At 43.2% G+C, this 72,089-nt stretch overlaps 1 protein-coding gene across 1 annotated transcript; it reads right to left on the bottom strand.

The window, feature by feature from the left end:
* Positions 1–39,801: 39,801 nt before the first annotated feature.
* LOC309551014 (N-alpha-acetyltransferase 20-like) lies at positions 39,802–57,868 on the bottom strand. Its single transcript, XM_082251432.1, has 6 exons — positions 57,690–57,868; positions 49,813–49,837; positions 49,575–49,665; positions 44,535–44,670; positions 44,297–44,442; positions 39,802–39,938 (listed from the first exon to the last, which is right to left on the bottom strand). Exons 1-6 carry the CDS (start codon positions 57,740–57,742, stop codon positions 39,853–39,855), a joined length of 537 nt encoding a protein of 178 aa, XP_082107558.1. The 5' UTR covers positions 57,743–57,868; the 3' UTR covers positions 39,802–39,852.
* Positions 57,869–72,089: the final 14,221 nt, after the last annotated feature.

Raw genomic sequence — 72,089 nt, 5'->3', positions numbered from 1 at the left:
TCAGGGGTCAGCATTATGACATTCTGTAATCCCAAAAATGAACCTTGGTTAAAGTCATAATAAAATGATGTAATCCGCTTTGTAAAAACATTATATAATGTGCAGTGTGTTTCCTTTTGTAACTTTATTGTGGAAAATACCTTTTTTACAGCGCCGTTGGACGCTCACGTGACCCGCTGAAGGTCTTCTTCCCCACTCCGAATACTGCAGAGGGAGGGGCCGAGATCCCCACTAACATCAGCCCCACTCCGAGCACTACACAGGGAAGAGAGAAGATCTCAGGCGGGTCAAGTGAGCACCCAGCGGCGCTGTAAATAAGGCATTTTCCACAATAAAAGTTACAAAAAGAGACACATTGCACATTATATAATCTTTTTACAAAACAGATTACATGTTTTTACATGGACTTTATCTAGTGCTTATTTTCAGGGTAGGGATTATATTGCAGCCATCCACGAAAATCAAGGTAGGTCTTATTTTGGGAGTAGGGCTCATTTCTGGGGAAATGGGGTAATAAATGGAGATAAGTCAAATCGCTAATCCAATATAAAACTTGTATGGGGTATCCATAGGCTAAACACAAATACCAGAAGAAGAATCCCCCCCGAGAATAAGGAGTGCATTCAGTCATTTAGCATCTCTGTTAAAAAATACATCCACCCCGACAAGATATCTTTAAATTTCTCATGTTGATCTTGAACCTCCAGTGCCTAGAATTCTCTCTCCATAATAGTATCTACCTCTTTCTTCCAATCAGAAAGAGTGGGACATGCAATTTGTTTCCAAAACCTTGGAATCAGGTATTTGGCCGCATTCAACAAATAGGGGAGTAAACTCCTTTTGTAGGCCTTCATGGAAGAGGAGGTCCCATGAAAAAGAAACTGAAATTGAGATCTAGTGATCGGCCTAAGAGATAGCTTTTTATCCAGGGTGTGAAGGCTTCCCAAAAAAATGGATTTTGGGACAGGACCACCCGTTGTAGAGAAATATACCACGTTGGGCACAACCTCTCCAACATCTATCGCTGACATTAGGGAACATCTGAGTTAAGCAGGATGGGATCCTGTACCACCTAGTGAAAAATTTATAGGATACCTCCTAAATGCGGGAAATAATGGAGGAAGGGGTTCATTTAATGATCCTTTGTATTTGGGGTGTGGTAAAATCCAGTTCAAGCTCCCTCTCCCAGCCTCTAATGATATAGGGTGCTCAACGCCAGCTTGTAATTTGGGCCAGTAAATGCCTAGAGTCAGGGAGTTGTCTACACATGGCTTCAAATGGAGTGAGATTAGCGCTAGAGCGTAGTTTAAGTTCTAGTTTTGATATGGAGTTGTTGAGTTGAAAGTACACAAGTGGAAAGGTTCCCTATAATGATTGTAAGGTTTTTAGAGGTAAAAGGGAACCCTGTGGGGCCGGTTTTGCACAAGTAGTGTCACCATCCACCCCCAATGACGAAAAAAAAGTGCACGCTTTGCCCAGTGGGAACCAAGGATAGCCCCTTAGGGGTGCATGCGGCAATGTTAGAGAGGCACATTGTCCAGATCTATTCAACCTATCCCAAACCGTCAGGGTGGACCTAGTGAGAGGGGAGGTCCAGTCGGAGAGGCCTCTGGATGTAGATGGGATCCAAGGTGCACCTGCTAAATTCCTGCCTGCCATTGATTTTTCCTAGAGGACCCATCGTTGGGAAGAGGAGTGATGGCACCAACTCAGTATGCTAACAAGAGCCATAGCCTTGTAATAAAGAGCTATATCTGGAAGGCCAATACCACCGTCCAGTTTATGGGGACGTAATATATGGTATGCCAGCCTAGGATGTTTGTCCTGCCAGATAAAAGTAAAAAATGCTCTGCGTTGATGCTTGAAGAAGGTCTTAGGAAGGGAAATGGGCACGGCCTATAAAGGATATCTGGGGTAGAATCGTCATTTTCAGGGCATTCACCCTCCTAAACCAAGTCAAAAGAAGAACCCTCCCTTGCTGTTGGTCCTGCAGGACCCTAGTCAGCAGGGAGCTTTAATTGAGATCATAAATTTGTTTAGGATTAGAAGATATATGGGCTCCAAGGTATGTCAAAGAGTCCTTGCACCACACAAAGGGAAACGACTGTTGAAGGGATTCTGCCATCTGAGAGGGAACGTAATCTGGGAGTAATTCTGATTCGTTATAAATAATTTTAAAATTCGACAATGAGCCAAACTGATGCAATTCAGGCATGAGAACTGGGAGGGAGATATGTGGTTTGGCAAGTAGAAAAGGAGGTTGTCAGCATAAGCTTACACTTTATGCTTTGTGGAGCCAATGTTAATCCCCGAGATATCAGTATTGCCATGGAAGCGCTCTAATACTAGAGCAAACAATAAAGGAGATAAAGGACAGCCCTGTCTAGCCCCATTCTGAATAGCAAAATGGTCAGAGAGAACACCATTCACCTTTACTCCGGCCTGAAAAAGGGCTAGAATCCATCCCAGCATCCTCTCACCTGAACTAAGCCCGCAAAGCACTTCCGCCATATAGACCCAGCTCACAAGGTCAAAGGCCTTTTCGACGTCCATAGATATAACTAGACAAGGTGCGCACACAGGACCCTGCTGAGCCAAGTGTAAAATATGCAAAGCCCGTATACCGTTGTCTATTGCCTCACCGCCAAATATGATTTTTAGTTTAATCCGGATGTACTAAGGTCGCAACATGATCCTGAAGGCGCGCCGCCAAAATCTTAGCCAATAGTCTGGTGTCAGCATTTATTAGTGAGATGGGCCTATAGTTAGCGCAACTCTGCAGATCCTGAACAATTCGGCAAAACAATTATATGTGCCAAGAGAGCTTTAGAAGGTAGGGGATTGCTTGAAGTAATGGAATTAAAATATCTGCACAGTAGGTCAGCAAGGTTTGAGAAGAATTTCTTGTAAAATTGGTTATTAAAACCATCAGGCCCTAAGCTGTTGCCCAATGGTAGGGCAGACCCCGCCATCCTCAATTCCTCCTGATGAGATCGGACGTTCCAGTTCCTCAACAAGACATACGATCCTACATAGCAGGATCGTATGATCTCTGCAGTTAGATCAGGGAGAATGACAGGCGGCTTTGTTTACATCAGCCGCCTGCCTTTTTCCCTCTCCATGGGGAGATTGCGGTGACTGGCGCACATCGGGTCAGCCGGTCACACGCGCGGACTTGTTAGGGAACGAGCGGGGGTGGGAGCGCGCCCCCGGCGGCGCGCGCTCCCCCCCTAGAGGCTCTCAGGCTAGCGACGTAGTACTACGTCACTTTGCCTGTACGGGGCTGACCGCCACAGTAAATGTACCTGCGGCGGTCGGCAAGTGGTTAATGAATATTACACTAGATCAACAAGGATGGTAAATATATATATATTTTTTATAATATAATATATTTTTTCAGTATTCCTGTTTATTTTGGATATATTTATACTACCCATTTAAATAAGTTTGGATGTACGTAATCCCCTTTAAAAATGCTTTTACCATTGTAAACAATTTTTTTTTGCAAGGAAATACCTTTTTTTCTTCTTTATTCATCCGCATTTCCCGGCCCGGCCGCCTATAGGCGATTAAGCAGCCCTTGCGAATCGCCTAGTGATGAAATCCCGCATTATTACATCCTTCCTGCATCGCATAAGGGTGACCCACCACTTACTTTTTCCACAGGATTGTATTACACAAGTCTGAAGAACTGTGCCATCCAATCCTGATACATCAGAAATAAAGGGTCATGTGCGACTTGTGTGCGTGTTCAGTGTGAATGTAGCCATACAAAGTGTATGTCTCAATTCGCACTACACTCGCACAAAAGTCGCTCATAATGATGCATTTATTCAGCTGCATCAGGATAGGATTGCACAGTCGTTCACACTTGTATGATCCAATCCTGTATGAAATGTCAGATCGCACTGTGATATGCGTATAAACGGTTGGGATCTTTAACATTTCATTGACACCTCCAGCAACTCGCATATGGCAGTGTCCAAAATGCTTTCATTAACATGTAAATGTGGGAATAGGACAGCCATCATACATGTAATGCTTCTTTACACAGCTTTAGATCTCGACCCCCCCCAACGAAAGTCAAATAAAGAATGGAACACACATTGTTGAATGTACAAAATTTTTTTTTCAAAACATTCACAGGGTTAGGGTTAGGGTTAGGGTTAGGGTGTTTTCAAGTTTTTTTCCCAAACGTGGGTACACTCTTAACAACTGAGTGCCATCAAGATATCATAAAATATTAAAAAACTTTTGTAAGAAAAGGAACCAATAAAAACATAAAAAATGTCTTTAAAACTTTTTAAAATTTGGCAATCATGTCGACAAAATCTCGCATTTTTGATTGCAATGCCGTTGCTGTTTCCTTGATTTGCTCGAGGTCTGAGCAACATTGGAGTGCCTCACGGGTTAGTTTTGCTAAAGTGCAAGTAGGTAAATCATGATCTGTAAAAAAATATACAACTGAGTCAATGTGAATCACCTACATGAGGTCATAATCGAGAAACATTTGGTGTCCAGGTTATTTTTAATTACTCTCGAGTTAATACCTACCCTGTTCTTATGCTCTTTTGCCCTAGGCTCTTCTTCTTCCTCCTGTCCTCCTCTGATCCTGTTGCTGATGATTCTGCCGGTCTCCTGAGCTTACTATATATTCATTAGGGGTGTGAACGCATGATGACGTCATTGTGAGGGCATGGTCGTAATGTATATATATTAAGCTGCAGAGACCAGAGACGGGCAGAATGCACGGCAACAGCATCAGATGAGGACAGGAGGAAGAAGCAGAACCTAGGGCAAAAGAGCAGACAACATAAGAGCAGAAGATTGCACAGCAGAAGAGTGGAGAGGAGAAGATCCAAAGAGCAGAGTGGAGAAGACCGGATGAAGATATTTAAGAACATTTAATAAACGTCTCCTGTCGTTATTCACATACACTTCCATTTATGTGGTTAATGTGTAGGGGTACTATGTACCCCATACCCATTCACACAGTGATTGGTGTCCGGGATCTGGGGGCCACCCTTTGTTGAAGGTTGCTTCCAAAGTCCTAGGAACCCCCTGGCCGCATGACCCCCCAAAACCACCAGACAGGGTTGTGGGGATGAGGCTCTTGTCCTCCTCTACATGGGAGTAAGGTGCTTTTGGGTGTGCGGTGCAGAGGCCCCCTGGCCCAAAGCAACAAAACCCCCCCATGTTGAGGGCATGTGTCCTGCTGTGGTCCAGGGGGTGTTTGTTCCGCTTGCTCGTTCTCTTTCCTGGCCTGACAAGCTGCATGCTTGTATAAGGGTCTGGTAGGGGTTTTGGGGGTAACCCACGCTGTTTTTTTGTTGTGGGCATACCCTCAAACTCAATACCACACACAAAAGGCCTGGTTGTGAACTTGGTGGGACACCCACGGTGGGTTCTTCAATTTTTTGGTGTAGTTCCCCCTCAAAAATCTTCACAACGCAAGTGGCCCCGCAAGTCAGAGCATCCTGATCCGACTTACGGTGTGACTTCCATTCAAATAAAGAGGCTCCCATAGGGAACTAGTGTTGTAAATTGGAGGCTAAAAATAACACTGATAAAAATCATTCTGAAAAAACCTACGTGGGCACACAATTGGCTCTTGGACACTTGGTCCGGGATCCTCAAGATTTTGGGAAGTGGCTTCCACGCTGCTTGGCAAGTTGCCAGGAGATCTGGGTTCTGAGCTGGCTGGGGATGCCACATCCTGGCATGATGCAACATCTGCAATGTAAATTTGTAAGGGAATACAAGAATATAAGGTTAAACAATCATTGCAAATACACATATTTCTATGATCCCACTACACAAAAATCTGTGACTACCAACCTTCTTGTTGTTCTGGTGTCTGGTCACTTGTTGGCTCCACCAGAATAACCTCAGGCATAATGTCTTCATCTACATAATACAAAACATTGGCCATATCATAAAAGTCACAAGAGGTACATTTGTTAGGACATGGTGCCCTGCTTGATAGCTCTTTCAGTAACAAATATGAAGACATGTACATGGTTATCTACGAAAAATATGGTACATTAATGTTTGACAGTGCATAGGAACCAATTACCTTTAGTCGAATCTGTGCCACCATCTGGGCCCATGTCCTCCTCTTCTTCCACAACTGCCGATGGAGCTGCCAAACCTCTCCTCCTCCTTTCCCATTGTTTGGCACGGAGTTTACGTTTTTCTCCTATTTAAAGGTTTGAATAATAATCTGTGATTAATAGGAATGTTTGCTGAGAAGATTCGTGCAGGAAAGAACGTTCGTTGCAACACAATACATATATTTTTAACTATGGCTTCCTGACTTTTAATGTCATATACTAAAACATCAACAATAGATCGATCTAATCACGACATGACAACTAAAATGAGTAATCTAACTTTTTACATAGACATTATAATCTAGACATGTTAATACAACATACACCAAATTATAAAAAACATATTGCATGATTAAAAAAAAAAAAAAAAAATAAAACTTACTTTTTTTCAAAATCCGATGGATTTGGGAAAGCTGATCCTGCTCACGGTGTTTCAGGTCAGACCACCGTTTACGAATCTGATCTTTCGATCGCTCCACACCGAATTTTTTTACCAAACAGGCCACCACCTTATCCATGATGCCATCTTTCCTGGCATTGGGCCGATCGTAATTTGCCAACTTGCCATCATAGTCCATTTTTTCTAAAATGGAGACCATCTCCACCATTTCTGGCTTTAACATGGGTGTAGCCCTTGATTTTCTGGTGGCCCAATCACTTCGGCCCACACTAATTGAGCTCCCAGATTGTTGAGACATTATTCTTGATTACAAGATTTTTCCACTGCTTCAGGTGTGAGTGTCGCATGTAGGCCTGATCTTCGGCACGTACACATCCCTGCACAAGCCCGCCACTGGAGGAGGAGTTGACGCCTGCGCTGTATTTAAAGGACGCAAGTTCGTTCGGCCGACAATTCGCTAGCGGACATATCGAGGGTTGGAGCACGATCGAGCGGCGAATCACGACTTTTCCCCACAAACAAAGGTACGACTCTTTTAATAGAAAGTGTGTGTTTTGGGCCCTATACAGCTTTTATTAGGAATATCTTTATTATGTGCCAAAATACATGCTATTTTAATATGTTTTGTGTTGTGTTGTGTCTTGCAGGCATATACTGTCCTGCAATATGGTGGACAATTACACCACCCACAACTTTCTCATCAGTTTCATTGATGAGTACAGGCAACTGCCGTGTTTGTGGCAAGTGAAGTCGGAAGAATATAAAAATAAGAAACTAAAAAAACAGGCCATGGAACATTTGGTGGCCTTCTACAAGCCCGTCTGTCCTGGGGCAAATTTTAATTATATACGCAAAAAAATAAACAGCATTCGCACTGCCTACAGGCGGGAGGTAAAGAAAATAGAAGATTCCACCCAGTCTGGAGCAGGTGCACGGAATGTACATGTACCACGGCTGTGGTACTTTGATAACCTGCGGTTCCTGGCAGACACCTTGGAATCCAGGCCGTCAATTTCTACGCTGCCTTCAACTTCGGCAGAGGGCTCAGTGTCTGTAGATCCAAGCCAGGATGAGGATTTCCTGGAGGAGAGTTTTACTCAGGTATGGCATTTCACAATATATTGTCTGCTAAAATGTAATCATGTAACAAAATTATAAGCTAAACCATAATTGACCCTTTATGTAAACGGGCATAGCAAGGGGTTGGCATGACAGGCAACCGCCAGGGGCGCAGGCCAAGGGGGGTGGGTCACAAAAACATTGGCATTGTTTTAGTGTTTATTTTAACAATCCACTCAGCCTGCACACCCCAGAACCCCCAGTTTGCAGGCGGATTCATGCAGGTGTAAAACATTGAGAGCTGCTTCATGCAGGTGTAAAACATTGAGAGCTGCTTCATGCAGGTGTAAAACATTGAGAGCAGCTGAGCCAAAAGACCAGGAGACTGAGACTGCCTCTCACTGCATCCCCAGCACACCTCTGGTCTTACAAACACTGCTGCATCCCCAGCACACCTCTGGTCCTAACAAACACTGCTGTAGCCTCAGCATTCCTCTGGCTCAACCTTTTTTAATACAAAACTAACAGCTCCTGCAAATGATCCATCCATCCTTGCTTCCATGTCTCTGATCTCTCACTCTGGGTCAGCAAGGCAGGTGGCTTCCTTATTCCTGTTTCCCTGCACTGCTTCACCCTCAATGCCCTACATCAAGCACTCTGCAAGTTCAGGCCCCTCTCTCTCTGCAACCCCCTCCTCTCTCTCTCACACCCCCTCTTTCTCTCCCTCTCTCTAGCTCTCAACCCTCTCTTTCTTTTTCACACCTGAGACAATGATTGCCCACTAGAGAGCTCTACACTGGGCAAACAAGGGGCAAATTAGAAACTTTTAATGCCCTTTAATTTTTTTTTGGGGGGGTGGGTTACAGTTTTACATTGATCTTGGGGGGGGGGGGGTTGTTGCCAAATACAGCTCCTCAACAAGGGCACTGGAGACCCTAGATACGCCACTGTATGTAAAGTCTGCTATTTGTTCACAATAATATAACAAACATGACTTTTTATATACACTATAACATTCTAATCAATTGTTCATTTCATCAACAGGGAAGTGTCACTGAGGAGGAGCCAGGTTGCAGCCAGGAGCCTGGGGAGCCTGGGGAGCCTGCGGAGCCTGAGGAGCCTGTGGAACTATTTCCACCACCACCTCCTCCTGCCAAACGGAGGCAAAAGAGGAAGCACGTGGATGATATCACAGACGAATTTATCCAGGAGGCCACCATAGCCCTACGTCGGAAACCGGAGGCCAATGAGTCCTTCGGCAACATGACGGCAAAAATTTTGGATAAGGTGGACCTCAGGCAGTGTCAGTATGCCAGAAAAATTATCCTCGATGTGCTGCAAAAGGCTGAAAACGGCATACTTACTGAGCACAGCCATGCATGCCAGGAGCACCCGTGCCCTCCACCTCCACCTCCACCTCCACAACACCCACCACCTCGCCAAATGCCACATGGCCAGTGGCAATATGGCCAGCAGGATCCAAACCTGCCCTCATGGCAACCTGATTTCAGTTACCAGCAACTTTAATTTGTGTAACCCCCTATTATTTATTTTACCCCTGTTTGCCAGTTTCTAGTTTAATTTTGTCCAAATGGACCTTTTTTATGTTTAGTTATACGGAAAGTATTGATGTTTTCTTTGGTTTTTTTTGCTGAGATACAAAAAATAAAGAAAATGAAAATAAAAAATGGCCTATCTGAATTTGTTAACATGTTTAATATTGAGCATAACCTGAAAAATATGTTTTAGACATTAATTCAGACAAGAATAAAGGGTCATATCAATAGTTAGATCTTTGCTGTTTACAAAATAATAATGGTGAAGAGTTCAAATTATTTAATTATAAAATTTGATAGAACAGATAGAATAGACAAACATTATCTTCATCATAACAGAACACATGCCTTTTGATTAGAAAAGTATGGCATTATGAGCAGCATCTTCCTTCTTCTCACATTTATCAAGATGAGCATGTGCTCCGCATTTCACCTATTTCTTGGACTGCCGCGAGCTGAAAGTTCTTTCTGAATAAAATGATGAGTTTACTAGAGAGAATTCTTCCGGGAACTCATTTGGTTTGATCATGCGTGTTGGGATTTGTAGCTGTGTGTCGGCCAAATTCTGTACTGACAGGCGAACAATCGTCCGTTCTGGTGTTCGCAGACAAAAATTTTCATGTTTGCAAGAAAGACTTTTGTCCGCGGATTGTGCGCAGACAGCTGTCGGAGGCACCATACTAACACGCGTACAATCGGCAGATCTTTCGTCCGCCGACGTTTGTATGCCGACGATCGGTACGTGTGTACGGGCCTTAAAAGTCTCTTGTATCATGTTCCGCAGTCTCTGAAAGTCTCTTGTATCATGTCCACAGTCTCTTGTATCATGTCCTCGGTCTCTGACAGTCTCTTGTATCATGTCCACAGTCTCTGACAGTCTCTTGTATCATGTCCACAGTCTCTGACAGTTTCTTGTATCATGTCCGCAGTCTCTTGTACCATGTTTGCAGTCTCTGACCATCTCCTGTATCATGTCTGCAGTCTCTGACCATCTCTTGTATCATGTCTGCAGTCTCCGACCATATCTTGTATCATGTCTGCAGTCTCTGACCATCTCTTGTATCATGTCTGTAGTCTCTGACCATCTCCTGTATTATTTCCAGTCTCTGACCATCTCCGTTATCATGTCTGTAGTCTCTGACCATCTCTTGTATGTGGGAGGAATTTTGCCCTTTCCTTACCCCTACACTGAGTTACACACCCCTGTCTCTGCACTCTTTTTGTTTTGTACTCCTGATTTTTTTTTGTATACATTACACACTCCTGGGCCCTGCATTCTGTGCATTATGTACTCCTGGAGCTCCCAACGCTGAGCTGCTGCCCGGCCCGAATATAAGGGGGGGGGGGTGACACATGTTTTACCGCACCAGGTGACACCAACACTAGTGACGCCACTGAGTACAGCCTGTCTACTAAAAATGAAGAACCAGAAGTTTGTCCACTAACAGGGATGTTGCAGTGGCCATGTCCTTGTAGATGGCAGAGCATTGGAACTGGATCAAAAAAAAAAAAACAGGTTTTCTGAAAGCGCTCTTCCTGATGGCTCATAGACATTGTGAGGTCTTCCATAATTTCAATATTATTTACTGCTTTAATCTATTGTGTAATGGGGTCAGTTCTGACTTCCAGTTTAATGGAATACAGGATCTGGCAAAATTTAGTAAATGTAATACCAGGGATTTGTGATATTTCCTCTCTGACACCGTGCTGAGATGTGGATCGAACGTTTATTAATTCTTCTCGTCAAATGTTCTCCAGGCTACTTACTACTGGGATGGAATGTTAGGGAATGTTACATTCACCTGGTCAAAGCCAACAAATAGAAACTGACCTTACACATATATTACAAACATTGAGTATTATTCTAGACTTTTTTATGCGTAAATCCCTATGAGTTAACTGAACAAAGGTCTGTACAGTGTTGAAATACTTGCAGACAAGGTGACTAAATGTCTCCCTCTCTTGTCAAGGGATTGGCTGCAGAGGGTGGCTAAGGACAGGAATTCTGAAACAGGCTGCACCTGTGGTGGAAATGAATGGAGTTTGAAGCATAGAAATTCGCTCGGTGCGCTGAAGACTTCGCTGCACTGAAAAGCGCACTTGTGGATATTAATATGCGCCAAGCGCCATTAATCCCTTATACTGAGAAGTACAATGTACAGCTCTTTTGTAGAAGGTTATCCAAGCGCTAGGTGACAAAGAAAGTAACAGGCGCACGCTGTGTCAAATCGATGCCAACTGAAGATTCTCTGCCTTTAGAGCAGAGCCCTGGTTTATTTATAATCAGAGAACAAAAGAGGGTTGGAGGTGGCGTCAACACAACCAATCACAGACATGTATACTTTCAAAAGTACAATAGGAAAGGGGAGTGTATGTTTATGGAGAAAAACGGCCATGTGCACGAGACTCCAACTGCCAAGTGAAAGCGAAACAAAGCAACATGGCTGCCACATGGATTCTCATGGACTCTGCCACGCTAATTCACAAGCATGCACTCTCATCATAACCTGTGAATCCTATATAATATAGTTCATGAAAACTATATGTGATAGTGATCACGCCACTGTTCCAGTGAATGAGACTTTACTATATCTGCAAAAAGACAATAACAGCAGTATTTCAATCATATGGATCAAATATAAGAGAAAGTTGTCAACCATTAATCCTGGTAAAAGGGCAGATATTATTAAAACGATACGAATTCCATAACACAAACATATCTCCGTCAGTGAATACCGGGGCCCCGGCTGGCTGATATACATTTGTGCGTTGGAGTTCGCCCTGCACTACCATAGATCCGGAGCGGCACCACTGATAGGGATGATCAGGCTACAAGTAGCGTGCAGTCTCTATTTAATGGAAGGTTTCCACATTTGACACTTTTGGGGGTGCCAGTGACATTATTACAGTAATCAGTGCTAAAAATATGCACTGTTAATGTAATAATGCCATTAGCAGTGAAGGGATTAACCCTGGGAGTGGTCAAAGGGGTTAATGTATGCCTATATGCTTACTAACTGTGTAGGGGGGGTTCTGTGACAGACACAGACAGATCACAGTTTCAGCTTAGCTGAAACTTCAGATCTGCCCCTGACTGTTTTACAGAAGATCCGCCAGCTTTGTTTATGTAAACAAAGCTGGCGGGTCTTCTCTTCGTTTACAGGACAATCTGGGGGGGAAGGCGGCAATCGCCTCTCCGCGTGCGGGCTACCAAAACCCCATCCCTACCATACCTACCTCTGAAGTTTCGGGATCCTCCGGAATAAATTGCCACTTACTTACCCTGTGGACCACCCGGGTTGGTTAGACAATTATGCCTGATGTGCCCTGAATTTCCACATCCATAGCAGACCTAATAAAAAACTCATAGTTTGCCACAGAGTTAGAAGGAGAGGGTTCAGGTGTTATGACAGGCTGTTGAGAGATAGAGACAGTGTGAGGTGGGAGGGTGTTAACAGTATCGAAGTCTGCACTGTGAGCTAAAGAAAATGGAGATTAAAGTTCAGAGACAGTAGAGTCAACAAGCCGTGAATCAGGAGAGACCGTAACAGGTTCGGTGTCAGTGGATCTGGCTCGGCGTGGTCCCAGCTGAAGCCTGATAAGGAGAAACGCGTCGGGAGAGTAGCCACACCATCACACCACACCACGTGTTCCGCACTGCAGGCGGTCACGTTCGGTACACTTGGAACCATTGTTTATGCCCAGTTCCTTCCATTTGCAATGTAAGTGTGTTTCTTTTTTGATAAAGTTTTCTTTAAAAGGATAATGCACTATTGGCACTTTATATCTTTTGTTATGGAGGAGCTACATTAAAGTACAGTATCACCAGCCACATCGGTGAGTTGGATATGGTGGAGTGGAGAAACATTCAGCCCATGCATTGAAGCCGCTATTGGATACCCTCTATCTGGTGCATTCGTATAAACAACAGTGGTTTATGCCTACCCTCTACATACTTCTGATAAGAATTTTGCACTACCACTGAGGTGTCACCTCACTTGATTTCATTTGTTCATGTATGGAAAGTACCTATTCACCAATAAGGCTCACTGTTTAGTGTTATCTGGTAAGAGGCTATTTCTTCTATTTCACCCTCACATATCGGTCTAAGATTAGCAAGATTGAAGATCCACTATTGATGGAAGCTTGATCTTTGGCTATTTGAGATTATCTGGATCAATTGGAGGACTTTATATATATTTTTTCACGATTGTTATAAATTATATGTTTTTGCATAAAGAATTTTCACATATGGTTTTTCACACTGTATGAAGATCACCATAATATTTGGGTCATTCCAGATGTCATATGTTTAATATTTATGATTGTGTTGAGCGCACTATACTTTTTTCAAAAGGGCAGATATTATTAAAACGCTAAGAATTCCACATCACAAACATATCTCCGTCAGTGAATACCAGGGCCCCGGCTGGCTGACATACATTTGTGCGGTGGAGTTCGCCTTGCACTGCCATAGATCCGGACCGGCACTGCCGATAGGGATGATCAGGCTACAAGTAGCATGCAGTCTCCATTTAAAGGATGGTTTTCACAATTACAGGTCTTTCCTCAAGGCCAGTTAAAGCAATATTTACTATACATAGCGATTACCAGTAAACTGACACTGGAAGACATTGGCAGTTGAACTAAAAACACATCCTAAAGAAATGTCCACATAAATATTATTACAATTTCTACAACACACCCAGGTATCGCTGATGAAGACTATTGGAGCAGAGCAGGGACCTGAAAGCAACTCTACCCCACTGAAATTACTGTACTGGGGAGTCTCTGCACAATGTATGCCAATGTGTCTGGGGCTTAGGATTCACACTGGCAAAGGGACACTGTAGCTGGTTGGAGCTGGCTAGCCCAGTCAGGAATGGTCCCCCTGAGCACAGGGACCTGCAATTTAAATACCCTGGGCATGTCCAGAAGTCCTGGGGCTGATGGGAGCCCAGGAGATTGTTGGCAATGGAGTTAAAGGACTATGCGCCCCCTGCTGGAGTAAGCAGGTAAGGGGGCACTGTGCTACAATACTATCTTTCAAAAACTTAAACTTGCTGCCATTTTTTTTTTTTTTTGCAGGCTGCAATGTTTTATAAATAACACCATCACAAAAAAGTAGACAAAAAAGACCAATCTCCTGCACTTAAGAGAAGTTCACTGGCAAAAGACAATCCACAATCTTCAGCTGATCCAATAATTGCACTGGTTTTACTGCTCCCTGCAGGTTGGGAAAACCCAAGAAAATACTGCAAAGACAAGGAACAGAGGGCACACCAACCTAGAGCGTTATCTTTGTGATTTATTCGTATAAAAAAGACAGGTGTATATTAACAAACAACATCGGCAAAAAGGCACATTAAAGTCCACAATGTTCTTGGAGCGACCTGGTTTGTACAAATCCATGCCTTTTTACCCACCCTCTGATGGGAGAAGCCCATTTGGGGCATCATGTGACATGATCTACATGCTGTATATAGACCACTTGTGCATTATCCAAAGTTGGCTCTAAGGAAGACCTCAAAATGCGTCAGTCTTTTGGAAGGTTTTTTCGCGCTTGAAATTTGTCTTGGTGACCGGATCGCTCCAAGTACATTGTGGACTTTGGTGTGCCTTATTGCTGGTGTTGTTTTTGAGTATACACCTATCTTTTTAATACAAATAAAGCTATCACAAAGGTTGGTGTGCCTTCTGTTCCTTGTTATCACAAAAAGGTAATACTATTCTCAAATCAGACATTCCTATTAAAACAGATTCCATCCCATGCAGAGGTATAGACCTAAAACTACTGGATGCTAGTTTCTTTTGGGACACTGCTGCACACCTTTCTAATAAATGCCTGTCTTTTCACGCTGGGTCCATATATATGCGATACGGAAACCAGCATGATTCCTGTGCGGGTTCCTGCATCGCATGTCTCTCGCTTGCGAGTTCACACTGCCCTATGCAAACTGCTGCGGATGTCAATACAAAGTTAATGAAACCCCCAGATCGGTTCACAGACCGCTGTGCGGACTTTGAAATGGCGCAGGAATCGGATTGCATAGATGTGAACACCCATGCGATCTGGTTCCAGTAAGGACCAAAAAAGGATCCTGCACCATTTTGATCTGAATGCAATGCAAATTCAGCCATACAATACAGTATGTATGGCTGAATTTGCATCACATAGACATTGCATGTGATCTGCACAGCAATGCGGTGCAAATCACATGCAATGTCTGACATCACAATAGTGTGAGCCCAGCCTCACCTCAAGCCTCTTTGTGCTATCAAAGGCAGCAAGATAATGTGCTTATCACACATTGGTGCACACAGGTTTATTATACCATATCTTAGTGGTATTTGTGTGTATGGTGAGTGTTATTAGTATTGTTAGGGATAGGTATACAGTACATATTGCTGATGCCTAGGTCACATTGTCAGAAGAGTATAGTTACACTCTTGACAGATGGTATAAATATGAATAAATAAATTATTAAAATAACATTTCACATGTGGTTGCATTAGTGTTTTATTTACTAGAAAGAACCTTAAAAGAAGCTTATACAGTATATTTAATTCAAAATAAAAAGCATAGTTAGGAAATACAATGGAAAATACTTATCTTTGTTATCAGATATTGTTATGTGTATCATCTAACAGCTTCAATGATGGGAAGAACATTACAAGCTGCTTTCTCTTTCCTTTCTTTGGTTCTTTTTTCAACTTTCATAATTCATTAAGACTTTATATACAGCATCAATGACAGTAAAGCATTTGCTGCAATTCCAACTATTGGATTTTTATTTATCCACCGGCATTGGCTAAATGCATGTCCCGAGATGACCATTCTGGCTTAGGACCCTCCTATAAGGATCAGGTGGTGGTGACCAATAGAATCACACCTGCACATCAGATTTCCCTGCAGTGTCTGTGGGAACATTTAGGGTCCTTTACACGGGCTTTCCGATCAGGTCCGCCTGTCAGTTTTTTAGGCAGACCTGATCGGATGCTCCATGCACCCCTATGGAGCTGCAGATGTCAGCGGTGACATATCCTCTGACACCCGCTGCTATCCAATCCGATCCTGTCCATCAAATCCAGACGTATGGTGATCCTATTTTTCATCCGTCTGGAGGATCGGATCTGATGGGATGAAACCAGACAGGCGGTCCGTTTTCATCTGATCTCCCATAGAGGAGAGCAAGGATCTGACAGGTCCCTCTCAGCACAAGGACCGGAGACGGAGCTGTCATCTGCCTGCTCAGTAGGGATCGGCGGATTGATCCCCCCCCATCTGAGCAAAATGGAGTCCGCCGGGTGGAAACCCAGCATGAAAGGATCCTTAGACTTTTAACCGCTTGCCGACTGCCTCACCTAGAAATATGTTGGCAGAGTGCCTCTCCTTCGCCAGATCACATATCTAGTATGTGATCCGACATTTCCAGGTAGGGGGCACGTGCATTCCGGCTGCGCTGTGATTAGTCACAGAAAAAGCTGATCAGCTGGTGCCAGCCAGTGATTGACCACTGACACATACTGATCGGCGAAGAGGAGGCAGGACAGAGCTCGGTCAAAGAAAGCTCTATTTGTGGGGGAAAAAAGGATATACATTCTATTTAGGTATAGTGTTGCATGACCGCGCAATTGTCAGTTAAAGTAACACAGTGCCATATAGCAAAAAATGGCCTGGTCATGAAGGGAGGAAATCTTCCGGAGGTCAAGTGGTTAATATTTTTTTTTGTAAAAGGTGAACTTAAACTTTAAAACCTTACAGAAGTTGTAACCTTTCATCAGTCTGTCTAAAAACTGAAAAACAGGGCTGGAGTTGGGGCATAGGCTCCCTCTAGTGGATACATTTCAAATCTTATTGTAAAAAGTGAATGTCACATTAAATACAAAGAATTAACTGGGAAAGTCACCCTGTACTGCAAATCACCCCAAGCTGAATTCGGCCTGGCATGCTGCATTCATGTTCAAAATAATTATAATAGGATGGATTTGTACCAGGTGAATGTGCCAATGCCAGTGATCAATTATAAAGTGTCAGAAGCACAGTGAGTTGTCAATTTTCCTTAAAAGTGATAGAACTATGTTTATACAGTTTTGGCACAGGGAGTTAACTGTTTTTTTTTTTTTACAAATGGTAAAGTAAAAACAGCAAGCTCGTTCCCTCCCAGAACTAACCAGCCTGGCACACCAAGCATACAGTACCCATAACAAGAGGCAACCAGTATTCTGCCGTCTTGCTATATTGATACCAGTCTACATGTCCTTCAAAAGGGAAGTCCTCTTTTTCTCCTAGATTTGGTGTTTTTGGTCGTCTTGATTGGCCAGTTCTGTATGATGAAACTTCTGTGTAAATGCTCCTTGGCACCAAGGTATGCAGAGATTGTAGATTTTAAACTGTGAGTTCTCATGAGCAAGCCCTCTAAATTCTCTTTTATTGCAACTGTACTGCCTCGCTGTGCAAACCGTTGGTGCTATACGAGGTGTGTCTAAAAAGTTTGATGAATGTTATCAGAAAACAACACAGAAGATACAAACAAATGACCTTTATTGACCTTCAAAATAATCACCATCCTTCACAACACACTTTTGGCAACATTCATAAAGCCTTTGGAAACTGTCAGCAAATCCTCTTAACCTCCCTGGCGGTATGATTCTTTTTTGGATTTTAGGTGCTGAAAGCGGTACTATTATTTTGCATGTAATTCTTGTGAATGAGCAGCCCAAACCAACTGTATACATTTATTATATATATATAGATATATAGATATATATATGTATACATATATTATATATGTATACATATATATATATATATATATATATATATACGTATATATATATATATATGTATATACATAAAAAGTACAGTAAAACTGCAGGAAAGGGCACTGGGGGGCAAACTAATGTGATTTTTTTTATTTTGAATTGTATCAGTGTGTTTGGTGTGTTTTACATTTGACCACCGGTTCCACACCCCTGCGAACGTCACGTCGCAGGAGACGGAAGCAGGGGCACGGAGAGCATTGGGAGGAAGAACCGTCGCTAGACACCGCCGGGACATATCGCTGGATCCCGTTGACAAGGTAAGTAACTCTGCTTACAGGATCCAGCGATGCTTCTGGCGGTACCCCGAGTGTGGCTCGGGGTCACCGCTTTTGGCTCTGAAATTTCACCCCGAGCCAGGCTCGGGAATACCGCTAAGAAGGTTAAGGAATTGATCGCAGAACTGCTGTCACGCATTTTTTTGATTACCGCCACATCCACAAAATGTGTGGCTTTCATGACACTTTTCAGGTGGGGAAACAGAAAATTCCACAGGTGCCAGATCAGCGGAGTACGGTGGATGATCAAGAACAAGTACGCCGTGCTGAGCCATGGATTGGCGCACACAGATCGCAGAGTGTGCAGTTGCGTTATTATGCATCCACATACACTGTCCAGTCCTGTGCAATCCTGGCCAAACATGGTGGACCGTTTCAAAACCTCCTCATAGAATGCAACAGTCACAGTTTGACACATGGGAACTAATTCCTTATGGATAATGCCATAGTTGCCGAAGAAGGCGAACAACATTGTCTTGACCTTGGACTTTTGCAGGTGACTCTTTTTGGGTCACGGGGAAGACTGCGAAAGCCATTCCATCGATTGCTGCTTGGATTCTAAATCGAACTGTTGGTGGGATCAGTGGCAGCGGTGGTGGTGGTGAGGGTGGGTGGGATCAGTTGCAGGGGTGGTGGTGGTGCGGGTGGTGGGATCATTCTCAGGGGTGGTGGTGGTGAGGGGGTGGGATCAGTGGCAGGGGTGGTGGTGGTGAGGGGGTGGGATCAGTGGCAGGGGTGGTGGTGGTGAGGGGGGTGGGATCAGTGGCAGGGGTGGTGGTGGTGAGGAGGGTGGGATCAGTGGCAGGGGTGGTGGTGGTGAGGGGGTGGGATCAGTGGTAGGGGTGGTGAGGGGGGTGGGATCAGTGGCAGGGGTGGTGGTGGTGAGGGGGTGGGATCAGTGGCAGGGTTGATGGTGGTGAGGGGGGTGGGATCAGTGGCAGCTATAGTGGTGAGGGGGGGATCAGTGGTAGTGGTGATGGGGGGGTGCCACCCTCCCCACCAACCCCCCCATCCTATGGGATAAGATCTGTGGGGGTGGTGGGATCAGCAGGGGGCTGTTTTTTCTGATGTGGGAGTCTCCCAGCAGAGAGCAGAGCTCCTCCCCTTCCCTGCATTGGTCGTCAGCTGATCAGCTGACTTTCTGCTTCCGCCTTCAGCTTCTCTCTCTGCAGCTATGGGCGGAGAGGATAGGCGGTCTGCAGTGACACTGCTCAGCCTCCCCTTAGCAGCGAGCAGACAACGGTGGCCACCCCCCCAATCACACAGTGGTGGAACTTGTGGGCGGGCAGGACTTGAATGCGGGCGAGCGGAACTTGCGGGCAGGCCCTCTGCCCTCAAAGCGGCCCCAGGGCAGTCGGCCTACCAGGAAATTTCCCGGCATCCCGGTCGGCCAGTCCGGCCCTGGGTAGGTGTACCTTACTGCAGAAGAGATTTTGCATATCTCTTCTACAATAAAGATTCTGCCTGCTCACAGTAAATAACAGCAAGACTTCTACTTTAATATTACATCATACAACTAAAATCTACACTCTTCGAACTCCTTTCAATTTCCTTCATCACGGCTAACTCTGACCTCCAATAAAGAGGAGCTCCATGCTCCTTTAGAAAAAATTAGGTGCGCAGCTAAAAAAACTGTAGCTGCGCCGCCATCTCCCTACTGCGAATGCACAAAGCATGCTGTGCTCTGTGAATGGACCGGCTTGGGAGGAGGAAGGGGGGGGGGGGCAAACTCCTGACTTAGTTCACCACTTCGAACTGAGCCCGAAGTGAGAGCTGGTACTGGTCAAAACCAGATACCCGCTCCCCCCAAAAGGTGCCAAATGTGGCAGCAGAGGGGAGGAGTAGGCAGATAAGTGGAGCTTCCCCTTTTGGGTGGAGCCCTGCTTTAACATATAACGTATACTGTCCCTACCATAGAGGGGAGGGCTGTCATTCAAGCTGCATCTATGTGCAAAAAGGAATTGCAAAGTCAAAAAATAGAAAAATACAAGTGCACTAAAACATATAATGCAATGAAATCCATAACTGTGTAAAGAGACTAGAAAAAAGACTCAAAGGTAGATACAAACAGTGCCTTGAAAAAGTATTTACACCCCTTGAAATTTTCCACATTTTGTCATGTTACAACCAAAAACGTAAATGTTAACTTGATGTCTGACCATTTCTTTTGCCAAGTTTCAGCTGCTATTACTTGTTTATAATGTGAATGAATCAAATATGCCTTGCCACTTTCCGTAAGATTGTTATTTTACATATAATGTGAAACATGCAATTTCATGGTTGTTACTTTCATTACTCTTCAATAAACTTGTTGGAAAAAAAAAAACCCGTAAATGTATTTTATTAGGACTTTATGTGATAGACCAGTGGTCTCCAAACTTTCTAAACAAAGGGCCAGTTTACCAGCTTCAGACTTGAGGGGGGCTTGACATTGGCAAGTAGGAGTAGAAAATGCACAAATATCAGTGTAAGTAGGCAATTTCTATGGCTTGTTGGTCACTAGGAGTAAATAAATTACACAGTGCCTGTGGTCAGTGAGAGAAATAAATTACACAGTGCCTATGGTCAGTGGGAGAAATAAATTACACAGTGCTTGTGGTCAGTGGAAGTAATAAATTACACAGTGCCTGTGGTCAGTGGGAGGAGAAATAATGCCCCATCATTGGTATTTGTGGAAGGAATAGTGCGCCATTATTGGCATCAGTGGGAGGACAAGTGCCCTGATAATTGGTGTCAGTTGGAGGAATGTTTTCCCGCTCTTAGTGTCAGTGGACAGAATAGCACATCATGTTGGTGTCACTGGGAGGAATAGTGCCTCATTACCAATGAGACTAACAGTGCCCCAATGGCTGGATAAAGGTATGCAAAGGGCCACATCCGGTCCGCGGGCCACTGTTTAGAGACCACTGTAATAGACCAACACAAAGTGTTACATAATTGTCAAGTGAAAGGAAAATGGTAATTGGTTTTAAATTTTTTTTACAAATATCTGAAAAGTGTTGCATGCATTTGTATTCAGCCCCATTTAGTCAATAATTTTGTAGAACCACCCTTCGCTGCAATTGTAGTTGCAAGTCTTTTTGGGTATGTCTTTGCCAGCTTTGCACATCTAGAGAGTGACATTTTTGCCCATTCTTCTTTGCAAAACAGCATAAGCTCTGTCAGATTGGATGGAAAGCGTCTTTGAGCAGTAATTTTCAAGTCTTGCCACAGATTCTCAATTGGATTTAGGACTTTGACTGGACTTTGACTGGGCGATTCTAACATATAAATATGCTTAACCACGTCATTATAGCTGATCTGTCAGCGACAGCTTCTGTGTGAAGGTGTGTGCAGGGGAGGCAGCCAACAACGGAAGCCCCATAGTAACTGTATGGGTGACACTATACTACCAAAAGTATTGGGACGTCTACCTTTACACACACATGAACTTTAATGGCATTCCAGTCTTAGTCGGTAGGGTTCAAGATTGAGTTTTCTTACCCTTTGCAACTATAACAGCTTTACTTCTTCTGGAAAGGCAGTCCACAAGATTTAGGAGTGTGTCTATGGGAATGTTTAACCCTTCCTCCAGAAGCACATTTGTGAGGTCAGGCACTGATGTGAGATGAGAAGGCCTGGCTCGCAACAATTGTGGTATTAGCTCCACCCTTCCAAGGAGTCCTTGTGTGTTGCAAGGGACCTGAGAGGTGTGCATGTCTGCATTGTGCTGTCCAGGACAGGATAGACAGTGGCCCCAGACTGAAAGAGACAGCGCAGCAGGGAGCTGCAAAGTCCTCTGCGAGTACAAGACATCAGTCCTGCTCGGCAGCCTGTTAAAGTTGGTCTTTCTGATGCATTTTTGGTTCTCAACCCCTTTGTCAGAAGCTCCAGAATCACAAAGGTGGACTATTTGAGTCTCATCGGGTGCAACTAGATCTTGCCAAGATTAAGAATCAGACCGCTGTGGAATTCACTCCTCTTCCAACATGCTTACAGCAGTCCACTTGTCAGCATTGCATGACCTCTGTTCCTTCTTTCAACTGCAGCTGGTGTCATGTACTACAAAGATGTTCCAGTGGCTTTGATCAACACTGGTAGGACTGGCTAACTTATGGATGTGATCAAGAATCCCAAATTTTATCCTGTGATGAGTACACCAATTCTTACACAGTGGCTAATACCTCCAAACCTCCAAGAACAAAAGACGCTTTGTCAATTCCAACATGTCCCATGAGCCTCACCAGAGAAGAATAAGCAGCTCCTCTAATGGCCCTTTAAAAGGATTGGAAGATCAGCCATATTCATTGATTACCATATACATACCTATAAGGGATATCTTGTATGACCAATCCACCCCCTTTGTCTGCTTTTCTAATGATAATATTATCATTGTTCCTAATGCTATTTAAAATGTTTTTTTATTCCTTCTGGGATATCCACTATTCTTCTCTCGAATGTGTTCTTGCTCCTACTCCTCTGGTTGCTACAAATCTTTTAGCCCTTCACACAGCACACAGGAACAGGGCTGAGGCTGAGGCTGCAAATACCACTCCATAAAAGGTAGGTATGTGGTTCCCCTTCGCCCAATGGGGAAAAAGGTGGATTTGGGCTTGAATTGGGTGTGGATAATATCCCTGTGCTCCTGTGCACAGAGAAGCACATCCATTTCAAGTTCATGTGCAACATCTTCACAAGCTCCTTCCTGCAATAGATCCTCTAGGAAGGAAAGTGTCTTACCCTCATGGATTAGACTAAAGTGTTGCTGTCCCTCTGATTGGGAACTGCTAGCTGGGGGTGCTGTTTCTTAGAGGGCGTGATATCTCTTTACAGTGAGGTTTCGGATATATTTGTTGAGATCTACAAACAGCTCAAAAAGATTAGGGGGATTCTTGGGTGCAAAGCTTAGACCTTTTCGCAATAAGTCTAACTTGGTATCCGAAAACACAGAGCTAGACAAATTGTATATTTTTATAGTAAAGTATGATGGTATTACCTTCTCCCTCTTTTTGCTGTTCCTTCCTACTCTCTTGCCCCTTTCCTCTTCCTCCTTCTCTCTTTCTCCCCTGATTTAATTGTGATGTGGGTCTGTTGGGGGAGGTCGTTGCGGGAGTTGTTACCACTGCGGGTCCCATCCCTAAAAAAAGGAGGTGAATGTGGGGGTTGGGCTGGCAATACGATTAGTAGGGTACTACTGGCCAACCTGGTGTTAGTTGGATTTTTATTTTGAATATTCTTTTTTCCATTAGTATCCTCCTCTTGTCTATATACCCTATTGTGGGCTTTCCCCAGTGGGCTATCTTGTATTTTATTTGTCCAAGGGGGATTATGTGGAGCTGGGGATTCAGAATGGGCACCCTGATGTTGGATCTTAGGGGTATGATGTGGGGCTGAGATATTCTTATTAGTGGCAGCTGGGTTATTAAAACTTTGGGGAACATTTGTGATGTCTCGTGTCTCCGTGTTTTTGGTCCTCTCATTCCACCATTCCATCTTGCTTACCCCTATTTTTCCTATGTCTTTTCAGAGGTTTGAAAGCATGGTGGTGTTCTACGTCGCCTCCCCTCCCACCCACCCGATTGAATGTGATTATTCCTTTCTTTTTTCCAATTAAACTCCCGACCATGCTGGTAGTCCAGTCTGTCTCTTTCAAATTTCCCCGTTTTTCTACTAATGAGTTCTGTTTCAAAACTGATCATCTGATCATTTACTTTTGCATCCCAGGAGTTAAAAAACTCTAAGTCTGTATGAGTAGCTAATTCTTCCTGCAGCGTTTTGAGATCTGTTCTTATTAGGGATAGATTTCTTTCTCTTTGGGTGATGATGGATTTAGGAAGAAATTTATTGCTTTCTTTTATCTTATTCTTCCAATCTGATTTTAAGATCGTCGTCTAACCATTGTGGGAGATTAGCTCTGTGGCGGGCGTGGATGACCCCTTTGGGGGGTGCGTTTACACAGGGAGATAGCCGAGAAGTGGTTGCAAACAACAGTTTGGTTTATTCTTGCAGTTTACTTCACACAAGTGCAAGCCTCAAAACAGCAAAATAAAAATAAAACACAAAATAAATCCTTGCCACTGTGGGCGGCTACCTTCTCACACACAGGAACCTATCTAATGAAGTCTGTCCCCAACCTACTGTTGGGCAGACTTGGCTGATCATACAGCAGACTCTCAATAGTCCATGTTTTATCTATTCACACAACAAATGTCCATTGAACCTGTCCCTTTGTTTGTCTCTTCACATAGCAACCATTCCTTTGCTTGGCTCTTCATATAGCAAACAGTTCATTTATTTCTTCCACATAGAAATAGTTCCTTTTCTCACCTTGAGAAGTCTTCACACTTTTTTACCCTCCTCAGCGCCCATCGCTTCAGGAGGTCTTCCCCATGCTCACACAGCTTTCAGGGGGCATTCCTTCTCCCCTGCCCACATGGCGTCGGGAGGCACACATCTGACTGTCCTCCTCTCCCCAGCTTCACACAGCGTCAGCAGGCAGCAATCAATCGACTTCCTCTGGACCAATTATAGAAGCCTTCATTTCCTCATTCTGAACAGCTGAAGTCTGCTCAAGGTCCTTAGACAGTTCTGGCTACCTTTGCAGCCTACACCCTAGAGTAATTGGTGAATTTTCTAAACCAGGTGGAAATGTATCTCCTGTCTGTGACTACATCCACAGATTTACCTGACTTCCTGTCACACCATATACACTGTTTGGTCAGCCAAAGTCCCAGAGGGATTCTGTCTACTTCTAAATATTTTTCTAGCAGCAGTATATCCCACCACTGGGTGACTTATTTTTCTAAAATAGGCTTAAGTCTATAAAATAAAGACACCATTTTGTCTTCTCTGGTGAGTAAGTTAGGACTGTCTTTTGGAACTTAATTTTTTTCTTTTTGTTGTTCATAAAAGTCTATGCTGTTCGTAAAACCTTTTGCCAGGGATGTTCGCCTTAATTCCCTTTCTTCTATTGACAGCACCATATTGCACAGTTCCAAAATTAATAAATAACAGCACCGTCTCTCCCAATCTCATATGGGCCACAGTTCCTTTCAGCAGCTGGAGTCCCCTTATCGATTCTTGAAACAGTCACACACAATGCCTCCTGTGATTTTTAGCCTCAGCCCTGTTCCTGTGTGCTGTGTGAAGGAGTGACCATACTCTCCAATTAGCTCTCAGAGCTCTCCCTTACTTAGCTCTGTAGTGTGTCATTTCAGCTCCCTGCCCCTTTCTTTCTAACAGCTCAGGCAAGCTTTATAAATTCTGGACTTTGAATGGATATAGAGAAGAGAAGACTGCGGATAAACAGGTACAACGTGTATAGGTGGATTTGTTTAATCTCTGTGTACCACCTTAGGCTGGTCACTTCATTGGGTATTGAAAATTTTATTGAAACGTCAGATGACATTCATTCAGTTTTATTTCTGGCAGTGTGGTGCACCGAAAAAGTACTGCATACAGTACTTTTCTCATTCATTTATTGAACAACACAGCAAATTTTCACGATGGACCAGTTTAATTTTGCCACCTACAGGAACAGGACGTGAGGGGCAAACAAAGCTAAAACTACACCCAAGGGGTGGCCCACTGCTGGCGGCCAAACCCTTCATCTGCAAAACAGAGCTCAGTTTTTTGCTTAGCGTCTATGGAATAAGGACCTACAACTTTTTTCTCCTTTTCTTTTTTGCATTTTTTGTTGCCTCTTGATAGACTTTGTTCCAGTTGATGAAATATTTTTGTCCTCCATATCTTCCCTGCTACACAGCGGAAGGGAGCAACATACTGTTTGGAGTTAACCATTGAGAGGGTAAAAGCACGTTTGACCTACTGTTGGCTCAGTTGTCATATTCTTCTGGAGGTGAACGGCCACTCACTAATTTGATGAAGGTGTTTTGGTAAAATAGGTGTTATCGCATGAAGATATTTTTGTCATTTGATACACGGTAGTTGCGTTGCACTATATATGTTTATGCTGTATAGTGTTTGTCACTATTAAAGGGGTAGCAACCTAATTTCACAGATTATCGATTTATAGTGAGAGGAGTTGGGGCCCCTCATATTTCACTCACTATATACAGGTGCATCTCATAAAATTAGAATATTATCAAAAAGTTAATTTTATTTTAGTATTTCAATTCAAAAAGCAAAACTAATATTTGATATAGATGCGTTACACACAAAGGTATATATTTCAAGCATTTCTTTTTTTTTTAATTCTAATGATTATGGTTTACAGCTAGTGAAAAAACAAAATTTAGTATCTCAGAAAAGTAGAATATTACAAAGGACCAAAAAAAAAGTATTTTTAATACAGAAATGTTGGCTTACTGAAAAGTATGTCCATGTATAGTATAGTATACACTCAATACTTGGTCAGGGCCCCTTTTGCATGAATTACTGCATCAATGGCGTGGCATGGAGGTGATCAGCCTGTGGCACTACTCAGGTGTTATGGAAGCCCAGGTTGCTTTGATAGTGGCCTTCAGCTCATCTAGCTCAAGCACTGAGTGCATACATTTCTGTACATGAACATGCTTTACAGTAGGCCCACATTTCTGTATTAAAAATCCTTTTTTTTTTTTCATTGGTCTTATGTAATTATCACATTTTCTGAGATACTCAGTGTGGGTTTTTTACTAGCTGTAAGCCAAAATCAAAATTAAAAGAAAGAAATGCTTGAAATATATCACTCTGTCTGTAACGCATCTATATAAAATGAGTTTCACTTTTTGAATTTAATTACTGAAATAAATTAACTTTTTGATATTCTAATTTTATGAGATGCACCTGTATGTTTGTTTTTCACGTTTGAAGGTATTGTGGAATTGCCTTAAGTGTCTAGCTCTGCAACCACTATTATTGGATGTTATAACTGTCACATCTCTTCCACATAGAAAAGGGGGATCAGCATAGATAGCTGGCCCTGGTTTGCCGACCTGCGGGTCTCCAGCTCCCCCACCTGTTCTGTGAAATCCTGCGGGGAGTGGGTGGTTCTCACACACCTCTGTATCGTGGAGGTATCCGCTTTTATCGCAGCAGGGTTTGGGACCTGGCACTCTCACAAACGGAGAGCCCTGAATTTCACACTATGACCCCCCTGTGGTTTTACAGACATCTCCCTGAACTTTTACATTATCCTGACTCGGAGTTGTGGCTATCGCCAGGCATATACCTATTTTCGCACTTGGTACTTGATAGTGCCATCAAAACCTTTGCTCACCTCCAGGAGGAGTACCATCTCCCTGACTCTATGCTATTCCACTACTTTCAGGTCAGACACGCACTTGGTGCACAGTTCTCTGGTCATCCACCCCGGCTGTCCTCGTTGGACTTCCTGGAGGTGATTGGAGGGCAGGACCACCAGGGACTAATTTCCATACTTTATGACATGTTGGGAGTAACCTCAGTGACCACTCTTGCTCATGGTCTTCGGATTGCATGGGAAGAGGATGTGGGGGAGTTGGATGAGGATGATTTGAGCGATGCCCTGGAGACTTGTACTCAGGTGTCCCCGAAGCTCTTTGATAGGCTGACCCAGGTGTATATTACACACAGAACATACCTCACTCCTGAGTGTATGGCCAGGATCGACCCGACTAAACCCTCTGTTTGCCCTAGATGTCTCCTGTCCCCTGGCACCTTTGGCCACCTCTTACGGCACTGCCCCCGAGTACAGGGCTACTGGGCACAGGTGGTCCAGTTTCTCCATGATAATATGGGTTCCCCGGTCACCCTGGACCCGAAGATATGCCTCTTGGGGATTTCCCCTGATGAGGAATTGTACAAATACACAATTAGGTTCCTTCATGAGTCACTGTTTACTGCTAGGAAGTTGATTGCCTGAATGTGGATCCAGTCTTCCCCTCCTACCTTGACTGCCTGGATATCTGACATCAATGCCACTCTCCCTTATAAGAAGGTTATTTACATTAATAGAGGTTGCCCGACCCGTTATCACAAGATCTGGGATAGGTGGCTGGGGGCCTCGAGTGTACGTGTACACCTTGAGGCTTCCTTCCATTGCCGGGTTTGCTGATTTATGTTTTGCTGCCTGCCTGCTTTTCTTATTTATTTTGTACGTATTGCTGGTGCCACCCTCTGCACCCATTTGTTTGTTCCGCATGCTCTTACTTGACACTGATTGGGTTATAATTTTTTTCTTTGTGGATTATGTATCTTTAACTGTGCATACCTGTTGTGCCTATACTTATTGTTACTTTTTTTGTATAGTGCTTGACTCAATAAACATTGTTTGTTAAAAAAAAATATTGTATGTTATATTATGCATAAGAATTTTCACAATTCTTTTTACTGTGACTACGCAGATTGTTTTACACTTTTTTGGCTTCCCTTTTGGACAGGTATCGGCACCATATGTCTTCAAGTTTCTGGCTCCAGTCTTGGCTCTTCGATTATCGATTGTGGGTTATCTTAACGACCTGCTCCTGTGAGAACAGTCTGCATCAGACTTGGAACATGATCTGTCTACCAAGATCAAAACTCATGAGGATCCCGGATGGAGTCTGAATCTTTTCAGGCCAGTCCTGAATAAGGGGTGGGGAAAATAACCCAAGGCTAAACATAAGAGCCCTTAACCAGGACACAAGAGCCTTAACCGGGTCACAGGAGCCCTGTCTAAAAAACAAAAGTTTAAAGAAAAACACCCCTCAAGAGGGAACAGCCCCTCTTAAACAGAAGCCTGAAAAATTTGCGGCCAAAAGAAACATCCGCAGATGCTAAAGTATCTACCTTATAGAATTTTGTGAAGGTATGCACCGACGACCAAGTGGCCGCCTTGCAAACTTAAGATATTAATGCCTGAGGATGGAAGGCCCAAGAAGCACTCAGTGCTACTGAGTAGAATGAGCTGTGACAGGGAAAGGTGGAACCTGACCTTTAATGGAATAGGACTGAGTCACTGTCTGTCTGATCCTTCTGGAGATGGTAGCCCAATAAGCGGCCAGACCTTTTCTTGGTCCGTCCATAACCACAACAAAAAAGTGAGTCTGACCTCCGAAAGGACTCAGTAGCTGCCAGATACATCTGAATCACACAAACCACATCCAAGGTATGCAAAGTGAATTCCTTGGGATGAGCTGGCTTAGGACACAAGGAAGGCAACACAATGTCCTCATTTAAATGGAAGTCAGAGACAACTTTGGGCAGAAATGATGGACAGGGACGAAGAACCACTTTATCCATATGAACTACTTAATAGGGACTGCAACAGGATAATGCCGCCAATTCCGATACCCTGCGAGTCGAGGTAATAGCCACCAAGAATGTCACTTTCTGGGATAACGTAGGCAAGCGAATCTCCTGAATATTCTCAAATGGAGGTTTCTGGAGAACCAAAAGTACTAAATTTAAATCCCATGGCGGCAAAAGAGACCGTACAGGTGGAGCCACATATCAAGCCCCCTCAATGAAGGTATAAACTAAAGTGTGCGTGGCTAGGGATCGCTGAAAAAAGATTGCCAGGGCAGACACTTGGTCCTTAATGGTACTCAAGGTCAACTTCTGATCAATGCCCTGTTGAAGAAAGGTTAAGATCCAAAGCACAGAAAAGGATCGAGGATGAGCGCCAATCGACTCACACAAAGAAATGTACGCTTTCCACGTACAATGGTATATCTTGCTGGAAGATGACTTCCTTGCCTTCACCATGGTAGGGATCACTGATCCAGACAGACCTCTATCCCTCAGTACCTGACTGGCTAAGCCATTAAAACCAGCGACTGTAAAGCAGGATGGTAGATCAGCCCTTGAGACAACTGCTCTTCTCTGAGATGAAGCCCCCAAGGGACATTTATGGCCACCAGACTGATTGGAAGATCCTCACCCTTGATTCCTTGCAGAAATTGCAGAAGAAGCCTGAGCCAAAGATGATACTGGCCTTACCATGGCCCTTGGACGCCTGCAGTGTCTGTTGAGGAACCCGTAATCTCGCCACAAACCTCAGTATCATCCTGTGGAGAAGAACCTGCTAAAAGAGCTGCATGTAGGACTGTGCAAACAGAACTGTCTTGAAGGTGGATACCACCAGACTCAGAACCTGTATGCAAAATGGGAGAGAGGACTATCTCTGTGACGGAGGCTGGTGAATCACAGCCTGTTGTTCCTGAAGTTTGTCTAGAGGAAGGACCACCCTGGTCAGAATTAGAATCAGACCTAGATAAATCAATTTTCTGGACAGGTAAGTAAGGACCTTAGGTAGTTCGGATATCACCTGTACCTTTGCAGGAATTAAATTCGCACAAGCAGACTCAGGACCTAAAAAACCTGAAAAGGACAAGCTTTGTCCCCCTTTCTGGGTACCCCCAAAAGAATCCTTTTGTGGATCCCCTTGACGCTCATGAAGGAGGTCCACGAGGCCGGAAGCCAGCGAAGATTTCCCCCCACCCCAATAATGGGCGAGGGCAGACCTTCATGCTGAAGGGGTCTTGTCTGCGGGCCTGGAGAAGATGGCTCTAGGCTTACCAGAACAAGCATGCTTGGAATCTCCCGGGGAAGATTTGAAAGACTTATTTCCCTTATTCTCTGTCCCAGAAGCACTAAATAATTTTCTATGTACTAAGGAGGGGGGGGGGGGCCCATCTGCGACAAGGCTCCTTCCCTTTCCTAGGCTATGGCAGGAAGGTACTCTTCCCCCCCCCCCCCCCGTGAAACCCTTAATGATGTCATCCAGGGTAGCCCCAAACAGGCGATCGCCTTGAAAGTTTGGGCAGCTGTATCCAAATCAGCATCACAAATAAACTGCAGCCCATGGACCAACTGGTCTGCTATATCAACATAAGCAGCGAGGACCTGCTCATCCCCCAGGCCCTGGTGTAAAAGCTTGGCCCATTCAGTTAGGGTCTGAGACACCAGGGCCGAAGCAAAGACTGGCCACAATGTCAAACCAGCCATAGTTTACATGCTGCGTGCCACAGCCTCCACTTTTCTGTCAGCTGTGTCCTTAACCCCTTCGAGCCTAAGCCTTTTTCTGACATTTGTTGCTTACAAGTTAAAATCAGTATTTTTTTGCTAGAAAATTACTTAGAACCCCCAAACATTATATATATATTTTTAGCAGAGATCCTAGAGAATAAAATGGCGATTGTTGCAATATTTTATGTCACACGGTATTTGCGCAGCGGTCTTTCAAATGCAATTTTTTGGGAAAAATTACACTTTCATGAATTAAAAAAAAAAAACAGTAAAGTTAGACCAATTTTTTTTCTATGTGAAAGATGATGTTACACCGATTAAATAGATAAATAACATATCATGCTTTAAAATTGCGCACATTTGTGGAATGGCAACATACTTTGGTACCTCCACTTTCGTGGGGGAAAAAAAAATAGCAAATAAAGAAAAAAACAATATAGCATATACAATTGCGGCACAAATCATATTGTAATTGAATGTTATTAAAAATGACCTTTCCTTTTCAATCTACAGCTGTTGTAATTTTCTGGAAATGCAATGCAATATGGCTTTGAGAAAGTAGTCTACTAGTGAGGCTACCTATAGCGCTTGCTCATATAATTAAACCTTGATAATAAATAAATATATAAATAAATGTGGCTGGGGGTCAATAAATAATCCTTAATTGATATATACCATAAATTAATATCTTAATAATAAATTAACAATACTAAGCAAGGAATTCAAATAAATAGTGATTTACATAAAAGTGTTTCTGATTCATACAATAAAGTCCATAACATGTGACTGTAGTGAGAAAGTTCAAATAAATTGGTGAGTCTCTTGTGCAAAATTATGCTTATCCACAAAAAGTGCAGGTGCTCAGTGTGGAAATTTTCCGTTCACTTTGTGATAACAGTGCAGCTCTGGTTGCTTTTCCACCGTGATAATGGTAAGAGTGGGTCACTTACCAGATGATGTGGATCTTGTATGCCTTATAGCATATATCCCCTGCAACAAAAATGTCCTTTTTGGTGAGATACTTCCAATAGGAACTTGTCTAAAGGGATGCAGACCCAGCAGCTTTCCTCATTAGAACTCTGCAGCTGCCACAGCTGACAGATAATTATGAAGCCACTCCCATTAGACCCGCTCAGCACAGAGGCACAGAGGAACAAACAATGATTTCTTCAGAATAACAAAAGGTAGGAATTTGCAACAAAGTTTGTTAAAATCCTTGTAATGTCCAGAGATCACCCAGAGTGGAATGTTTTTTTCTCAACAAAAGTGGAGTTACACTTTAAAAATCTTCATAGGTAACGTTTTAAAAAAAATCAACGGTTACCAGTTTAGAGTTATAGAGGAGGTCTTGTGCTAGATGTATTGGTCTCGCTTTTATGATCGCGGCGATACCCCACATGTGTGGTTTGAACACTGTTTTCATATGCGGGTGCAACTTGTGTGTGCGTTCGCGTTCGAGGGACAGGGCACTTTACATTTTTATTTTTTTCTTAATTATTTTATTTTATTTTTTTGATTTTTACACTATTACACGGTTCCTTCTTTGCATGGAGAAGCACTTTACCCTGTTGCCGACCACACAGCTCATATGTGCAAAGCAAGAAAGATGAGCTGCAACACCCACATGCAGCATGTTTGTGTCCATGGTGACTGAGGTTTCAATGCTGAGAGTGTGCTCACTGTGTACTCAATTTGGCAATTTGGTGCCCTCCCCCATTCTTCCTCCCGCTTTACCCCCTCCCATATGGCATACACTTTATTTGTGCTCCATTAAGCTATAGTGGTTCTGCATGCATGGCACAAGAGACGGTCAGAGACTGCAGAAATTTTACAAGAGACAGTCAGAGACTGCATGCATGGCACAAGAGACGGTTACAGACTGCAGGCATGTAACAAGAGATGGTCAGAGACTCCATACATGGCACAAGAGATGGTCAGAGACTTCATACATGGCACAAGAGATGATCAGAGACTTCTTATATGGCACACGAGATGGTCAGAGACTGTATACATGGCACAAGAGACAGCCAGAAACTGTATGCATGCAACAAGAGACAGTCAGAGACTGTATACATGCCACAAGACACAGTCAGAGACTGTATACATGCCACAAGAGACAGTCAGAGACTGCATACATGGCACAAGGGATGGTCAGAGACTGTATAAATGGCACGAGAGATGGTCAGAAACTGCTTACTTGGCACAAGAGACGGTCAGAGACTGCAGGCATGTCACAAGAGACAGTCAGAGACTGCATATATGGCACAAGAGATTGTCAGAGACAGCATACATGGCACAAGAGACAGTCAGAGACTGCAGGCGTGTCACAAAAGACAGTCAGAGACTGCAGGCATGGCACAAGGGATGGTCAGAGACTACATACATGGCAAATGGGGTGGTAAGAGATTGCACACATGGTTCACAGGGTGGTCCGAGATTGCATACATGGCATACAAGGTGGTCAGTGATTGCATACATGGCACACGGGGTGGTCAGAGATTGCATACATGGCACAAGGGGTGGTCAGAGATTGCATACATGGAACACGGGGTGGTCAGAGATTGCATACATGGCATGCGGGGTGGTCAGAGATTGCATACATGGCATGCGGGGTGGTCAGAGATTGCATATATGGCACATGGGATGGTCAGAGATTGCATACATGGCACACAGGGTGGTCAGAGATTGCATACATGGCACACGGGGTGGTCAGAGATTGCATACATGGCACACGGGGTGGTCAGAGATTGCATACATGGCACATGGGATGGTCAGAGATTGCATACATGGCACATGGGATGGTCAGAGATTACACACATGGCACATGGGATGGTCAGAGATTGCATACATGGCACATGGGATGGTCAGAGATTGCATACATGGCACATGGACATGACTGGTACAATAATATACACTTGCTTGCCTCACCTTCCACAGACATAGGAAAAATAAATCTTTGATCACTGCTGTGCTGTACACCACTTCAAACCGCGCTCCTCCTCCTGTGCCTTCTGCTGGCTTTGGCCTCTCCCCCTGGTCATACTCGGCTTCAGGCTCCTCCCCTGGCTGCCTCTGTTCTCACATGCTCTGAGACCCTAGTTCCTGACCCTCCCAGATACTGTCCAGGTAGAAGGGATTGTTTTTTGATTGATCCAGTGATCCTTCAACCTTGCTCGAGGGCTGAAGAGAAGGGGGGAGGTCTCAAGTACTTCATAGTCTCGCATTGTGCTGCTGGCTGCAGCTGGCAGAGGAGAGGATGAGGAGGAAGACTCATGCAGTCGGCAGGGCAGGGGCAGCGGAGCTGTAGTAAGGGGATGCTGCAAATGGAACAAGAGGTGAATTAAATAGCGGCCGGGGGTTGTGCGGCGCAGCCTCCTCCCGTCATTGCACTAAGCTGGGCTGAGTACAGTGCGAGCAGGGCTGGCTCCTTGTGCTTTATGTAACTCCTGGGGAGTCCCTTGCTTTGGCGCCCCCCCTATCCTGTCGCCCTCAGGCGGCCGCCTTGGTTGCCTTATGGCTGGCGCCGACCCTGAGTCATCACATGCTCGGCAAGACCCCCTCCCTCCAGACCCAGTTAAAAGTGGCAAGTGATTACATAATCTCCACTAAGCACTGGTTCACACTTTTTCATGGATGGACTCTGAATTTTTTAAAGTCAGTCCTGATTCCTTCTCCTCATTTGGAGTACTTGGGACTCATTCTAGACACCTGTTTCGAGGGTTTTCCTTCCACAGAAGAAACTTCAGAAGCGACATCATCATGCCCTTTACTTTTTCTGCAGATTGCATCCAGTCATTTTTGCATGAGAGTTCTGGGCCTTATAGTAGCTTCCTTAAAAGCGGTCGTATTTGCGCAACACCATATCAGACCTCTACAGTGAAAGATTCTGGACAAGTGGAACAGAGTTCATGGGCTGCTGGATCAGCTCATTCACCTATCACAATCAACCAAATTGTCTTTAACGTGGTGGCTTCATTTCCCCTTTCTGCTGGCCAAGGAATCATTCTGAACCCTCAGTTGCAGGTTGATTAGCACAGATGACAGTCAGTTGGGGGGGGCATTAAGGATCAACCGGACCTGATTGCCGATTCGGGTCCCTGTAGGAGATAAGCCTCTTAATCAACATCCTGAAACTCTGGTCAATCCATCGCTCTTTCTTCCATTGGATGACACTACTAGAGGGTTGCCCAATCAGAGTACAATTGGACAGTGTCATGGTGGTGGCCTACATCAATCGCAAGTCTAGTACCAGGAGCTCTTCTGCGGCTTTGAAGATGTCTTGGATTCTTAGCTGGGTGGATGTTTATGTCCTAACTCTATTGACAGTTCATATTCTGGGAGTGGACAACTGTCAATTGAACTCTCAGCCACCAGAGTCTAGACTGGGGGAATGGTTTGTGCACCATGAAGTATTTTCTCCAGATTTGTCAATTCTGTCAAAATCCAAAAATGGATTTACTTGCATCCAGACTCAACCAGAAGTTTGCTAGGTTTGTAGCCAGATGCATTGTATGCTGTAGTTGGTACTTCCTGATATACAGCGGGTAAAATCGGTATTGAACATGTCACCATTTTTCTAGGTAAACATACAGTGCCTTGAAAAAGTATTCCTACCCCTTGAAATTTTCCTCCTTCTGTCATGTTACAATCAAAAACGTAAATTTATTTTATTGGGATTTTATGTAATAGATCAGCCTTTCTCAACCTTTTCAACACAGAGGAACCCTTGAAATAAATTTCTGATCTCGGGGAACCCCTGCTAAAAACTAAAAATCTACAACTTATGACACATTGGTGTGATAGTCAGTGGAAAGAATGCTACTTACTCTTGTCATCATTGGGAAGAATTACCCCCTTACAGATAGCTAAAAGGATCAATAGTGTCATTGGGAACTTATCAGAAAAGCAGAAATTGCCCATTGCTCAAGGAACCCCTAGCAACCTCAGAAGGAGCCCTAGGGTTCCACGGAACCCTGGTTGAGAAACCCTGTAATAGACCAACACAAGTGGCACATAATTGTGAAGTAAAAGGAAAATGATGAATGGTTTTCAAATTTTTTTTACAAATAAATATCTGAAAAGTGTGGCGTGCATTTTGTATTCAGGCCCTTTTGCTTTAATACCCCTAACTAAAATCTAATGGAACCAATTGGCCTCAGAAGTCACCTAATTAGTAAATAGAGTCCACCTGTGTGTCTTGCAATCTCAGTATAAATACAGCTGTTCTGTGAAGCCTTCCGAGGTTTGTTAGAGGACCTTAGTGAACAAACAGTGTCATGAAGGACAAGGAGCACATCAGACTAGACTAGAATAGCAGCCAAGTGGCCCATGGTAACTCTGGAGGAGTTGAAGAGATCCAATGTTCAGGTGGGAGAATCTGTCCACAAAATAACTATTGGTTGTGCACTCCACAAATCTGGCCTTTATGGAAGAGTGGCAAGAAGAAAGCCATTATTGAAAGAAAGCCATAGGAATTCCTGTTTGCAGTTTGTGAGAAGCCATGTGGGGGACACAAAAAACATGTGGAAGAAGGTGCTCTGCTCCGATGAGACCAAAATTGAACTTTTAAAAGCAAAACGATATGTGTTGTGGAAAGCTAACACTGCACATCACCCTGAAAACACCATCCCCACCGTGAAACATGGTGGTGACAGCATCATGTTGTGGGGATGCTTTTCTTCCGCAAGGACAGGGACAGAGCTGACGGGAAAATGGAGGGAGCCAAATACACTCCAATCGTAGAAGAAAACCTGTAAGTCTGCAAAAGACTTTAGACTGGGGTAGAGATTCACCTTCAAGCAAGACAACAAGCCTAAACATACAGCCTGAGCTATAATGTAATGGTTTGGATCAAAGTATATTCATGTGTTAGAATGGCTCAGTCAAAGTCCAGACCTAAATCTATTTGAGAATCTGTGGCAAGGCTTGAAAATTGCTGTTCACATATGCTCTTCATCCAATCTGACAGAGCTCGAGCTATTTTGAAAAGAAGAATGGACAAAAATGTCACTCTCTAGATGTGCAAAGCTGGTAGAGACATACCCAAAAAGACTTGCAGCTGAAATTGAAGAGAAAGGTGGTTCTACAAAGTATTGGCTTGGGGGGCTGTATACAAATGCATGCCACACTTTTCAGATATTTATTTGTAAAAAAATTTGAAAACCATTTATCCTTTTTTTCCACATCACAATTATTTACCACTTTGTGTTGGTCTATCACATAAACTTCCAGTAAAATACATTTACATTTTTGGTCGTAACATGACAAAATGTGTCAGGGGTTGAAGGCAGCAGTCTGATATTAAAGGTCATTCTCCTTCCTTTTACAGAGTAGATGTGTGTGGGCGTTTCTGTGAATCTAGGCGAACGGCATGTGGGTCCCTGCACCTGGGCAGCGCTTGACATGTTTCGGAGCATGCACGGTGGAGGTCTGACGAAGGAGACGCGCATGCTCCGAAACATGTAACCGCCCATCCACCCGCATCATACCGGCTGCCTGCGTCTCTGCATAGTGGCTAGGAGCCCTATGCCGTATGCTGTATAGAGAATGCCCACATAGGAAGCAGAGTCCTGGATGTCCACTCATCAGAGCAGTGGCTCCTCAGATTCCGGATGGCATCTTGGATCACCTCAGCTCTTTTTTAACCTGCTACAGCTTGCTATTTAGTACGGTAAGTACTTTTAATCCTTTTCCTTGAAATAAAACCTGAGTTACTGCACTTAGAGGCGCCTTGCTCCTCCTTCCTTTTACACCTGTAGTCATGGCTTCACTCTCAGGTTGTCTAATAACTTTGTTCAACTTATTGTCATTTATTTGCATTGCAGGTCTGTGTTAATGCTACTAATTTAATACTGAGAATAATCATCTGTAGAGCTACAGATGATGCCCTAGGAGGAGGGCGAAACGCGTCTAGAGATTGGCTGAGCGTACCGCATCACGCATTACGTCATTTCCGGCCGGTGGAGCGCATGCTGCGAGAGCAGCAAACCATGGCGGAATACTGCACATTCTATGTCTATGTTTGTAAGTAGTTTTCTCTCATTTCAATAAATGTTTCTTCTTACGTACTTCACCATGGATGGTATTCTGTTTTAATGAGGGCCTGTTTGGACACATCGGCACCAATATTAAGGATCTCTCCCATATATGATATCTGAAAGGCTGTATCCACAAGCTGACTTGATATACTAAGTGATCTAATTATACTCACTGCTTGTCTCTCATCTACTTGTGGTAAGTAGGGAACCACACGAAGAGCACCAGCACTTTCATTCTAAGAAGTGGAGCACAGCAGCACTTTTTATTTGCACTTAAGGACACTTTATATTTTTCATAATTTTTATTTTTTATACATTTATATTTGTATTTATTGATTGCATATTTGATTGATTTGGTCATTGATTTACCACAGCACAAGGACTTTGTTGGATTTTATTAACACTATTGCTGTGCATGCGATTATTATTTATTGGCACATTTGGTATGTTGCACATTTGTAGGATATATTAATTTATCTGTGTATTCATGATATAGCAGCGCTGAATATTTTGGTTTACTCATTTCACTAAAGGCACTAGCACTTTATTTTTTCAGCGGCAGCTATAATTTATTATATTATTTATTCACCATAAGCGCAAGGACACTTACCTTTTTTACATTAATTAGGGATCGACCGATTATCTGCAATGCCGATATATCGGGGGCCGGTATGCACTTTCCCCGATATATCGGAATCGGCCCCTGAGGTTACCGATATTCCAGGAAAGTGCTGTACCGGAGTGTTGCCTGCAGCTAGAGGCATTGCCCCAGTATCGGCGTCCAAAGCCGACGGTCGGCTGTCTTGTAATGACAACCGATGCGGCCTTCCGCGGCTTGCCCGGGTTTTGATTTTGATTTGATGACCAAAATATCGGCATCGGCACAAAAAAAAAACGATATCGGTCGATCACTAGTTTTACTATCACATTTCAACAGCATGTTTGGATGCATGGTGTGATTTAGAATTGCAGCCTGTCCTGGACTATGCAATATAACTGTTAAATGTTTTAGAAGCTATATTAAATGTAAATGTGCTTTTAAAATAGTGCTTCGAGAAATGTCATCACAAAGCCCATGTAAAGTTTGTTTTAATGATTTCTGTTCTTTTTTTTTTTTTACCCTCTAACTGGTAAAGCACTGATGCCATTGCTCAGTAAATACTAAAACTAATAAAATATTTTATACCAAATTTAAAAAATATTTTTTACAAAATAACAAAATAACACCTAAAACATGACCTGAAAAAGTTTGGCTCGGTGGTGCTGACACTGCCAGTAGATCAATAAAGGTCAGAACCCTCTGTGACCCTAGGGGGGTCTATTTATAAATGTTTTCTCACATGATTCAAAGAGCTTTCACTCAAGATTCTAACACTGAAATCCAATTACAAAATGTGTGGATTTTGGGTGAAAACTGGCAGGAGATGTGACAGAAGTCAGAAACTATGACTGTGCTGTGCTTCTCAATAGAAGCACAATATGCATATGATTAAGTATGTCTGGACCCCATGTACATGTATAAATACATACTAAATGAATGGAAAAACAGTAAAAAAAAGGTAGCCCATGTTAACATTATTATTGACTACATACATATGTTTAAAAAAAAAAAAAACAATTAAATAGTCAATCATTTTACTGTACTTTTTTCAAGTTCAAAAAATTGCACATTCAAAGTTAACCAACATCTTCTGGTTTCACAGGTTCAGGAAGTGGAATTATGGACTTCTTCTCTGTGTCTCTTGAGAGTGCTTTCCTCATATCTGTAAAAATACAAACAGTTTAATCTTCAGGTGTATTAAGAATCACTGCCCACTTTTTTCACAAGGAAGTTATAAAATATAGGCTGGTCTAATATTTAAAAAAAAAAAAAAAAAAAAAAAAAAAAGTTATAAAAAACAACCTCAGACCCTGCATCTTTAACCCCTTAATGACCAAGGGTAAAGCAAAGCTTAACGACCAAAACCCAATATTGCAACTTTGACATATGTTAGTAAAAAACTGTACATATTATTGCAACTACTTTGTGTATCCAGGTGGATTAAACCACCAAAGAACAACCCAAAATAAATTCTACTGCTCATGATGATATCACATGTGTATGTATTTGTTGTTGGTACCCCTAGTATGGCCCAGAAACAATAGTGCCATTTTGCTTTTTTTTAATCCTACCTAAAACACACTAATACTAATTTTAAAAATGCAATTATTTAAATCTTACCTAAAATTAGCTGACCTTGAAATTTGACCCCAGCCTTGGACCCAGACCTTGACCTTTGACCCTTACCTTGACCCTAACACTGACCGAGATCAAAACTTGATCTAGTTATTTTTTTTTAATTTGTAAAGACACAGACATGACTAGGCATGATGGGAGTTATAGTTCCTAAACAACTGGAGGGCCATAGTTTGAAGACCCCTGGTTTACATCTTCCTTTTCTGCAAGGAGAGAAAGATACAATGTAACTTTCTTTCCATTCAGAAGAGTAAGAAAACACATGGGTGAGCTGTACAGTGACTGAACACTATCAGAGGCTATCACAGCGATTAGGGGACAAGGAATCAGGAGTCCACAGTCTTGATCATTAATATGAGACCCAGGGCTCTCAGTGAGAGCCTGATCTCTGTGCTGGGATTGCGCTTTTCTATGTCCAGGGAGACCACTACTCTGGAGCCCACGTTGAGATGTTTAGCGTGGATATGGGTGTGTAATCTCTGTAAGTTGAGGTCTGTCGCTCTGTGGGCGGTCTGGTCTGTCTTAATTACAGTAGGTAAGATGGGTTGTAAACATAATGTAAGTAATTTGGTAAGTATTTTAAAGTCAGTGTTAAGTAGGGCGATTGGCCTATAGGAGGCACATGAGGTAGGGTCTTTGGTTGATTTGTAAATCAGGACAACATGAGCATGGCTCATGGAAGTTGGGAGGGCTCTGTCCGTCAAGCATTGAGAGTAGCGTGAGGCCAGAATGGGAGCAAGAAGGTCCCCATGTGCTTTAAAGAATTCAATGGAGAGACCACCTGGACCCGGGGATTTCCATGCAGGAAAAGATCTGATCGCCATAAGGATCTCGTCCGGTGTAATCGGCTTCACCAAAGCCTCACGATCCTCATCCGATAGCCAACCAAGAGCCAAAGGATACAGTCAAGCAGCTAGGTCTGTGGGACAAAAGTCGGAAAGGCAGAGCGGAAGAGTAAAGGGAGCTATAAAATTGACAAAAGGCTTCTAAAATGAAGTTGTTTATTATCAGGCAAACAAATGGACGGAAATGTGAACAAAATTTGGTTTTTAATAATTTTTTTATTTTATAGAAAATTACTATAAATACTGTAATTGTGTCTGACAATTACAGCATTAAATAGAAGCACATTGCCATCTCTTTTTAATACTGACCCTTTAGCCTTAATGTGATTACATTTATTGGCTGTCTTTGATTGGTCTTGCCAACCATGGTGTTTCCCAACTGATAGTAGAGATCTTTGACTGTCAGTGACAACTTAGTCTGTCCAGAGCGCAGTGTGTGTACACCTAGCCCTCAAAGGAGGAATGTAGATTAATATTCCAGTCACGAGTCACTGTGTCGAGAAAACATTAATCTACAGATTACAGACACCTAGCAGTTAACCACTTGCCGACCGCCCCACGCAGATTTACTCATCTCATCTGCGCATAATTACGTAGATCTACGTGATTATGTGCGCCCGCTGCCGGAGCCGCACTCCCGCTGTGTCTAATCACCGGGGGAGGAGCGGGCATGATCGCCGCCGGCCTCCAGCGATCCTAACAGAAACAACCAGGAGAGGCCTATGTAAACAAGAAGGAGGCTCTTCTGTCAGACAGGCACATTGTGATTGTGTATTTCAGCAAAGCTGAAACACTGATCTCTGTGTGCCTGTCACAGAGCCCCCCCCCCTCCCCACAGTTAGCAAGGACATTTAGGCCTACATTTAACCCCTTGATCAAGCCCAGTGTTAACCCCTTCTTTGCCAGTGTCATTTATACAGTAACAGTGCATATTATTTAGCACTGATTACTGTATTAATGTCACTGGTCCCCCAAAAAGTGTCAAAAATGTCAGTTAGGGGCCTGATCTGTCCGCCACAATGTCGCAGTCCCGCTAAAAATCGCTGATCGCCGCCATTACTAATAAAAACAAACAAAAAAAAAAGAATATAATAAGTTATAATAAGTCCAAAAATCTATCCCGTAGTTTGTAAACACTATAACTTTTGCGCAAGCCAATTAAAATAGGCTTTTTACCAAAAATATGTTGCAGAATACAAATTGGCCTAAAATGTTAAAAAAAAAATAGATTTTTTAATTTCTTTTTATTGGGAATGTTGTATAGCAGAATGTAAAAAATATTGTGTTTTTTTTTCAAAATTGTCGCTATTTTTTTGTTTATAGCGCAAAATCTAAAAACCGCAGAGGTGATCAAATACCAGCAAAAGAAATCTGTATTTGTGGGAAAAAAAGGACATCAATTGTAATTGGATAAAGCGTTGCATGACTGCGCAATTGTTAAAGTAACGCAGTGCCGAATAGCAAATAATGGCCTGGTCATTAAGGGGGTCGCATGACCCCCTTAATGACCAGGCCATTAGTCGCATGACCGCGCAATTGTTAAAGTAACACGGTGCCGAATCGCAAATAATGGCCTGGTCATTAAGGGGGTAAAACCTTCCGGAGCTGAAGTGGTTAAAATAGATATCTGTATTACAAATAAATATTTAATAGTGACATAGGATCCTCCAAAGCACTATAAGTCATCTAAAGAGACAGCACATCACTTTATTTTGCAACTCCTTCTGTATGATATAAATCTTAGACTCAGCTGTCTAAGTGAATATGTATACCACCTAATTTATACTATGTACATAAGGATATTTTGGTGGATCACTCGAGCACCATATCCCTTAATAAATCATACATCAAAAAGGAGAAAAAGAATGGAACTTTTGTTTAGATGCCATCTCTCAAAGAGTGCCCAAAGAGCATATAAGTACTAATAAAAAGATTTTCATTTAATTGACGTAATCAAAACTTTCCTATTTGGATTAAAATTTCCCCACTGGCAGACTGCACATAAGTTGACAGATAAGAGCAGATGATCTCAGGATCAGCACATCAAAACAAGTCCTGCTATGTGTAGACAAGTGGCAGTCTCAGCCTGGACCCCCGCCAGGCCTCACCCCCAATGCATTTCACTACGCCCACTGGAGCTTACTCACGGGGATGAAGTCTCTTGTTGGAGGGTGTGGTTTATATGCATCATCGGCCACCACTAAGTAGGTAATAAAGTGTCAGGTGTGTAACATAGACTGGTCATGCAGCTTATATCGTTAAGAAGGTCTACAACTACAGAGAATCTATTTGCTGGACTGGCCAGCCTCCAGTTTAGTCTGTGTATGGAAGGAATGAAGTGCAAAGATATGTGATGGTGTAGCTAGAATATTAAATACTTAATCCTAGTAAGTTATCACTCCACTTCTCCTGATGAAGCATAATGCAAAATGCTTAGAACTATGACCACATCCATAATCAATACATCAATCTACTGCTTGATCAGTCCTAAATGTTGTTGGTGGTGATACATTGATATGTACAGACAAATATAACAACACTGACTTTTATAAGCAGTAGGCATGGACTGGTCATTATTAGGTGTACTATAAATTCCATTGTTGTAATATTGTGAAAATGCAACAATTCTGTAGAAATGCAACAACCCTGTCTTTATGATTTTAATTCAAATACTAAAATGTCAATAAAATGAATATGTTTCTAACAGTACTTATTTTTGGTTATTTGGTTTCTCCCTTGGTTATTCTCTGCGAGGTAGCACCTTCACAAAAGTCTCATTCTTTTATTATTTTTTTTACATATGTCTAAGGGAGGAGTCACTGCTCTGATGACACATTTGAGTACTGAAAACAGTGAGCTTCTTACAGCAAGGCTAAAAACGAATCATGCTAATGTGAAATGGGGATTAGAGCTCCGCCTACTGGCTATATAGAAGGCTAAAAAATATTAGTTTGTAGTATTTTCACCCAACTAAAAAAAAAAACCAATGTAATAAACGAGGAAAACATTTTCCATCATTCTCTGTGTCTTTACTACTTACCATAGGCATCTTCATCTGGCTCACCACTGCTGGTTGAATAGTACTTTAACACTGTTCGGTAAACACTATATCCCAGTTGTTTATATGTATTAAATGCAACCTGGTTGGAGACTCTTACAAAGAGATCCACAAAAAAAGCTCCTTTCCTGAGTATAAAGAAAAGAAATGTCAGCAAGTTAGCAGTAAATTGATCTGCAGTAGAGCTTACACTGGGTTATAGTTATAAAACAATAGTCACCTCTCAGAAATCTCTTCCAAAAGTTCCATTAGTTTGGCGGCTAAGCCCAGTCGTCGAAATTCAGGTGCCACAGATACTGCGGTGACATGTCCATGCCACTGTTCTCGAGCCATAGAGCCCTCAGCTTTCCCCATTACTACAAAGTAAACACGGCCGTACAGTCAGTACAAATACAGTCTTCTAAGCTTGGTCAATGAGCTGTTGCTATGTGTTTGCTATTAACATTATCAAAAAGGCAGAAAGATGATCAGAGGTTCTGTACTTAATGGACTTAGACAGGGTGGAGGGTCTGTGCATAGGTACTGATATCATCTATATGTGCCACTAAAACTGTAAAGGTTTCACAGCTTTAGCCTCTAAGGATGAATAATGGAGAAACCTCCAATAGACTACATAGGAAAATTGAAGTGGCTGCATCTTGACAGAGGCAGAAATTAGGTTTTATAAATTTGGAAGGGAGGGTTTTGGTGCCTCAGGTCAAAGTGTGGGACTTTAAAGCGGAGTTCCACCCTGGTTATACATTTTTTTATAAAAATACCCCCGGGACAGTCAGGGCTAGCACATTCCACAATGGCTAGCCTCTAATTTGTCCCGGGTTGCACTTACCTTTCAGGAGAAATACTTACCTTGAAATTGTCTTGTCCAGCGCTGCCATCTCAGGTGTGGGCAGCTTGAAGCCAGCGCGATCCTCTTCCGCGTCCTCTTCGGTCCTCTTCCTTCTTCTTCGGTCCCACGATGCACTGCAACGGCCCCGACGTCACTTCCGGGTCGCGCGCGTCATCCCTCCACAGCTTCTGGGCATGCCCAGAAGCTGTTTAGAAGGGAATGACGCGCGCGCCCCGGAACTGACGTCGGGGCCGGTGCAGGCGCAATGATTCCTGGGAGCGATGACGTTCAGCTCCCAGGAATCATTGCAAAAGCCAGGAAGTGACGAATCGCCGTGGCCGCCGAGGGGAGGAAGAAGGAAGTAAGGTGAGTATATTTACTCTAAAAGGTAAGTGGAAAAAAAAAATTGCGATTATCCATTTGTTTTTCAGGTGACCGGGAGCGAGAAGATGGAGGTATAAATTTCGGGTGGAACTCTGCTTTAAAGGGCTAACACATAAATAATATCTTAAATATAATAAAATGAGATTTATTTGTATAAACATACAAGGTAGGTGAATATACATTTGTTGAAATCACAACAGGTATATAATACATAAGGTGTATGGGTTATAGACCCATGGGTGAAAGTGAAGAAGAGTATGAAAGAAGTGACATAGTGGTACCAATTTATTTTCCAATAAACAGGCAGATCCCTGGATAAAGCAGAATAGATCCATCTTGTTAAAAAATATCATGGTGGCTCAGGAGTCGATGGCGACATGTAAGAGACATCATCATAAGTTTTATAGCATCTGGGCCTGTCATGTATCTTGTGGCAGAGCCTGACGTGTAGAGGGAGACCTTTCGTACAGCCCCGGCTCAAGGGCCCCTTTTGTTGTGACACTGGCTGCGAGAGCACGGTGAGGAGTGCCTGCAAGATCTTTTGTTGGCCGCAGAGGTGCGTGGCAGGTGCGTCACCAGAGCTGGGCTGGATAGGTGAAAAAGCGAATGGCAGCAGGAACAGTAGATGCAGACACATAGCGAATGGAGAACTGGCATCACCAGGCACCATGCAGCGCTGGACAGACAGATACTGTACCTGGATGCAGGGTCAGACAAGCCAGGTCAGCAACGGATGATCAGATACAAGCATAAATGGTAGGCAGAGAACGGTCAGGGTGTAGGCAGAGGTTAGCAACAGGATATCAGGCAGATGAAAGATATAACAAAGTCTTAAGCCAAGCCAAGGTCAGGAAAGGTGGAGAGCAAGTGTGGTCAGGATAAGCTGGGTCAAACACAGGAATGAAGCAGAGATCACAGGAACAGGTATACGGGTAAAGCTGTAGATCAGACAGCAAAGTACTAGTGCAGCTGCTGCTTAGGGATGATCGAACGGTTTGGGTCGACCATCGGTTCGACCCGAACATTGACTGTTCGAGGTTCGGCCGAATTTAAAACTTTTTGCTGAAAAAGTTCGGAATTCGGCAACCAGAACCAACCAAAATGCAATGGGACAGGAAATGGGCTTTAAAAGCCCATGATTGGACCAGAACCATTAGTAAAAGCCAATTGAGGGGGCAGGAGAATGCTAGGAATGTGAATGGAGTGACTAGAGGGTCCAGAGGCCAATCATTAGTGACTACGCCCCCCAGTATATAAGATAGTCCCCGCCAAATTCCTAGCATTGTAATACAGGGACATGGAAGAGAGTGGAAGCAGTTCTGTTACTTCTGCTTCAAAGTGTCATTTAGCAATTATTAGTGTGAGGAAAGGGATATCTAGTGTAGTTAGGGTGCTATTTTCCACTTTAGTTAGCTTCAAAAATCAAGTTTCTGTAGGTAAAGTGTTAAGTGCCAGGGTGACCGTAGTGTAGGGTGAACTGACACTGACTGCTATGGCAGGGTGACCAAACCCTTCCATTTCAGGGTGACCGCTATAGATAAAAGATCGTTTTCTCTTATGTGACTTTCAGAGTAGCGATATGGCTTCTCTCCGGTCAGCCTGCTTTTTGCTGCAGGCGTTTATAGGGCTTTTTTGAGGACAAGTTTGGAGTCAGGCATGACATCTGAACTTGTGTATAGGGGTATATATACACACATATGTATGTATATATACACCTACACACATATAGGTGTGAAAATAGCAGAACCCTATGCTTGCGCTAATGAAATAATTAACAGGCATATGGCTCCGCTCCTATCACACCTATATGTGTGTATGTGTATAATACATATAAGTGTGTGTATATATATACCCCTATACACAAGTTCAGATGTTTTGCCTCCCTCCAAAGACCCCAAACAAATGCCCAAAAAAACGCGTGGGCCAAAAAAAAAAAAAGGCCCAGGTGTGTTATTGCAGGCTTTTTTTTTGGGCATTTTTTGGGGTCTTTGGAGTCAGGCAACACATCTGAACTTGTGTATAGGGGTATATATAGGCACACATGTATGTATATATACACCTACACACGTATAGGTGTGAAAGGAGCGGAGCCATATGGGTGTTAATTATTTTATTAGCGCAAGCATAGTGTTCTGCTATTTTCACACCTATATATGTGTAGGTGTATATAGACATACATGTGTGTGTATATATATATACCCCTATACAGTTCAGATGTCATGCCTGACTCCAAAGACCACAAAAAAATGCCCAAAAAAAAAAGCCTGCAATAACACACCTGGGCGTTTTTTTGGCGCAGGCGTTTTTTTTGGACATTTTTTTGGGGTCTTTGGAGTCAGGCAAAACATCTGAACTTGTCTATAGGGGGGTATATATATATACACACACATGTATGTATATATATATATATATATATATACACATACACATATATAGGTGTTATAGGAGCGGAGCCATATGCCTGTTAATTATTTCATTAGCGCAAGCATAGTGTTCTGCTATTTTCACACCTATATATGTGTAGGTGTATATATACATACATGTGTGTGTGTATATATATACCCCTATACACAAGTTCAGATGTTTTGCCTGACTCCAAAAAAATGATCAAAAAAACACCTGCGCAAAAAAAAAACGCCCAGGTGTGTTATTGCAGGCTTTTTTTTGGGCATTTTTTTGTGGTCTTTGGAGTCAGGCATGACATCTGAACTGTATAGGGGTATATATACACACACATGTATGTCTATATACACCTACACATATATAGGTGTGAAAATAGCAGAACACTATGCTTGCGCTAATAAAATAATTAACACCCATATGGCTCCGCTCCTTTCATACCTATATGTGTGTAGGTGTATATATACATACATGTTTGTCTATATATACCCCTATACACAAGTTCAGATGTTTTGCCTGACTCCAAAGACCCCAAAAAAATGCCCAAAAAAAAGCCTGCAATAAAACACCTGGGCGTTTTTTTTTGGCGCAGGCGTTTTTTTGGGCATTTTTTTGGGGTCTTTGGAGGGAGGCAAAACATCTGAACTTGTGTATAGGGGTATATATACACACACACTTATATGTATTATACACATACACACATATAGGTGTGAAAGGAGCAGAGCCATATTGGTGTTAATTATTTTATTAGCGCAAGTATAGTGTTCTGCTACTTTCACACCTATATATGTGTATGTGTATATATATATACATATAAGTGTGTGTGTATATATACCCCTACACAGAAGTTCTGATGTTATGCCTGCCTCCAATAACCCCCAAAAATGCCCAAAAAAAAGCTTGCTACAAAACCGGCAAGGTGTGAAAATAGCAAAGCCATATCCCTGTTCTATAAGTGACCTAATAGAAAACAATCTTTTTTTTTCTGGTTCTGGACATGCTACAGAGCTGAAACTTCACAGGTACACTTTTTAGACCCCCAGACACTAAATCTCTTTTTTTTTTTCGATAATTTTTTCAATAATTGGCTCTCTATCAAAAATGACAGTTTTTAAGAACTTTTTTTGTGTGATTAATAGTCTCTGGGGCATGACCCAGAACACTAGGCACTTTTTAGGGGCATTTATTGGGTTTTAGGGCTTCAAAATGGGGTTTATGGATTACCAAAGTTCGGGTCCCATTGATTTCAATGGGGTTCTGAAATCCGGGCCGAACTTTCTGAAAGTTCTGGTGTTCTGGTCGAACCGAACTTTTGAAAAGTTCGATCATCCCTACTCCTGATCCTTCAGTACACGATTTACCATCACACCCCGCACCTTGTTTTTTTTCTTCACTCTCAAAAACCGAAAAAAGTATTGGGGCTTGAAGCAAATGTAAAAAATGGGGTGCTGGTGGGTTGTTGAAGTTAGTAACACAATCCTGTATTTTGCCCACCTTGGACAAAATACGAGTTTGCTTTAGAAAGCCAACAAGTTCAAGAAACAAGACAAGAAACATTGATTTTAGCATGCTGTGGGACTGCTAATACCATGATAATAATGCTTAAATTCTTATTTTGACCTTACAATTTTGAATTAAAGAAGCACTTACTGTAACCCATAGGTTCTCCTCCAGGAGCCTCTGCAATGATACAATACTCTGGCCAGTGTGACAGGTACTCTAAATAGAAAGGAATTCTATACTGGAAATTTTATTAAGGAAAAGCAACATTTTCTTACAAAACAAAGTGCATAGGAATTGAAATCCCTAAACATTAAGGTTCTTTACACTGCATTCTCTGTACTGTGTAATGAATAGAATCATTGTGCAAGAGATTCAGGAAGGATACGGTTTCTGTAAGGGGATCCAAATTTCTGTAGGAAAAAAATTAAATGATATGAATGGCATGTTAAAAATGAGTCAAGTGAACTCCTAAAAATATATACAGTACAAGTACTTCTTATAAAAGGAGTGAAACTCCTGATCATGAATTACAAAGCCTTTAGGGTTCACCAAGGAAATCCAGGATTATTTTTATGTACAAGTCAACAGCACATTTATATGGGTCAAAGAAGACCAAAGTCAATCATAATATTCCTTATTATATAATGCAGGGGGTAGATAATCTTTTACAACACAATTAAGCTGGCCATACATGGTTAATTTTTTTTTCTTTAGCCATCAACACATTTAGGGTAGATGGGGAACACTCCCCACTGTCAGAATACACAGATTAGTGTTGGAGCCATTGACTGAACGGTTTCTATCCAACAGGGCAGCTGAACAGAAGTCGATCGATAGATCAACTTCTGTTCAACTGCAGTGGCCACACATGGATTGAAATTCGGCCAATTCAGCAGGGAATGGCCGAATTTTGATCCATACATGGCCACTGCAGTTGAAAATACTCTCACCTTCCACTTTATTAGGTACACCTTGCTAGTATCGGGTTGGACCCCCGTGTGCCTTTTGAAATGCCTTAATTCTTCATGGCATAGATTCAACAAGATGTTGGAAACATTCCTCAGAGATTTTTTTTTCCATGTTGACATGATAGCATCATGCAGTTGCTGCAGATTTGTCAGCTGCATGTCCATGATGCAAAGCTCCTGTTCCACCACATCCCAAAGGTGCTCTATTGGACTGAGATCTGGTGACTGTGGAGGCCACTGGAGTACAGTGAACTCATTGTCATGTTCAAGAAACCAGTCTGAAATGACTTGAACTTTGTGACATGGTGCATTATCCCGATGGAAGTGTGCCAAGAAAATATCAGCAAAAAGAGAAAAAAGAGAAGTTGCATATATGGCTCAAACAAGGGTGTGATGTGAATAAAATTAGGTACTTTATTGAGGCAAAAAAGACAGATAAAATATCAAAAACAGAAATAATTATAATTGGTAATATGCTCAAAGACATTCAGATAAAACCATGCAAGAAGGGGTCCTATCTCTCAAATAACGCTGATGTCGCCAATGAGGCTCCACCCTCCACCCCACCAACACACCAGCAACCAAATGGTTCGATGACTGCCACTACATCTATGGGTGAACCAGGGATGGTAAATAATGAGGACTCCGCAGTGAGTGATGTATATCAGGTGGCTAAACAGGAAGGTAAAGAAGGGCAGGCTTCAGGGCACAAGGAGCCCACAAAATAGTGCTCCTAGGGTTAATGTCACTCCTATGGTGAACAAGTAGTGCGGCTTGAGAGCTCAACCACTGGTAACTCTGGCATATAGGCATTTAATTCCAATTGTGGATCCTTCGCTGGTAAATAGTCCTGTGAAAGCAAATATAGCAGAAGCACAGCGAGAGCACAGCAGATATATCATAAATCCAGCAAAGCAGGGAAGCAGCAAGTCATGAAACAGCAGAAGGGCAAATTAGCTGACATGTATATGAGCCTCTTCAAATCCAGGTCCCTCCCAGGTCAGTGCATCAGGGAGTTAGACATCACCTCTAGCAATGGATATGGAAAGAAGTCCAAAGGGAGTGATGAATATTGTTGCTATAACAATTGATCAATTATTGCTCAAGACCCAGGTGCTGGGACATAGAAAGGATATAACAAGCAGCTGGAAGCAGTATAGCAGGTAGTGCTGTAGCAGATAAAAGTTTTGCAAGCAAGGCAGCCGGCTGTTAGCAATAAAGTGCTTGTAGATCTGTATTCACATACCGGTTTCTCGGACAGTCTGTAATAATCAGGTATCAATCTAGCGATGGTTCCGGATCAGGTTACAAACAGTGGAGAGATGCCAGGATGCCCGCCAGAGATGTGGGAGCTTGCCGGTGTCACCGTGTGGTTGGCGCCAAGAAGCCGGCGTCGGCTGGAGCAGTCTGCGGTTGCGTTGTGACAGTCTAGGTGGTGGGCGGAGCCGATGGCGTAGCAGCGTGTGACGTCGACGCGTTTCGTGTGACGCAGCACGCTTCTTCAGGACGTGCCAAGAAAATATCCCCCACACCATTACACCACCACCACCAGCCTGAAACCTTGGTACAAAGTAGGATAAATCCATACTTTCATGTTGTTTTACACCAAATTCTGACCCCACCATCTGAATGTTGAAAGCTGAAATCGTGACTCATTAGATCAGGCAATGTTTTTCCATTCTTCTTTTGTCCAATTTTGGCGAGCCTGTGTGAATTGTAGCCTCAGTTTCCTGTTCTTAGCTGACAAGAATTGCACACGGTGTGGTTTTCTGTAGCCTATCTGCTTCATGGTTTGATGTGTTGTGCATTTAGGGATGATATTCTGCTTACCTTGGTTGTAACAAGTGGTTACAGTATTTGCGTTCCTGTTGCTTTTCTATCATCTCAAATCAGTCTGCCCATTCTTCTCTGACCTCTGACATCAACAAGGCATTTTTCGGACTATTCACTGTAAACCCTAGAGATGGTTGTGCGTGAATATCCCAGTAGATCAGCAGTTTTTGAAATACTCAAACCAGCCTGTCTGGCTCCAACAACGATGCCACATTCAAAGTCACTTAAATCCCCTAAGTTTCCCATTCTGATGCTCCCTTTGAGCTTCAGCAAGTCATCTTCACCATGTCTAGATGCCTAAATGCATAGAATTTCTGCCATGTGATTGGCTGATTAGCAGTTTGTGTTGCCAAGAAATTGAACAGGTGTATCTTAAAAAAGGGGATGGTGAGTGTAAGTTGATCTACCGACTGACTTTTGTTTAACCGCCCTGTTGGATAAAAGATGCATGATCAGTGGCTGCAGGGTTGATCCATGTATTCTGATAGTGGGAGTTCCCCGTTTTTGGCACAGTGGGGAGGATTCCCCCTTCTCCTTTGAATGTTATCCAGATTTAGCCTTGCGCTTTAATCAGTTTTAACCACTTGCCAACAGCGAGCAGTAAATACACTGTGGCAAGTCAGGTTTATTGCGCGAAGCAATGTATCTGTTTTGTGCAATAGCCAGGGGGGCGCGCGCGCTGATTGGCCAGAGGGGGAGCCAATTAGCGGGTCGGGCGGATGCGATGTTCGTCGGCCACCCACGATCACTCCACAGAGAGACAACAAGTGTAAACAAGGCAGACCGCCGTTCTGTCAGAGATGAACACATCTTGCCAGTCTGCCAGTGTCATTAAAACAGTAACAGTGCATATTTTTAACACTGATTACTGTAGTAATGTCACTGGTTCCCTCAAAAGTGTCAGATAGGTGTCCGATCTGTCCGCCGCAATGTTGCAGTCCCGCTAAAAATCACTGATCGTCACCATTACTAGTAATAAAAATAAAAATGCCATAAATCTATCCCCTAGTTTGTAGAAGCGATAACTTTTGAGCAAACCAATCCATATACACTTATTGGGATTTTTTTTTTACCAAAAATATGTAGCAGAATATATATTGGCCTAAATTGATGAAAAAAATTGATTTTCTACATTTGTATATTGGATATGTTTTATAGCAGAAAGTAAAAAATATTGTTTGTTTTTTCAAAATTGTTGTTTTTTTTTGTTTCTAGCGCAAAAAATGTAAAATGCAGAGGTTATCAAATACTACCAAAAGAAAGCTCTATTTCTGGGGAAAAGAATTTGAAGAACAGCGTTGCATGACCACGCAGTTGTCAGTTAAAATAACACAGTGCCGTATCGCAAAAAATGGCCTGGTCATTAAGGGGGTAAAACCTTCCGGTCCAGAAGTGGTTAAGCAATCTATAGACACAAGGCTAGCTTATAACAAGTCCCCATGACCACTATGATGGTTGACCTTACCCACCTATTATGGGTGGCCCCAGAATGGGCTGGATGAGTTACTTGTTAAAATCCCCCCTTAGGTGTTCAGTTAAGTATTAGTGTTGGGGTTGGTTTGAGGTCAAGTCTTAAAAGATTGCTTCAGAGTTTAGGAGTTAGGAGACATTTAAGTGTCAAAGGCTTACTTTAAGGGTGGGATTAAAGTCTGATTTCACTGCATGCTGTAAGCTTCTCAAAGTATGCTCTATAAAACGACAGTAAGTCATATAGAGCCTGCCTCATTTCCTGACTGGGGGACATCAAGCATCATTCATTATGCAATGGCAGAATGCACTAAAGATGGTAGCCTTTCAAAATTTGCGGCCTAAAGCTCTGCCTTTGTATTGATTTATGTAAAAAACCTGCCCTGCTGCCACTTTAACTGAGACACTACATTCAGAAGAGGAACTCATCTCTGCTCTAACCTACAGAGATGTAACTGGCCATACATAGTTCACGTTTTGGGCAAATCCTGTGAATTTGAGCCACTGGTGGCCTTGCCGATACCACTCAACTTGACCAATTTCAATTAGAAAATTGAAGGACCCAGGCAGAAAAAAGTCAGCTGTCAATAACTGACAGCAGGCCATTCGTCCACCAATCCATTTCTCTCATTGAGCCTGCAGTCACTGTTTGGGGGGTTCTGATGGTTGACGGGTCTTGGCTGTCCCAATACAACAGCTAGCAGTGGTAGATTCATTCATGCACACTGTTTATAAAGTGTGCATGGGGGGAATCTATGGATTTCTTTATGTTGAAATCTTTGGAAATCTTTACTTGTATGGCCAGCCTTAGCTTCAATTATATGTCCTACATATATATCCTAATAAACAGGCAAAAAATTTGGGGGAGCATACCCATGTATTTCCAAAGCTGCTGCAGCTATGAACCAAAAGACATGTATATTAAAAAAGAATAGCGCGCAAATGCAAAAGAAATAACTACCAAATCTGAAGAGAGTCCATAAATAAAAATGGGGGTTTGGTCCCACCATATGGCCATATCGTGCTCAAGCCATCTACTGCGTCAAAGTACCCCATTATCAGTGGGTCCTACACTATCCATGAAAAAGAGATGAATCCAGCCCTTCTAACCCTTGGAGATAACACTCCTTGCTGGGAAAAATGTGCAAATGCACTACAGGGGACTCCTCCTATATCCACTTGATGGTGGACACTGATTGAGTACAGGTGTATGTGGGGGGTGGGGAGGGCTGCTCAACCTCGATAGTCTGGTCAGACCGAATACATAATAAACAGGCAAAAAATTTGGGGGAGCATACCCATGTATTTCCAAAGACTATCGAGGTTGAGCAGCCCTCCCCACCCCCCACATACACCTGTACTCAATCAGTGTCCACCATCAAGTGGATATAGGAGGAGTCCCCTGTAGTGCATTTGCATATTTTTCCCAGCAAGGAGTGTTATCTCCAAGGGTTAGAAGGGCTGGATTCATCTCTTTTTCATGGATAGTGTAGGACCCGCTGATAATGGGGTACTTTGACGCAGTAGTGGGCTTGAGCACGATATGGCCATATGGTGGGACCAAACCCCCATTTTTATTTATGGACTCTCTTCAGATTTGGTAGTTATTTCTTTTGCATTTGCGCGCTATTCTTTTTTAATATACATATATATCCTACCCTAGGCTACACAAATTATTAAATTAAACGTAAAGCTAAAACATTGCTAGCTTTGGTTAGATTATGTATAACGTAGCCCCCTGTCATGCTATGTTTTTATTTTTTCTTGTGTTTGGGAGCTTTCTCTTCACTTCCTGCCCTGGAGATGCAGCAGGAAGTAAGAAGGGATCTCTTCAAAGAAAATTCCCTTTTGAACAGTTGTCACCAGAACAAGTGTTTCCACTTACCTTCACCTCCTGTTTTTATGTTGAATATTTAAAATGTGGATTTACCATCATTTTCTGTACAAGAGACAATGATCACCAAGATTAATAGTGATGGTGAACTTCCCCAGAAGGGACACAAATGGCAATAAAAACCTGACAGGGATTCTAATTGTAGCACCGCCCCCTAGAGGACTGCTGGATTGTTCACCTTTTCGGGTCCCACTGGGTTACCGATAGCAGCTGCATGCAGAACGTAACACTTTACTTTCCGGCTAAGTCAAGGATTAGTCTAGGGGTTGTTGTTTTTGTGGTTTTATTTTATATGGGGATGGGAGAAGGGATGAGTGGGATGCTCCAGAACTTGAACTATTCACAATGCTGAGGACTTCTATCTCAGGATGCGGCAAGGCCGCAGCTTCACCTTGCCACTAGATGAATCTGAGGTAAAGTTCCTGAATAAACACTTGCTTAGCATTTATCTTCAGGGTACTCGCCTAGCACCCCCTCTTTCACTCCACCAGCTGACACCTGTCCTCTGAATACTCTACTCCAGAATGGCCCCCTTCCTGGTCAGGCCCTTAGACACAATCCCCTGTACTCACGATACTGCTTTTCAGGTTCTCCAGTGTCTCAACTCCTCCTAGTCAGCTCTTCTGGACCTCTTTGTTCAGCTCCTCACTTCTGGCTCACTGGCTTCTGCCTGTGACCATACACCAACCGCTGCAGAAGAGGAGACAACCACCACCCTCCTTCCGGGACTCTTCTCACCAACCAAAGACCCTGAAAGGCTTTTATACCACACCCCACAATGCACCAAGACAACCAGTCTGTGCCAATCACTGGGGCTGTATCAAAGCCTGTGTACCCATTGGCCAGGTTTCCTCCACTGTCCAATGTGCCTCCCCATTGGACCAGTGGGGACACTCCCCCAGACCACATGAATCACACATTGAGCACATTGAGCAGACCCAACTCACAGATCCTGCTCTCTGTTAAGCACAGAGCAATATACATTTTACCTGCTGCTCCTCTGATAGGCAGACAGAGCCAAAAACTATACTCACTCTCTAGCACCTACCTGGGAGGGTGCTACATAATCCTTCCACATTATATCCAAAAATAAAAATACGTTTTGGCTTTACATACAAAAAATTAGCCACAGAGACTGAAGAAAAGATAAAATAGTGGTTAATTTGAGCTAATTTACACAACATATGGTTGCATATGGATGTGATATATGCATACAGGTAATAATAGGTCTTCCTTTCTAATTGTTATATATTTCTCAATTCACTGCACATATAGCAGTCTATTCTTAAAAAAAAACTGCTATTATAATCAATATATGTGTGTTTGCTTTCTATGACCATCAATTGCATCTAGTGGCCCGAGTGCATTATTTTCCTGAAATACCCCAATAGGGAAAATACCACGTTATGGCCACTAGTCGGAGCTGATGATTATAGAAAGTAAACATATCACACAAGCCCCCCTCCAGCAGCCAGCAAAAATAGACCTCTCTCTCAATAATAGATCCCTCCTAGCAATAACTGACCCCCCCCCCAGGCAACATAAGACTCCCCCGGCAACAACAGACCTCCCCAGCTATGAATCCCCTCAGTGACAATAGATCCTATGAGCAGTCAGAAACAGTAGATCCCCCAGCACACCTAACCACAAGTTGCCATTACATACATTCAGTGCTGGAAGTGCCAGAACTGCGTTCACCCACGTTCTCACTGAAGAAAGCCCTGATGATAAATATAGCAACTTTTACACAGTTATAAGTACTTTACCATGCATAGTTGTGAATAGAGTAAAACAAAACATAGTGCACTGAACTAATACTTTTGTGGCAAAACCGCTACTCTGGATATGTGTCATTCGCTGCAAATCATGCTGATCAGATCACATATGTTTATTGAAACCTGCAAAAACAGTTAAACTTGAAAGCAATGAACAATTCAACAGAATCTGCACTGTTTCGATAAAACCAATGAAAACTCTTCTAATCTGTTTGCAAAAATGTGCAGCTGCTATATATGAAGTTGCATGTATTTTAAAGGTTAGTCTTCATTATAATGGAAATGACGTTAGAAAAGGTTATTCCAAATATCTCCCCATCCTTACATGTTGTTGAATCGGAAGAGATCATCACAGATGAAAGGTCTCAGGGAAGTCATCTTCTGGACAGAAGGCACTCACTGGTATACTTATTGGAGTGGCACATGCACAAAGTCAGAATGGAAGTGGCGTCAGGATCCTGGCAAACTACAAATTTACCATGAGTGTTGTTGGCACTGCAAGTGAAACTCAGCAGCTGATAGGTTGGCTCAAGCTAGAGTTTGTGCTTCCCTTTCTATTCTTGTCATTCCCCCTGCTGCCATTTATCACTGACAGCTGTCAGGTGGACTGGTATGTGAAGATTAGAACTAGCTAAGTGCATACAGACATTTCTGTCTGCCTGGGAACTTTTTACTGTGCCATATTTAACATAGCATTTTTATCTGGGGATTTTTGGGTGAATATACTGTAAATATATAAAAAAATGTGTTGTGCTGTTATAAATTCAATAAAGAATTAAATGCATATATACAACAAATTCAGATATAAAATAAAATACTATAAAGTAAAAAGTCCAATGTGAAGTGTATCTTTTGTACCACCTTCACCGATCCGGTGTTTCTGGCCATCACCACATCAATCAGCTTACCAGATCATTAGACCCCCAAAACATAAGAGGTCTAATTTTGCTGTATGCTGCCCATGGATGGATGGCATGGATGCCATGTATGCTTGTGCCACTCATGGCTGACCACACACGCTAGGGGCGTGTCATCAGAAGCAAATAGTATATGGTTTACCCACTTCAATACAAGGCATTTATACCCCCTTCCTGCCCAGACCAATTTTCAGCTTTCAGTGCTCTCATACTTTGAATGACAATTACTCAGTTATGCTATACCAGGGCTCAAAATTTCAAGTCATGAGCTACTAGCCAGGCCTTAAGAGTTACTCGCCACTTGTTACCCCACCCAAACCCTACCCTGCTCCGCCCCTAAACACGCCCTCATAAAACATCTCATAAAATTACACTGTTAGATGTTTTAATCAGAATAAAGTTACAAAAAAATATTAACAACAACAACTTTAGAGTGCTCACAGCGTGCCCCCTTAAATGCAGAGCGCTCACAGCGTGACCCCTTTCATTGCAGAGCGCCCACAGCGTGACCCCTTTCAATGCAGAGCACCCACAGCGTGACCCCTTTCAATGCAGAGCGCCCACAGCGTGACCCCTTTCAATGCAGAGCGCCCACAGCATGACCCCTTTCATTGCAGAGCGCTCACAGCGTGACCCCTTTCAATGCAGAGCGCCCACAGCGTGACCCCTTTCATTGCAGAGCGCCCACAGCATGACCCCTTTCAATGCAGAACGCCCACAGCGTGACCCCTTTCAATGCAGAGCGCCCACAGCGTGACCCCTTTCAATGCAGAGCGCCCACAGCGTGACCCCTTTCAGTGCAGAGCGCCCACAGCGTGACCCCTTTCAGTGCAGAGCGCCCACAGCGTGACCCCTTTCAGTGCAGTGCACCCACAGCTTGACCCCTTTCAATGCAGAGCGCTCTCAGCGTGACCCCTTTCATTGCAGATCGCTCACAGTGTGACCCCTTTCATTGCAGAGCGCTCACAGCGTGACCCCTTTCATTGCAGAGCGCTCACAGTGTGACCCCTTTAATTGCAGAGCGCTCACAGCGTGACCCCTTTCAATGCAGAGCACCCACCGCGTGACCCCTTTCAATGCAGAGCGCCCACAGCGTGACCCCTTTCAGTGCAGAGCGCCCACAGCGTGCAGAGACCAGCGTGCACTTACCTGCAGCGGGCGGCTTCTCATCAATCCTGCGCGTCCTCCGTGTCTCCCGAGTCCTCCTCCTCTACCTTGGCCAGTTGCAATTGTTCGCCTTTCGGCCAATCAGGAAACACCTGCCTCCTGATTGGCCAGTAGGAGGATCAGGAGGAGGATCCCTGTGACAATAGCGAATTTTCATTCGCTATTGTCACGCAATGGGTGGGCTCAGGGCGCAGTGCTCTGCTCCCTGAGCCCATCTGTTTCTGAAGATGAATGTAATCGCAGGCTGCCTGTGAACGGCGGCAGCGGCGGTGGCAGGCACAGCACAGGCACAGGCTCTACTACTCGCCATCCTCATAATTCCACTCGCAAAATGCGAGCAGGCGAGTGGAATTTTTGAGGGCTGTGCTATACTATACTGTACCCAAACAACATTTTTATCATTTTTTTCTTTTACACAAATAGAGCTTTCGTTTGGTGGTATGTAATCACCACTGTTTTTTTTTCTGTGATATAAGCAAAAAAAGAGTGAAAATAACAAAAAAAAACAAACAGATAACACTTTTCTTTTAGTTTCTATTATAAAATTTTGCAAATAAGTCATTTTTCTTCACAAATGTGGGACAAAATTTAGACTGCTACATATCTTTGGCAAAAATAGCCCAAATTAGTGTATATTTTTTTAATCCTAGTAAAAATTATAGAGTCTACAAACTATGGTGCCAATCATGTAAAATTGATCACACCTGATGTACTGACGACCTATCTCATTTCTTGAGATACTAACACGCCAGGAAAGTACAAATATCCCCCAAATGACCCCTTTTGGAAAGTAGACAATCCAATGTATTTAGAATGAGGCATTCCGGGGAGTTTTTTGAAGTTGTAATTTATTCCCACAATTCTTGGGAAAGTGATTTTTTTTGTGAAAATTGTCATATAAACAAGTTATTGCTCACACACAGCATATGCATACTTGCAATTACACCCCAAAATCCATTCTGCTACTTCTCCTAAACATGGCAATACCACATGTGTGAGACATTTACACAGTCTGGCCACATACAGAGGCCCAACATCCAAGTAGCACCTCCAGGCGTTCTAGGGGCATAAATTACAGATCTAATTTCATTCCTACCTATCACACTTTTGAAGGCCCTGGAACACCAGGACAATAGAAACACCCACAAAATGACCCCTATTTTGAAAAGCAAACACCACTAAATATATTCTAAGAGGCATTATGAGTCTTTTGAAAATGACATTTTTTTCCACAAGTTTTTGGAAAACATGGAAAGAAAATGAAAACCTATTTTATTTAGACAACGTTGTCAATTTATACAATATTTCTAACACATAGCAAGTACATAGCAAAAATGACACCCCAAAATACATTCTGCTACTCCTCCTGAGTATGGCAATACCACATGTGTGAGACTTTTACACAGTCTAGCCACATACAGAGGCCCAACATCCAAGTAGCACCTCCAGGAGTTCTAGGGACATAAATTAAACATCTAATTTCATGACAACATATCACACTTTTGAAGGCCCTGGAGCACAAGGACAATGGAAACGTTCACAAGATGACCTCATTTTGGAAAGCAAACACCCCAATGTATATTCTATGAGGCATTATGAGTCTTTTGAACATGTCGTTTTTTTTTCACAAATGTTTGGAAAACGTGGAAAGAAATTAAAACATATATTTTTTTTTACACCATGTTGTCAATTTATACAATATTTCTAACACATAGCATGTACATAGCAAAAATTACACCCCAAGATACATTCTACTACTCCTCTTGAGTATGGTGATACCACATGTGTGAGACTTTTACACAGCCTGGCCACATACAGAGGCCCTACATTTAAGTAGCCCCTCCAGGCGTTCTAGGGACATAAATTACACATCTAATTTCATGACGACCTATCACATTTTTTAAAGGCCCTGGGGCACCAGGACAATGGAAACACCCACAAAATGACCCCATTTTGGAAAGAAAACACCCCAATGTATATATTCTATGAGGCATTATGAGTGTTTTGAACATGTCATTTTTTTCCTCAAGCTTTTGGAAAACGTGGAAAGAAAATGAAAACTTATTTTTTTTACACAAAGTTGTCAATTTATACAATACTGTATTTCTAACACATAGCATGTACATAGCAATAATTACACCCCAAAATACATTCTGCTACTCCTCTTGAGTATGGTGATACCACATGTGTGAGACTTTTACACAGCCTGGCCACATACAGAGGCTCAACATCCAAGTAGCCACCTATCACACTTTTGAAGGCCCATGAGCACCAGGGCAATGGAAATGCCCACAAAATTACCCCATTTTGGAAAGTAAACACCCCAACATATATTCTGTGAAGCATTATGAGTCTTTTAAACATGTCTTTTTTTTCCACAAGTGTTTGGAAAACATGGAAAGAAAATGTCAACCATCCCTGATACCACATGTGTGAGACTTTTACACAGCCTGGCCACATACAGAGGGCCAACATCCAAGTAGCCACCTTCAGGCTTTCTACGAGCATAAATTATACATATAGTTTCCTGACAACTGATTGCATTTTTGAAGGCCCTTCATATTTCTAACCCATAGCATGTACATACCAATTATACCCTAAAGATTACTTGTCGATTTAGTAGTGCAGTGGTGCACAGTGGAGAGTATCGGTCCAGGCAGCATACAGGGATGTAGTCAATGACAGCAAAAGCAATCATCCAGGAAGCAGGCAGGAAAACTGTCCATAGCACAGACAAAGCATTGGCCCAGATAGCAGGCAGAGATGTGGTCAGCAGCAGCAAACAGAATTGTCCAGGCAGCAATACTGTCCATAGTTAGTAGAGGCAGCAGTCAGCGATATGGTCAATACAGCCAAAGTATTGGTCTAGGCAGCAGGAAGGAACATGGTCCATAAAGTCCTGGGTCATTACAGGCAGCGATATGTTCAGCACAGCCAAAGTATTAGTCCAGGCAGAAGGAAGGACCATCAAGCTTAGGGCCTCTGTCAGGCAAGAATGGGGACAGGGGCAGAGGCTTCTCCCACCCAAAACTCTTTGAAGTCTCCGGACTCCAAAACTAGAAACTTGTTTTCTCTTCTCATAACACTATTCTGCAGCCCCTCACATATGTGAGACCCCTGTGTACTAAAGTAGAAGGCCAAAAGATCAGTCCAAGTGACAGGCAAAAAACATGGTTGATTAACACGCTGAGATCTGTGCACATGGAAGTCAGAAACGTGGTTTAAAACCGTAGGCAAGGGCATTGCCGGTAAACAGGCCAGGGCCAGTAATGTGGAAAGTAGAAACGTGGTGGCAGACAAGTAATCTACACAGGTATTTGAAACAGGGAAATGGCAGTCTGTTAAGATAAGGGGAACTAATATCTTATGGGTGTGTGATAACTTCAGAAGCATTCTCCGATACATAGGCTAGGTTGAGAGGGACATTGGGGACAATGATAACTAGTGTCTCTTCTAACTCCTCCTTTGCTGCAACCACAACATTTCTTTTGGTGTCTTCTTCCTGATTCTGTGGGGGGAATGTTATCAGGAAAATGCTGCTCATGAAGTCGACTTACACAATCAGAGCGAATGCTTCCTGGGACAGTTCTTTGCTGGTAAATCAGGGCAGTGACAATATCTTCAATATATTTGAGGTAGGTGCTGGGTTGGCTTTCTGTTGACTTTTGAAACCAGATATGCAAATTATATATGGCCATATGGAAGAGATAAAATGCAACTTTTTTATAGCAAAAACAGGACTTTCATGTTGATAAATATGGTTGTAGCTTCTGGTTGTTTAAACTGGTTATAATCGTGGACACATTTAGGCTTTACAATGGGACTGTGTCTTCTGTGAATCTCCACCAAGGAGTCATTGTGGATGGTGGACATGACGTAAACATCTCTCCTGTCCCTCCACTTCATGACCAACACTTCCTCATTCCTCATACTTGTGGATTCCCCCCCCTTTTTAGCATTTTTTACATTAGATTTTGTGGAAAGCCCTTCCTGTTTTTTCTGGAGGTACTGCAGGACAGGGTTTTTTCACTGTACAGGTGACGGAAAAGGGGCAAACTGGTGTAATAATTGTCCACGTTTATGTGATAGCCTTTTTTGAGCAGGGGGTATGCCAGATCCCAGACAATTTTTCCGCTGGTTCCGATATATGTTAGGCACTCAGGGGGCTGGAGCTGGGAGTCTTTGCCTACATACATGCAGGAAGCGTACACATATCCTCTGGCTCTATTGCAAAGTTTATTTAGTTTTAACCCATACCTGTCCCTCATACTGGGAATGCACTGTTTGAATTGCAGCCGGCCAGTAACGTAGATAAGGAATTAATCGACAAATGTTTTGAGCTGGGACATACATTTCAGCAAATCGTTCGAAAAAAGACATTAGGGCGTATTTTATATAATTTATCCTGATTGAGATAATCCCTGGGAGGGCATTGCGAGTTGTCATTAAAATGAAGGAAGCGCGTAATCATATCATAGCGTGTCCTGGACATGATAGCAGAAGAAATCGCCATGTGGTGGATGAGGTGAGTGGACCAGTAGGCATGCACTTTATTTTTCTTTGTAAGCCCCATATTGAATGTAAGGCCCAAAAATAATTTTTAACTTGTCTACTGTGAGACGTATGAAACATATGGGCATAGGACGAATTGGGGTCAGAGTCAATAAATTGCTCTGCAAAAAAAATTTTTTTGGTCCACGATATACTGCAGCAAATCTTGTTGGAAAAGAAATTAAAATAATCTAATTGAGAAAAAATGGTAGTGTTGGGCTGCACACGGTGAAAGGGGGGATTGTGGTTGACCCTGAGCTGGAAGGCAGCCATAAGGGTTTTGCCAGGGCATCTGGAAAGTAGGTTTGGGCCCAGAATCTTCGGGTTTGTTGTGTTATTCCAGTGCTAGTACTGGGCTTTTCTTCCTGGGGTCTAGCTCCGTTTTTGTTGGGGCCGATGGGGTGTATGGCGTTGCTGGTGGTAGGCAGGCCTTCTGATTTTGTTGTTCTCCTTATTCTTTTAGGAGGGACTGTTTCCTCCTCTGATTTGGTCCCCAAATTACTACTCTCTACTGGCTTGAATTCCGAATCATAATCGAGTGATTATGGACACCCTCCTTTCCACCTCAGACACCTGCTCCCGGAAGTGGTCTAAATCTTGGCTGATGAGACCATTGTCCACTTGTACATGATCTATTTTAGAGGTGAGAGCTGTCTGACATGCTGAAAAAGCTAGTAGCCACCTCTGGAGCAGTGGTAGGACCCTCTGTCTGTGTCGCCATGTCTCTGGGTGTTAGGCTGGAAGGCTGTGGCATGGCAGCATTACTCACGGCGTGTTGTGGCGTGTTGTCCCGGCACTTCTACCTCTGTTCATCATCTGGATTGTCTGCGGGAACAGGATGGTAGATAACCGAGCAGCGCGGTTCCTACAGCAGGATAGGAGCTCTCCTAAGACACGTCTGCTCCCAGCGCCATCTTGGACACCCCCCCCAATCCTGTACTATTTAGTGGCCTGTTTCATAACACTGTCTGCATTGATGCCATTCTGCAGAAGTTTGCTCCACAGAGCAGTGCACATATGCTTACAGGCTGCCAGACACCTTGGCATTGTTCTGTGAGATGCTCTGACATGCTGCTGCAGGCTGAGTTCTGTTATCATCAACTGAAGTAAACTCTTTATGCACTCACGCATATGCGCTAGACAACAAATTATATGACATTCTTGTGTCCTGCGCCCTCTAGTGGATTTTCTATAGAAAAACATTAGGAAAACCTTTAGCCTGGAAACAACACTTGCTAAGAAAGTTGAGCTCTGCTTGTCACAGAAGACAAAAACAGAATTACCGTACTAATGACAGAATTAGAAAATGTACACACGGGCTTCAGTTTCTATAAAAGCAATGTGTATAAGCTATTACATTGCAAAATGAGTCGGCGCTAATGGGAGGAAATCTCAGAGGGGCTCAAACTGAGCTACCCAATATCACACGTTCAGTGGGAACTCCTATGATAGGATATAATGGGAATCACCATGTAAAATATTCAACAAAATATATTAGAGTAAATTGTATAAAACTACTACTCAAAGAGCGATAAAAGATATAAGAAGATCAGTTAGACTGTAACGAAAATATTATAAAATCCGAATCCTAAACAGTCAATCCAAATCCTAAAACAAATAATGTATCTGTCTTCAATATAAAATAGTCTAAAATAGCTGCTCCAATATATATCCAACTTCTATTCAAGGATAAAGCCGCATTAACAAAGTATCACGGAAAAAATGCCAGATAGCCGCATCAAGCGATTAAAATCGCAGGTTCAAATGATTAGTCTACCATTCATTGAGGGGACCTTCACCCTCTGCCGGACCGAACCTTCAGCTTCCTGGAGAAGACAGACTCCCGGGAACTGCTGACCAAATGGTCAATGAATGGTAGACTAATGGCACAAGTCTTTTTCTATGACCAGTATTTTCAGCCCTATCAAAAAGATGACTTTGTCTTGGCATTTTTCCAGAATCCAAATGTGGTTTCCCATTTAAAAGTTCTTTCCAGCTCAGGACAGTGGACTACATTGGGAGGAGGTGGGTGGAGCCAGACCCAGGCACGGAGGGCAAGGAAGATCCTCCTTTGCAGTGCATCTGTATTGTATCAGCTGTTATTTGTGGATTGCCAGCAATTGCCTGGTATTTTTATTGCAGTATATGTGTGCAGAAGACTGGTTGCTAGGATGGCCAGCCGACTGGCATCTAGCAACCAGTGACGTGCAGAGGAGGAGAGGACCCAAGATGCACTGTAAAGGAGGATCTTCCTTGCCCTCCGTGCCTGGGTCGATAGGAGGGAGGGGCCAGGCGCAGGAACGAGGGAGAAGATGAAGATCCAGGCTGCTCTGTGCAAAACCAATTGCACAAAGGAGGTAAGTATAACATGTTTGTTATTTTTATTTAAAAAAAACAAGACTTTACAATCACTTTAAGGAGAAGGCCTGGGAATCAGGCCGCGGTGTACTTAACAATGGATGAAAGACCTTGAGGGCCCTCCTCCTCAAAATCCATACCCAAGGGTCTGGTATGGATTTTGAGGGAAACCCCCATGCCCAAATTTTTTAAACCCCCCCCTCCCCTCATCTACACTAGATCCTTAGCATGCAGCTTGACAGGCCCATGAAAGCCCTCATGAACCATTCTAGGTCACATGCCCTCAACATGGGGGAGTGCTTTTGGGCTCTACCCCCCACCCCAAAGCACCTTGCCCCCATGGAAAAGGGACAAGGGCCTCTTCCCCACAACCCTTGACAGTGGTTGTGGGAGTTTGTAGGCAGGAGGCTTATGGGAATCTGGAAGCCCTCTTTCACAAGGGGGCCCCCAGATCCCACCTCCCCCAAGTGAATGAGTATGGGGTACATTGTAACCCTACTCATTCACGAAAAAAAGTGCCCAAAAGAAACAAAAACACACTCACAGTTTTTGACAATTCTTTTATTAAAAATAAAAAAACAAAGTTCCCCAATGCAGATTCATCGTCGCACTGCTAGACCCGAAAAAAAAAAGAAAAAAGAAAAGCTTTGCCCGCAAAGAAGGCTAACCGCCTGCTTCGCTGTCTGACAGTTCCTAAATAGGTAATGGGCAGGGCCACCTAGTGGCTCTGCCCCGCCCCTTGTGACATCACCGACCGGTGCATGCTTGGTCGGTGACATAACATGGAGGGCAGATTGGGGGTGACCCCCATGCCATTTTTCTTTTTTTGTATTGCTGGCAATGGCTTGCAGCCAGAAAAATCTATTCAAGTGTTATTTTTTTTCCTTATATATCTCAGTTTTGCTGCAGCAGGTTCTATACCCGGTACAGATGTGCCACTTTACAGGCAGACTAAGGGGACCCCCATGCACTATATTTAAAGGAATTTTTCATTTTTATTGTTTCACTTGAAAGTATAACTTAAGGCAAAACTGTTTGTTTAGTTTTGGATAGAGTGGAGAGGGATTAGATTGCCTGTCAGTTTATATTGCTGCCTGTGCCCCTGTTCAGGATTCATCCTCTCTATTTGCCCTGTTTACAATTATCATTGAAAGTGAAAGTAAAAGAAAACCCTGATTTTGGATTATCTCCAGAAAAGTAATAGAGGGGAAATCTTCCCTTAATTTGCAGGGATTTCCTCTCACTTCCTGTTTGGCTATGGGTCTGGAAGTGAAGGGAAATTTCTGCAATGGGACACAGATGGCAAAACAAAATCTGACAGGGGTTTTACCCTCCCTTACTCTATTGAAAAAAACAGTTTTGCCTATAGTTCTACTTTAAGCATCATTAACCACTTGCCTACAGTGCACTTTCACCCCCTTCCTGCCCAGACCGATTTTCAGCTTTCAGCGCTCTCACACTTTGACTGAGAATTACTCAGTCATGCAACACTGTACCCATACAAAAATTGTGTCCTTTTTTTCACACAAATAGAGCTTTCTTTTGATGGTATTTGATCAATACTGGGTTTTTTATTTTTTGTGCTATAAATAAAAAAAGACTGAAAATATCGTGAAAAAACGCATTTTTCTTTGTTTCTGTCATAAAATTTTGCAAATTAGTCATTTTTCTTCACAAATTTTGGCCAAAATTTATACTGCTACTTATCTTTGGTAAAAAAACCCCAAATAAGTGTATATTATTTGGTCTTTGTGAAAGTTATAGAGTCCACAAGCTATGGTGCGAATCATTGAAAATTGATCACACTTGATTACACCTGATGTACTGAAGGCCTATCTCATTTCTTGAGACACTAAAAGGTCAGGAAAGTACAAATACCCCCCAAATGACCCCTTTTTGGAAAGTAGACATTCCAAGGTATTTAATAAGGGGCATGATGAGTTTTTTGAAGTTGTAATTGTTTCCCACAATGCTTTGCAAAATGAAGATTTATTTTTTTTTATTTATTTTTTTTTACAAATTGCCGTATTAACAGGTTATTTCTCTCACACAGCACATGTATACTTGCAACTACACCCCAAAACACATTCTAATACTCCTCCTGAGTATGGCGATACCACATGTGTGAGACTTTTTCACAGCCTGGCCACATACAGAGGCCTAACATCCGAGTAGCAGCGTCCGGCATTCTAGGAGCACAAATTACACATATCATTTCCTGACAACCTATCGCACTTTTGAAGGCCCTGGAGCACCAGGACAATGGAAACCCCCATAAAATGACCCCATTTTGGAAAGCAAACAGCCCAACGTATAATTTTTGAGGCATAATGAGTCTTTTGAATATGTCATTTTTTTCCACAAGTTTTTGGAAAATGTGGAAAGAAAATGAAAACACATTTTTTTTACACAAAGCTGTCCATTTATGCAATATTTCTAACACATCGCATGTACATAGCAAAACTTGCACCCCAAAATACATTCTGCTATTCCTCCTGAGTATGGCGATACCACATGTGTAACACTTTTTTACAGCCTGGCCACATACATAGGCCTCACATCCAAGTAGCGCTTTACACAAAGTTGTCCATTTATCCACTTTAAGACTGGGCCTATTTTTGACACTTGGTGTTTACAAGCTAAAATCATTTTTTTTGCTAGAAAACTACTTTGAACCCCCAAACATTATATATTTTTTTTTAGCAGAGGCCCTAGAGAATAAAATGGAGATCGTTGCAATATTTTTTATCACACCATATTTGCGCAGCAGTCTTCCAAATGCGATTTTTTTGAAAAAAATTCACTTTTTTGAACAAAAAAATAAGAAAACAGTAAATTTAGCCCAATTTTTTTCCATAATGTGAAAGATAATGTTACGCCGAGTAATTTGATACCCAACATGTCATGCTTCAAAATTGCGCATGCTCACAGAATGGCGCCAAACATTGGTACTTAAAAATCCCCATAGGCAACATTTTAAAAATTTCTGCAGGTTACTAGCTTAGAGTTACAGAGGAGGTCTAGGGCTCAAATTATTGCACTCGCTCTAACGATCGCGGCGATACCTCACATGTATGGTTTGAACACCGTTTACATATGTGGGCGGGACTTGCGTATGCGTTTGCTTCTGCGCGCGAGCTAACGGGGACAGGGCGCTTTAATTTTTTTTTTTTTTCCTATTTATTTTATTTATTATTTTTTTATTTTTACACAGTTTAAAAAAAAAAAATGTTTTGATCATTTTTATTCCTATTACAAGGAATATAAACATCCCTTGTAATAGAAATAGGCATGACAGGTCCTCTTTATTGTGAGATCTGGGGTCAAAAAGACCTCACACCTCACAACTACACTAAAAAAGAAAAAAAAAAAAAATTGTTGAAAGAGGAAAAAAAAAAAAGCAAAAAAAAAAAGCGGCCCTTTAAACCGGTTGCTAGGCAACGTCTTTTGACGTAGCTCCGGTCCTCCAAGACCATAGAGTTAAGTGAGGGCCATCTTGCCCTCACTCAACTTCCTGTCTCTGAGGATCCGGGACCGGATAGTTTTCCCCGCTGCCGGCTGGTCCGGTAAGCTGGGAAAACGTCTGGGACGCGGCAGGAGGGGGGGGGCACCTCTTCCCCTGCACCGTAAGGGTAATTCCGCGGCGAATCCGCCACTGGGACCACCCTTATCTGAAAGCCGACCGCCCGCCGTTTCAAAAAATACCGGGGTTATGGGGGCTATCTGCTGCCATAACCCCAGTATTTAGCTTTTAATGGCCGACGCATATAGTCCTTAGGCGGTTAGTAAGTGATTGCATGTATATGGCAAACAGGTGACGATGACTGACGGGGTGACAGGTGACGATGACTGATGGGGTGACAGGTGACGATGACTGACGGGGTGACAGGTGACGATGACTGATAGGGTGACAGGTGACGATGATTGATGAGGTGACAGGTGATGATGATTGATGAGGTGACAGGTGACGATGATTGATGGGGTGACAGGTGACGATGATTGATGGGGTGACAGATGACAATCACTGACAGGGTGACATGTGACGATGATTGATGGGGTGACAAGTGACGATCACTGATGGGGTGTCAAGTGACGATGACTGATGGGGTGACAGGTGACGATGACTGATGGGGTGACAGTGATTGATGGGGTGACAGGTGACGGGCGATGGTCACTGATGGGTGACAGGTGACGGGCGATGGTGCACGGTGGTACTGATGGCAGTCTCTGGTGACCGGTGAACTTTAGGCTACGTTCACATGTGAGCGTAGCGATCGCAGGCAGAATCACTGCGATTCTGCCCGTGATCCAGAAATCATTGCAAATTGCGGGACGCCTGTGCGTTGCCCGTGATTTGCAATAGCACCCCAAATGCTGTGCGATGTTGCTGCGATTTCCGCCTGCCGAATCGCGGTAACATCGCGCAAACAACGCATGACGCTCCAAAGAAACTCTTGTACCTTTTTTGGGGCGTCATGCGATGTTTGCGCGATGTTACCGCGATTCGGCAGGCGGAAATGGCGGCAACATCGCACAGCGTTTGGGGTGCTATTGCAAATCAGGGGCAGCGCACAGGCGTCCCGCGATTTGCAATGATTTCTGGATCGCGGGCAGAATCGCAGTGATTCTGCCTGCGATCGCTACGCTCACATGTGAACGTTATGGGTGTCAATTTCTGGGCACTGATGAGGTGACTGTTGGGTGACAGGGGACATTGGGGGGGGCTGAGGACTGTGTGGGGACCTTTATTAGTGTGATTTTTACTTTTACAGGTGTACAGAGCAGTAACTCACTATTTCTAGCTCTTCTCCCCTCATACTGGAAACTGTATGAGGAGAGAAGAGCTAGTAACAGTCAGTTACTGCTCTGTGTTTACATTTTGTGATCGGCTGTGAATGGATTCACAGCCGATCACATAGTAAACAGTCACTGTCAGTGACTGTTTACTACCGCCGCAGACAGCTGTGTTCCTACGGAACACAGTGCCACCGACATGACCGCGCTGCGCGCTCCCGATCGCGCATGCGCGGTCATCTTGTGGGCGCCTTCATTGTGATCGGCTGTGTCATTGGAACACAGCCGATCACGTGGGAAACAGCCACGCCCATTGGCTGTTTCCCCCCTGCCGGTGACGGGGGGTGTCCCGGGGACACCCCGACACCGGCAGTGCACGGCGGCGCGCACGCGATCGCGCGCCTGCCCTGCTTAAAGTGCCGCCGTCATATGACGGCGGCCCAGGATAATGGTCGCACCGCTCCGCCGTCATATGACGGCGGGCGGGCGGCAAGCGGTTAACCACATCCCGCAGAATCATGGCCAGGCGGTGGTTTCATTATCCTGATTCCTGACTGGACGTCATATGACGTTCAGCAGGATAAGCCACCCGTCAGTGGCACCGGGGGGCATGCAGTGCGATGATTGGTGGTGCGGTTTGTCGCTCTGACACACCGTATCCCCAATCTTGGTAAAGAGTCCATGACGTAGGCTCTTTACCATGTGATCAGATGTGTCCAATTACAGCTAATCACATTGTAACCAGGAAGTGCCAGTTATCGGCTTTTCCTCTGCTCTGGCTCACAGGGCACGAGTAGAGAAGAGCCAATAAGCTGCTTTCCTAACAGGGGGGGGGGGTCTAATAATCAGCGCATTGATTATCAGTGCAGATCCATCAGAGGCACTCACAAGGATGCCCACAAGTGCCCATCTAGATTGCCAATCAATGTCCACCAGGG

This window comes from Pelophylax lessonae (assembly GCF_965119305.1).
Source record: "Pelophylax lessonae genome assembly, chromosome: 3".
Classification (NCBI taxonomy): domain Eukaryota; kingdom Metazoa; phylum Chordata; class Amphibia; order Anura; family Ranidae; genus Pelophylax; species Pelophylax lessonae.
Note: the sequence above shows the minus strand (reverse complement) of the source record. Positions and strands in the feature narration are given on the sequence as shown.

Excerpts from the sequence above, each read along its gene's own strand:
- LOC309551014 (XM_082251432.1), bottom strand. The coding sequence starts at position 57,742 with ATGACTTCCCTGAGACCTTTCATCTGTGATGATCTCTTCCGATTCAAC. Across the intron at positions 49,666-49,812 it reads TGGATCCCCTTACAGAAACC|TATAGAATTCCTTTCTATTT; the intron begins GTATCCTTCCTG and ends TAAAATTTCCAG. Across the intron at positions 39,939-44,296 it reads GCCAGATGAAGATGCCTATG|ATATGAGGAAAGCACTCTCA; the intron begins GTAAGTAGTAAA and ends GTATTTTTACAG.